Here is a 60,948-nt window from a genome sequence, read left to right as displayed (position 1 = left end):
TCACCCCGTCTTCCTCCCCTGGACCACCGCCTCCCATCCTCCCAACCAGAATCCCTACTTTCTATATTTTTCACTCCCCGTTCCCGGCCCTATCAACCACCGTTCCCCGTCCCCTCCACCACCATTCACAAACCCTTAAACCACCTATTCTCGTCCCCTCTCCCCTGTCCTCGTCTAATTGAGTATATTACTAACTCGACACGTTTTAACAAATATGGATTCTTAGCTGTACATAAAAGTTCATTTATTTTTAGTGCTACATAAATATTTTAAAATATTGATTTCTAAGTGATTTCGGTGATCTCCAACATTGGAGATAAAGAAAGATGCTAACTGATCCTCCGAAAAAAAATCCGGATTGAAAGTAGGATCAGTATCCGAACTTGATTTTGCTAATTAAAATGTATAACAAAACATTTCGGCGACCACGATTCGTTGTTTACATAGGTAACAAGTACGTGTACATTCTCAATAAGAATATATTCCGTGAAATGAAGGCTTTGATCACAATATTTTTGCTATTTTTCGTACAGTTGTCTGTGACTGTGGACAAAAAGGAGGAAGAGGTATCTGAAGGTATGAGAAATATAGGTGCAATACCATCTGTCGTTTTAGACTTAGCTGGTCTACTGCAGTATAAACTATAATTCATAATTTGTAAAAATTAAAATATACTACATGTAGGCATTGTAAGGCCGTACATTTGAGGAAGGCAATGGCCTTAAGTAGTAGTTAAGCCCAAAGAAAAAGTATCAGGTTCCCCTTTCAACAAATTAGACTTCATGCCATTTATCATTTTGCCAAGTTTGTTTAGTAATTTTACATCAGTGCCCAAAAAAATCAATTTAAAAAAGTATTTTTTTCTATGGAATTCCTTTTAAAAATCCCTTCCTGCATTTTTGAGTCAGATTTCAGGCACAAGTATCTCTTACCATTTTTGAATTATAAGGGGTCAAAGGGACCACACCCGAAACCATCAACTTTTTTAGTTTTGGTCCAATTTGAAAATTTGTTTTATTGGATTTCTCTCCAATATCCCTGCCTGTATTTTTCAATCAGATTTCAGATATCTCTTCAGTTTTCCAATTATAAGTGTTCAAAGTGTTCACTGTCTTCCTTCACAGAATGAAGCTCTGTCCCATTCTCTTAGTGGAGAATTCCATTTTTTTTTAAGTTATATTAAGACTTGAGCTTAAGTTCACAAATTCATATAGACATACATGTACACATTGTATGCTATTCGATAGCTGTTAATTTACAGTTTCGTTGCCGTTGTTCAATTCCACTTCATAACACCGAAATCTGAGTTTTAAAGATGGATGCTAGTGCAGAAAATAATTTACTTTCCCATTGTTTTCATACTTAAATCTGCTTCAACTGAAAGATAAATGACATCACAATGTTAAATTACATTGTTTCTCCGATATCAAAAGGCCACTTGGAAATAATTCTGTGGCCATTTTGAGCAAAAGTGACCCTCAAAATGACAAGTTAGAATTCATGGAATAGAATGTATTGACTTTGAAATAACTAAGTAGTACTAGAGAGGATAGATTTATAAATGTCACCCTCAGTCTTGCAATAGCCTATAAATAGTTACTTCTTTTGATTTTAGATGCTCTCTGTGCTGGATGTGAAGCAACTGCAAAAGGTATGTGTATTTTGAAGTCTTTTAATTATACAAGACATTTCTTTGTGTTTTAACAAGTTTTGTCTCTGATGATATCTATTAATTTTTATTGTAATATACCTATATTTAAATGCTATATCTACCATAATATTGAAATGACATTGTTTTATGGTATAAATTGGTATTACACTATACTGTTACAGGGACAGTAAGCATGTTGTTGGGATTGTTACACTATACTGTTACAGGGACAATAAGCACATTGTTGGCATTGTTTTATGGTATAAATGGTATTACACTATACTGTTACAGGGACAGTAAGCATATTGTTGGCATTTTTACACTATACTGTTACAGGGACAGTATGCACATTGTTGGCATTGTTAACTGTTACAAGGACAGTAAGCACATTGTTGGCATTGTTTTATGGTATAAATGGTATTATAAAATACTGTTACAGGGACTGTAAGCACATTGTTGGCATTGTTACCCTATACTGTTACAGGGACAGTAAGCACATTGTTGGCATTGTGACACTATACTGTTACAGGGACAATAAGCACATTGTTGGCATTGTTTTATGGTATAAATGGTATTACACTATACTGTTACAGGGACAGTAAGCACATTGTTGGGATTATTAACTGTTACAGGGACAGTAAGCACATTGTTGGAATTGTTGACTCCCTGTCAAAAAATCAAATACAAAAACTACAAACCAGGACATAAAAGTCATTTACTCTAATTATGACACAAGTGCAGACAAAACTTCCATGATTTCTATGATATATTTTTTTGGTTCAAAAGACCTTCCCCCCACAAAAAAAAAAAACCCCACCAATTTCCAGATACAGTACAGAAATGGTCATATTAAGATGGATCACTGACATAGTGATATACCACTCTATCAGTGGTTACCCATATTTTTTTTGTTTTCAAAAGTGATGTTCCAATTTCTTGTTTGTATTTTTAAATGGTAGGTTATGTCCATCTACCGTCAAAAAGAATTTTATGGAATGAACATGTTATTGGCTACCACTCTCGGATGATATTTCCAGCTCCAAAGATGATATTAATTAAAAAAACAGTCTTCCCAAAAGACAAGTCGAGGCTTGTTTTTACATATATATTCTATACTTCAACTTTTTGCTAAAATGGATGCTGGTTTGAGTCCTATAAGAGGTCAATATTTAACTACCATATTAAAATAACCTAAGTTAAATTAAAAATAAAAGTAACTGAATATACACATGTATGTTCAACACATGACAATCTCGAATGACTTGTTTCATGTTTGCATGTCCTCTTTTTTATATTTTCACATCTGAAGCCATATTTTGGAGATTTGATGGCAACCTAATTCTTATTTATTGATGTAAACTAATCCAATGAATGTTATTTCAAATACAAGAATGTTAAGCAAAAATTATACATCTTTGGTCTACACATAAAAATCTATATTCACTGAAGGTGATTTTTATGTTTCGTTTCTCTACAAAGAGTAAAACACTAGATTTTAAGTAGCACTCCAACTAAGGATCATGCAAAATGTGATTTATGGGTAAAAAGCCTACATATTTTTATTTTTTGATATTTTGTTTGAAATGTCATAGTAAACAGAAATTAACATGTGGTTTTCCATATAACCTGTGCTCTTAGGAGATAAAAAATTATATAGAATGCACTGTAGATTTCAAAATTAAGAGAGATAACTCTGTAAATGACGCTGAAATACAATAGAATCTACTGGATTTTCAATGTTGATTATCTCCTAAGAGCAGGCAGATTTTTCATAGTATAGACCCATAAAACAACTTGATTACAAAAATAAAAATATGTAGCCTTTTTTGGGGTGTATCATATTTTTCAGATTTTGCATGATTCTGACAAAGACAGCTACTTAATGTTCTTAACATATCTTATTTCACACAACAATTATAGGCCTTACCTTTGATTTCATAAAATCAAATGATTTTTGTTGTTTTTTTTTCATGTCTTATACATATACATTGTAGCATGTGTATTTTTGCCTAGTATCACATAGCATTATGATTTTAGCTGCTAATTTTCAGTATTGATTACATGGGCTTTGTAATAAGCCTATGTTTGTTATTTATGTCTGCTAGCAAGCCATAAAGTGTTATAAATCAGTGTCAAATTTATTGGTAGACAAACAGAAAAAAAACACTAAACAATGAAGAGTTAAATATGTTCTTTTATTTTCCAGCAATTTCAATGCGCCTTTCCTTTAACACAAAGGAAATACTAGAGAAAGAAATTCCGAAAGTTTTAAGAAACATTTGTGATGAAGATAATTATAAAGAAACTGAATTCAATCCATCAAAAGTAAGGAGAGCTTGTAAGCAGTTACTGAGTAAGTATAATGAAGTTGGTCCAGGAGGGCGGTACACTGTTGTACATTCCTAGACCAAATTTGCCTTGATGTTGTGTGCATACAATCATTTAACTTTCAGTATTATTATCAGTAATCTTTTTTTTCATCTCTTGTTATACATGTAGGGCCAACATATGTCTTTATAAGTGGGCTGCATAGAAATTGTTTCAAATGCATAATAATTACAACTCAGGAGAATTCTTTGATATTTTTCACAAAATATTGAAAAGTGTAAGTCCCAACTTTCTTCTAATTTTTTTTATGAACAATCCTTGCTTTAAATGCTTTAGAGAAAGGGATTTGTCAGAAAGCCTGAATTTGTTAAATGCACTATACATGAAATATTTTTGATGTTTTTTGGTAGGTTTTTCTTATTCAAAACAATGAATTGCATTATATCTTGTTACAGAGAAAAGAAAGACTGACGTAACTACTGCCTTGGTTAACTACTATAGTAAGAAGACCAGATCCCAATCCTATTTAGACCTTTCAAAGAAGCTATGTGGTGATGTAACAGGGGTCTGTGTTAGACCAACAGAAGATGGAAAACCTTCAGTAAGTTTACTTCCTTACACATTATAAAAGAAAAACACTAACTAAATTAAAAATGAATTGCTCAGAATGTATTTAAGAGTGTTTCTATTTAAGGGACATAATGAAAGATAATGAACTGTTGAAATTTCTTGCTTGAGTGAAAAACAATGCTAGGTTTTCAAAGGTAAATCTTGATGCTACCCATTTTTGTTTCATATTAGCAGAAGTATAGGAACCTTATAACATTTGTACGTGTACATTGTATTATTTCTACAGATAAAAAAAATTTAGAGGTTTAAAATGAAAGACAGATTTTGATGTTTTTGTTTTGATCTAAATGCCCCTATTAAAACATTTTTTGTATTCCATACACATTGTGATAATCATATTTACTCATTAAAAACTGTTTTCAAGAAGGTATCATGGTAAATTGTTATCCTTTCTTAAGGTTTAACTTAGCTAAAACACTATACTCTCTTATAAAACACTATATTCTCTTATAAAACCTGTAAACAAACATGTCAGTTATTTTTTATCAATAAAATATCTTGTTGAAGGAAACTTGTGTACTTTTTGTTTATCTTCTACAGGAAGGGAAGGTGATATTTAATGATGAAACACAAGAGTTTGAAGTGATAATGGGAGATAATGTGAGAATGCCAAGACCAGTAGATCCAGAAAAACCACAGAAACATACCATTAGATCTAGCGAAGCTGTAAATATTAAACCTCTGAAACCAACTGTACTCAAACATGACAGCCATGATGAACTGTGATACATGTATTAGTTAAACTTGAAAATGTATTAGTGTTGACAGGGTACTAACTTTGTAGTCTATAGACACATACTTAGATGATGATATATTTTACTCTCCACTTGTTTACAATAATGTTTCAGCAAAAAATCCACAAAAATTTGTGTCCACATAATACTGTACAACATTGTCTATTATGCTGTCACTTCTTTAACCTATTACATACAGCCAATCATTGCAGAACCTCTAAAGACTTAGTGAAAGTTGTCATATCAATTACACAATTAATCTACACTTAGTATACATCAGTTTAATTGAAAGTGTGCAATAGCTAGTGGCATATAAAGAATAATTGTAATAGTTCCTACTTTTATAAACAGTTAATCAAAATTCTGATAGCTTAGTTGATAATTTCTTCTGTCCCTATACCATGTACTCTGACGGTACTTTCCTTCATTACAGATGGTTTTTGGTCTTAGATTTTTCAGCTAGAAGTAGTACAGAAGTAGATTTTAATCAATGTAGTAGATATACATATCAACTATTGCATGTAGACCCCATAGATAAAGGCATTCATGTATCTTATTATGAGAAAACAAGTTTACGTACTACTAGTATTATATTTATAAGTACTGGCAAGAAATATAACTCTTCATCTGACACACAGACGGACTGAATTTTCTGTCAAAAGATATATACATTTCTATCTCTAGCATATCTGTGATGTTTTTGATATTTGCATTTTCAAATCATTAAAACTATTTAGATAATGTTCTGAATTGAAAAACATTATTTTTATATTGACTTTATTTGTTGTATATTTTATATGAGTTTTTTTTCTCATAGATTTCTATCATTCAGATTTATATATTTTGTAACTTTTGCTTGTTTGAAATAAAATCAGTGTTACTATAATATTCCTTTTTCATTTACATTTATATAGATAGGAAACTATAAGTTGATTTTTTTATAGATCGGAAGTGGAAACAATTCTGTCATCTGTTAGTTAACCATGTTAAGATTGACCTTCAAGGCATTTAACATAATAATGGTGGTAGGCAGCTAAAATGAGGGTTGGAGAAAAGGGGTGGGAGGTCAGAAAAGTGGTAGTGGGAAAGGGGGACTGGTGAGGTGGAAGAAAGATAGATCAAAAGGTATAAACAATTCTTTGTAAAAATATTGGGAAGCTAAAACTGATTTTTTATACCCCGCCTCTCAAGTGATATTCTCCAAAAAAATTGTGTGTCTGTCTGTCCATCCCTTGACAGTTTCTAGATGATAAATTAATAAGATATTGAAAGATTTTTTACAAACTTTGTATAGTCATTGCGTAACATAAACTACAGATAAAGTTATCAAGATTGAATTTCAATCTGATCGGATTGTTTACACAAAAGTTTTTTTTAAAGTTACTTTTACCCGCAAAAGTTTTTTGCAACGTGGCAAGGTATCATTTAATTTTTTACATTATAATTATTAGTTAACTTTTCTTGCTGTCATACTTTAAAGCATGGTGTATTAGATATGTTGATGCTGGAAGACAACTTGACTCTACTGTAACAGGACTGGGTGTGTCAATAGTGTAACTGTTCATTGGTTTCATTTCATGAAACTCTTGCTGACTTTTTATGTCAAATCATTCCAAATTTTAGCTAAAATAATTTACATAGCCATGGACAGAAACAAAATAATTAAAATTAGACCTACCAATCTTTCCATCAGGTGAATGAATGGAACAAGTGACAAGTCTAATTGTCCCCCGCATTTCGCGATAGCAGGGGAGTACAGAATTCAGCTCTCTGTCTGTCTGAAATTGGTTTCCGGGGCTTAACTTTTAAATGCCTTCATGGAATTTCACCTAACTTCGTTAGCTAAAGGCTTATGGGGTAAGTAAGGTACCTATAGATTTTGAGGTCAGTAGACCAAAGGTTAAGGTCAGACAGACTAAATGAAATAGAATTCTAAACATTGGTTTCTGGAGCGTAACTTTTGAACGCCTTCATAGAATTTCGACAAATTCGAAAGTTGAAGGCTTATGAGGTGAGAAAGACACCTATAAATTTTGGGGTCAGAAGATCAAAGGGCAAGGTCACAGACTTAACAAAATAGAATTTAGATGCCGAAAATTGGTTTCTGGGGCATAACTATTGCATGCCTTCATGGAATTTTATGCAGCCTAGGCTAATAAAGGCTCATAAAGTAAAAAAAGACACCTATTGATTTTGACATCAGTATGGCAAAGGTCAAGGTCACATGGACTTTATGAAATTAAATTTTGGAGCCGAAAATTGGTTTCTGGAGCTTAACTCTTGAACGCCTTCGTAGAATATCACCAAACATGGACAGTTGAAGGCTTATGAGGTGAGAAAGACATTTGTGGTCAGTATGTGAAAGGTCAAAGTCACATAATGCAATCAAATTTTGGAGCTGAAAATTGGTTTTCTGAGTGTGACTCTTGAAAGTCTTCATAGAATTTCACCTAACTTGGCCAGTTGAAGGCTTATGTGGTAAGAAAGACACCAATTGATTTTGGGGTCAGTAGGTTAAAGGTCAAGGTCACACCGACCTCACGACAAAATAATTCAAGGTCAAAGGCTCAACACATCTAAATCTACTTCGATTACTCTTTACACAATAATATTCCATGACAATTTTTTTCTTGCGAGGCGGGGGGCCTGAAGCATTGCTTTCGTTTTAATTAAATTGGGACAGAAAAGAAAAAAAAACAGGATTCAATATTTCCCCATTACTTAACAATGTCGATTCGATAATATAAATGTTGAGTCTCACGAAAACCTGGAATGTATCAGGTGCCCTAGAGGGGTAAGTATATCCTAATCCGCCAGCGGCTCCGGTCATATTGCAAGTGATTATAATCCGGTAATCTAACAATAAAGGAGTTTCATCAAAAACAATTCACACTTGGGAGATATCATTCATTTCAGCTTCTAAGCAATGCTTTTATGATCTTTTTAAATGTTCAGCTAAATTACAATTTTGGACAAATGTTTACTATGATATTGCATAGAAACCGTGCTCATTTAAAAGCTCTGGAGTAATCGGGGAAACAAGTTTCTAGCGGAAAACAAAATAACGCAATCCTGGGACAAAAACCAGACAGAGAAACAGACACACACACATAAAAAAAACACAAAATATCCCAAATTATACGTACAAAGAAACGAAAGTACATGAGCAGCTCTGACTCCACTAAAACCTGAGAGTACCGACCAGATTTACCGGTAGGGTTTTTCTAAAAACACCCACCGAGTTGCTCATAATAAGTCAAGTCCAGGGTAAACGAAAGAGGAAATGAAAACTACGGCTTGTTGAACAAAATCGGTTCTCATGGTGCAGATAGATACACCATAACGATCCACGAGTTCATGATAATAAAAGTTACTTTTTAAAAAGAGTCTCATTTAATATTGACTTAATCATAGTGAGTAACTAAAAACCTTTCTTTCTAGAATACTTCTTCACCTTGGCGTTGTCATGTTTTCGACCTATAGAATAAGAAAATAGTGTTTAAGATTTAGATCCCGTGTTATAAAGAGTATTCTTTCCTAAGAATGTGCTATCCATCCTAGTTTTGTAGGTGGATAAATGTAAACTGTGTTCGTAAACATTTCTTGTTTCTGTGCTACTATACAACTTATTAGTTTTGATGCTCAAGCCTACTAAATTGATTTTCTGCTCCTGTTATGTTCCCTTCGTAATCTGAAGTAGTTATAATTTCATCGAGCAAAGGCGACCTAAATGTTTCTTTTTTATGGATTTAATAAATATCACAACTGCAGTTTTTAGTCTATGATAAAGTTAATTCAGCAAGAAACTATGGTATAGAGTAGTAGAGAATTCGAACGGATTCCTGTTTCGATATTTTTGGTTCAGAGTAATTCTTGTATATAATTTATTTTTGAATCTTGAACTTCCTACCTATTTGGTTTTTATACTGCTGACGAGAGTTACTCCTTGAAACACATGTACAGCATACTGAAATTTGCATTTTTTGTAAATGATTGGTACTTTTGTACTTGGCAATATTTGTCATTTTCAAACTTTCATAGTGTATATTTTCATTCTTAGTGTACATGAAATACAGCGTATGATCGTGTCGTCTGCATTGCAGATATCAACGAAATTTTCAGGATAATTCTTGGTTCATCTTATACTGAAAGAGTAATAAAGGGAACAAATATTCGAGCGGAAATCAAAAGAACATATTCCAAGGACAATACCCGAACAGCTAGGGAATTTAAGTTGGCAATACGGAATGAGCACGTTTGTCGTATGGTTGTTCGTGAGTTTTCCTTTTCCACCAATCTTTAAGTGTAGATCAAGATATGAGGATGACTTCACGGTGTCTGTAGTTTCCTTTGGGGTTTATGCGAGGTATAAAATCCCCAAAACTAGGATTGTTGGAAGACAATATGTCATCAATATGCGCCGAATGGGACTCTTGTGGTTTTGTACTCAAAATTCAATTTTGTACAGACAAAAGTGAATTCTGTTCAACAAAAATGAATTCAGATTAACAAAATTTATAAAATACTAAAAATTTTCAATTTTGTGTCACAAAAGTCAATTCTGTGGCACAAAATTCAATTTAGTGAGACAAAAGTCTGTTTTGTGTCTCAAAAGTCAAAAGACAAAATTCAACTTCGTGTCATAAAATAGAAATTTGTAAGACAAAATTGAATTTTGTCACAAAAGTCAATTGTGTATGCAAATTAGTTTACAGAATCTTTGAATATGCAAATGAATTCTCTCATCACGATTTTGTAAGGTTTCTAATTGGATATAGTAACCACATGTTTCCGATTACTTCTAGCAAAGCAGGACGTTTAATAAGGCCGTTTTAAGTGAAATTTCCAAAAAAATCTTTTAAGTTGTTTCTACAGTAAAGTGTTTTGAAAAGACTAAATTGCTATTTAGTTTTCTGTGAGATTTGTTTGATAAAACAGGTTTTAAAACACGCGATTTTTCTACTTTCGATTTATTGGGATTTCTCCTGGTGAATCATGTGATCATTTCCTAACATTTTTCAACTCAACTATAAAATGTTTTGCCCGACCTGTTAATCGCAACCAAATTCGTTAAAATCAGACAAGACAATTTGTTTTGATGTATATGTCCCAAGTTTTGCTGGAAAAAGAAATAAATGTCAGATTAGCCAATAAAATCGTATTGGAATTGTGTTGTGCGGTGAAATTTGTTAATCTGTCAAAGTCGGCGAAAGATTATTTTGTTCCACTATCTCTCACGATTTTTGCCAGATACAGATAGTTTCCTTATTTCATTCCTATTTTACTGGCGTATGACAAGAAATTCGATTGAGTGGAACAGGTCGGGCGAGATGAAAAACCGATATATCACGTGTCTAACTTTCGTTTCCCTTTTGATTATAATTACAAACGCTCAAATAGCCTCTTTAGATTAAAGATTAAATGACACAGTGGGTAATACGATTACGATATCTGATATTTCTTTCACTTATGTGCTTTATTATAACCGTGCACATTCGAACCATATCCACTGTACTGCGGTGAATGCTTTAAGTTTGTAATACACGTGTACATGATGCTGCACATTTTGAATTAATTTGCATATCCAAAGGATTCTGTAAACTAATTTGCATACAAAATTGACTTTTGTGACACAAAATTGAATTTTGTCTCACAGAATTGAATTTTGTGACACAGAATTGACTTTTGTGACACAAAATTGATTTTGATCACAAAAAGATCAAGTCCCATTCGGCGCCCCGTATCATTTATATAGCAAAAACTATATAGCTAAACAGTCCCGTCTTTTGAATCAGATTAGCTATAAAGTCAGTCTCAAAGGAGTGAAAGAAATGTAAGCGAGTAGCGAAACTCGCCTACGTCTGTTGAAAAACACGTCCACCACAAATTCAAGCATTTTGACAAGATTTGGAATTTTTTTTTATATAAAGTATTTGGACTCTCTACCAAGTACTACGTTTCCGTCTTTTTTTTTCTGTAACAACGATACATAATGCCTTTGAGTCTGGATTTCAACTGAGTATTGGGAATAGTAATATAAAGAGTTGAAAAATCATTGGTCTTGATGCTACTATATTCCGATAATAATCTAGTATTCAGGGTTTCCAGAAGATATTTCGAGTTTTTCGGATATCCACATTGAATTGATACCTCTACGTGACAGAGTAAAAGTGTTGTGGTAAGAACGAAGACCATATTTGACAGCTGTAAGTATAAAATACCCCACTTTGACTGCTGTTTATAATACCCTCTTTCACTGCTGTAAGATGTAATACTATCTTTGACAGCTGTAAGTATGTAATAGTATCGGAAGTGCAGATCCAGCTATGAAAGGTTTGTATGGATTCTTGTGGAGTTTTGGAATATAATATGTGGACGGAAGTCTAGTAGAAAAAGAAATGAAGCACAGAGTGTGTTAACTACTGGGGATCATGGTAAAACGTGTGGCAGCCAATAGATAAGGGGATATGTTTACTTATTTTTTTAAAACCTCTTCACAAATCTATACGTTTAACCCCTTTAACTGTATGGTTGTATATTTCCGCTGACTATGATAAAGCCATCGCAAATATCTACTTAGTTTAGCAGGTGTATTAAATATACAAATGTACTTATGAGAAGACCGACTCGCACGCAGCCTTTGTTACTGAATATTCATAACACATTTTGTTTTGCCACATATATGCAACTTATATTTGATACTTACGGTACAGAAAAATACATAACACTACTAAAGCATACATTACATAAAAGCTTAGAACAATATAAATAAAAACAGAAGATGTTGCATCTCAGTGGTGGATCCACAGAAGGGTGCAGTGGGTTCTCTCCCCTCCCCTTTTCATTGTAAATTTGTCATTTCCATGTGTTAAATTGACAAAAATTGCAAATAATGTCCGGTTCGCCCTGGGTGGTTTCGCCCCGATTTTTGTCTATTAAAATTAGATAGTGAAATAAACTAAGGCAAATGTACAACTGCACAACCAATTAATATCTACCAAATAATGTCTTGTTTTTTTTTTTGGTGTTTTTTTTTTTTTGGTTTATTTTGTCTTGAAGTCGGACTGTCTGGTTACAAGAAATACACAAGTTGTCTGCTTTAAGGACATGTCAAGATGCGAATTCAAGAATGAATATGCCAGTTCGAACTTATGTCTTTTATACATTTTCGACAATTGTTTGAAGATCAAAAAAATGCAAGCTGAGTTAAAGCTGAAAATAACATCTATTGTCAATTACTGTTTGAAGAATATTTCTGTAATAACAATGTCCGTTATATTAATTTTCCTAACAATTGAATGACCAATCAAAATTTCAATAAAATACCTTGGGGCGAAACAACCCAGGGCGACCATGTAACTAGGGCGAAATTACCCGATACCCTGTCACCCCCCCCCCCCCGTCCCCCCTGCATCTGTCGGCTGGGTATCCCATGTACTATCTGCTGGTCACATAAAAAAGGAAAAGAGATAAACTAAATCAAATTGAAAGAGAAAAGTTTCGTGTCTTTTATTTGATTCATAAAGAGAACTCAAGCTCGCTTTTCGGAACTCATTACGCATCCGGATTTGTGCTGAAAGTTATGTATTGTAAGGGACACAACTCTGTACGATCAACATGTGGAGTGACGAACCACCGGCTTCCTTTGCTCCTCCAGAAGTAAACGTGCCTCATTTTATCTTATTTTTCATGTATTTGAAGTATATTTTTGTGTATCATGTTTATTTTATGGATACAGTAGCAATGGTGCTGAATTCAGACCGAAATCGACCCTGTTAAATAATGATGCGTTACCATCTGTCATTTCCCTTTCTACACAAAAACATATTTTATTTGGGTTATTGTTACCTTTTAAAACACTTGCCAATCAAGAGCAATCTTAAACATAACTACACCAACAAGAAAAAGGGAGATCCTTTGGTGGTCTTGTTGTGACCAGATTGATTGGAAAGAAGTGAAATCAGCTGGTTTGGAAAAAGTCCGGAAATTTAGGTTTATAATTTACGACAGTAATGTTGTAAAACATAGACTGTGATGTCATAAACATGTGACAACATTTGACCCTCATTTGTATTTGTGGTACTCCAAATAGTGTTTTTTTTCAGCAAAAAAAGATCTCTGTGTATGAAATTTTGTTAAAAATTGAAAATATTTGTGTAACATTAAGTTCAAATCCAGTAACTATTTAGATATTTTATTTAAAAGTGCTTTCTCCTGTAAAAAAAAAATAGGGCAATTACTAAAGTATGTTTTGAAACCCCACTATGTGAGGGATAGTACCCAATACAGGGGTGAACTCGAATTTCAGAACTTGTTTCTAACTTGATCAGACATGTGTATTCTTGTCATTTAAGCATATTATCTCCATTAATCATAATTTTTGATATAAGTTAAATTTTCACCAAACAAATGTGTGGTCTTTTTTGACAATTTTATAGTTGCCAATTATAGTGGCCTTAACCTTTAAATTTTATTATAAAATCTATTCAAACTTTAAAGACAGTGTGACTGTGACCAAAATATCATTAAGTTGTTGAGTGGAAATTAAGTAGGACACATTGATATTAAGTTGGGCAGAGTTCTACCTAGAGAGCTTTGAAGGCTACCTAGATTTGTGTTTAAATTGGTAAATTTATTAAGAGTATTTTCATTGCTAAAAGTGCAAAAGTTCTGCTTAATTTATTTTTTGCCCAACTGCATATAAATTTGCTACCTACATGTACATGTAGGTTGGTGTTCTAATGGTAAAGCAATCACTTTGAATTGAGAAGACATTAATTGAGTTTTTTTACTAATTAAGACACATTAATAAAAAAATCTTTATTTTTTAGTACTATTCATATCCACCACCTGGAACAGACTATGATGCTCATACAGGTGAATACATTACTCAGCATTAGCTGTATATATAAACATCTCAGAATGTGACGAGTCTATTCGCTACACTGCTCCATGGGATCAAATCAATACAGGGAAGATAATGTAAACTTATAGAAGTCTGAAAAATTCTCAATGATGTTAGAACTCATACTGCTGTGATGCCATAGAGTGTTTAATAAGTGTGAAATCTGATGTGTGATTAATAAAATTTGTTTCTTTTCACTACTCACATGTTTTTTGATTAATTAAATAAACAAATCAAACCATAAGGAGTGTCAACAAATAATTTCAAAAGTCTCGCTAATTGTTGTAAAAACACACTTCAATCATGGTTTGTAATAAAGTAATCAGTTTTCCAACTAATTAGTTGACTTTGAGACTTCAGCTGTTAATTAACCTCAGTCATATCGAGGGGACTAATTGAAAACCTCGAGTTATCCGAGATTTTGATTCATCCAAGGTAAAATTGTATTTAGGGGAGTAAGGGGAGTTTTGCTGGGACTTTGAAATAAGTTTGAGTTATCCAAGATCTCGACTCTTCTGAGTTAGACACATCGATGTTTGATTGTTTATATACATCGGTATATCAGGGTGTTTATTCCACTCAAGTTCCTCATCTGGGAAACAATACATCCATGTAATTTGATATTACAAATTGTTATTTCTTACTCATGTTTCACTTAATGTGCAGACTTCATATATCAGTCATTTTCTCATGGAGTTAAAATTTCAATAGGTCATTAACGTTCTTTTGAAAAATTTGATTTTTATGAGAGTTTACATTACCTGGCCTTAAGGCTGTGTGAGCTATTGTCGTCATTTAGCTTTGAACTTCCAACTTTGAAAATCTTCTTCTCAGGAACTATTAGATGGGTTAAAACAAAACTTTGCATGAATGTTCTGTAGAATACCTTTAACTATAGGTGTGTGGGGATTTTGATCATGCAAATAACTCAAAACAGTTGGGTTTAGCTAAATTCTGGTAGGGAGTAAAATTGTTGAGCATGATGAGTTGGACCTGTGCCAAAATTTTCAAAAAGACTTGTTGACAAATGAATGAGTTATGAGTCCTGAAATGGATTTTTTTGCCTGAATTTTACATTTCCTACTTTTAAAATCTTCTCCTCTTAGACTACTAGTATGATAGATTGTAACCAAACATGGCATGAATGTTTGTAAAGATATCTTTAACAATCTGTGTATGGAGATTTTTTAACTGTCAAAAAACATGGTGGACGTTACTAAAAATTGAGGATTTGTGGAAATAGTTAAAAAAATCAATGGGTTTAGGAAAATTTTCATGGAGTAAAATTGATCAACATGGTGAATGATTCTTGTGACAGTTGTACAGTAGGGTAAAGAGTCCAGCTTTAGAACGCTAAAAAGACTGACAAGTGAGCAAGTCAGTTAAATAGAATGTGTGATACAGTCCCTCTTATCCTTATTGCTGCTCCATTACATCAAAATACTGTCTATTACTACAGTACATGATTACAGAAATCTAATTTAGGTAGATCCTGAGTTTTATGAAGATGAATGTAAGCATTGTTATAAGTACTCTCATACTTTTTGTAAATTTAAGGATAGTTATGAGGTTTCCTTATTGTAATTAGGTATCAAGTTAGTTAAAGATTTCAATGTCTAATCTAATTTACAATTTTGTTTTACTTAGGTGACCCCCGACAAGATTTGGAATATGAAAGGCAGTTTGCCCAGCAATCATCATACATTGTACCTGATGTCATCAAGAACTTTTTGGTGGTGTTTCAGAAAGCAGTTAATGACCAAAATATTTATGAAATACAAAATGCATATGAAAATGGGTATGTTATAAAATAGATTAGAAGACTGATAGAACAGTGGATAAACAAACTTATAAAAACATGAAAATCCACTGTTGTATCAGTCTACTAGTTATAAGTCAACTGGTAATTTGTATTTTCTTGTCTGAATTAAATATTTTATTTTGTTTGGAAATGACTCACTACTACAATGCACTGAATCCAGATCAGAAAAATTAACCTCCCTCCCTAATATAATAAAACGTAGGTTAGAGATATGGGAAAAAATGTTGATTTGCATTATAACACACTAAAATTGTAATGTTAAATATTTCTTTATTTTCTATAACTTCTAAAGCAAACAGCATATTAATGATTTTAAAGATGTGATTGTCTGACCCACTTCTTAGATGGACATCTATTTAAAAATAAACACACAACTTATAATTATACAATCGGCTTCAGAATGTGATATTATTAATCACAACCAGTTTGTTCTTCACATTAATTGACAGAAAAAAAAAAAACAGATAAAATTATTTACGGCAATAATTATTTGGAATTATATCCTAAGTTGTTCACAGTAATGTCATCCATGAGAAATACAATGACCAACTAATCAAGATTTTGGTTTTAGATTCAACAAATTGACAGACAGATTTTTCAAGACAAGTCCATGGCCTGAGTCAGATGTTATCGCTCCAATTGTGCAAAATGGTAATTAAGTACTTTGAGAAAATGAGATGAAATCTTTTTTATTTACATTTTTTCTTGTATTTTAAAGTAACAAATAGTAAGCTTTAGATGTTTTTACAAGGAGCAATCTCAAGCAATGGAATAAAACATACTTATTTTTTTATCATTACTTATCACTAGATATCATATATAGAGTGAAAAGTTAAAATTGTTTCTTTCAATTTTACATTTTCTATCTTACTATTTTTTTTATAGGTTATCATGTATTCTGATTAATTTTAGTCTGGTAAAATATATTTCCATGATGATGTTTTTAATTTTTTTTGGAAGACATACTCATATTGATTATATGAGGTTAGTGAAAATAAACCCACATCTCAGCAATATTTTGTTGAGCCACAAAATAAAGATTATAAATTATTGCAAATTATACTTATGGAACTCTTGATCTCTCACATTTTTATGAGCAAATCATTCACTATAATTACTTTATGTTCTTACAGATCACATCTTCCTTGTGCTGTATAAAGAATTATATTACAGACATATATATGCCAGAGTACCAGTATGTACTTTATTGTAATTGTGTGTAAGCTTTACCTCAGTCTACATTTGTTATATAATGTGGTACCTTTTAGTTTACCATAGATTGATACAAGCAATTACAAGAAAACAGTTTCTGGGAGTTGTGAGTGCCCAGGAGCTTTGACTGCCCATTTTTTTGCCGTAAAATCAAAGTATCAGTGATATCCTTGAGTTGTTGCCCTTGCCATAATAAGTTGGATGAATTCTAGATTTGATTGAAGTTTTATCTTAAAACTGCACATTATAGAAAATATCAAGTTTTATTTGAAAAGAGTTGTACTGTTCTAGGATTGAACCATCTGTTGACATCTTTCTGTTATTATTCTTTATAGAGTGGACCAACCTTGGATCAGATGTTTGAATCCTACTATAACTACTGTAACTTATTCAATTTTATTCTGAGTAAGTAAATAATGACTGTGTATTGCTTATGGATATTCTGTGATGGAAAGGTTTTTCTTCTGTTAAAAGGAGATATATTGGGTTACTACTGACACAGCTCAGAATTTCAGTTTACTTTTAAAGAAAGTTTAAATGAAAGGAAAAAAGGTAAAAAACTGTGTCATTATTATTAATAGATATAATTACAAATGGTATCAAGGAAAACATGTATCCTGTAATGAATTTTACAAATCACGATATGGGAACAATAAGTAAACGTAATACCAATAGCTTTTCCTTAAGGCGAGTTAAAAAATGATTACTTTACTATGGCATTATTAAAGTAATTTTTGTATTGTAGATGCTGAAGGTCCTGTACATTTGGAGCTCCCTAATCAGTGGTTATGGGACATTATTGATGAGTTTATCTATCAGGTACTTTATTACAGTGAAACCTGACTTTGTTGATGTTTGGTTTTCATGTGTTTGAAATGCATTGAGACACATACATGGATGAAGAGAAAATGACTGTATTAGACAGGTCTTTGTTTTTTCAGGATTCCATTTAGATGAGGTTTGTTGTATTGGGATTCTGTTTTTGAAATGGAAGAATTATTTTAAAGACTGTTATTTGTTTTCACTGGGAACATGAAGAAAAGTAACATTTGAGTTACATGAGACCTTTCCAGACTGGTATTATAATATATCTATCTAACTGGAAGCTGTCGTTATTTACATACAGGATTTGGGTTATAACTCCTTACATGTACCAGAGATAACATGAGGAAATGAACTTTTCTTTGGAAATAATGATATCATTACCAAAGCTTGTATGAATCTGACTATGTACACTATGTTTTATTACAGTTCCAGTGTTTTAGCATCCACAGAAGTAAAATTGGAAAGAAGTCAGAAGATGAAATCAGTGTATTAAGAGGACACCCAAAGGTAATGAAAGAGATGACTGACATTTATTGAAATGTAAGTCTTATCAGATTTGCATCACAAAAATCAGAAGTATTATCTTACTGCTTTTAAAGTAGAATAGCAACCAAGAGATACTGATCATACGTTTGGGAATTCACTGACACTAAAATATCTTGCTTTTGGTAATCAGTATTATAAGTCTTTCAGTACTCTGTCTCATTGTGCTTCATTTAATTACTGGAAATTTTTATGTTTTGAACTTTTGAATTACAGATCTGGAATGTACACAGTGTGTTGAATGTTCTTCACTCCTTGGTAGAAAAGTCCAGCATTAATAGACAACTGGAAGTATACACTAGTGGAGGTGTGTGTTGTGTACCATAATAAGGATTTTCTTCATTGTACACAGGCACAATAACTACATATTATAAACGAATAGCAACAAACATATTTATAATGTTAACATTTGATTATGACATTTGTACAATGAATATTATGAAATAGACTTAATAGATGTGATCTTTTTATCTGTAATAAGATGTAGAATTAATATAATTTTTCTCATCTGTCATAGGTTCATTACTATTTTGTCTTTGTAGACTAAAAAGACGGGGACAAGTACCATTAGTTTTTAATTATGATAAAAAAAAACAACAAATAACATCACTAAATACAATTATTGTTAGGTATACTGTGATTTGTATTTCTTAGCTTATACCTGTGTCACCAACTGTTCATTTAAAGTTACTTTAAACTTGTAAAACTCCATAAAAAGAAATATTTTCTATCAGTTAAATTCCAGAAGGTAAAGTTGAATTGTCACTGAATGGGGGAACATTGAGCCTCAAGAAAAGAATTAATTATGAAATAAATCCAACATTGTATTATTTCCTAACATTTCAATTTTATGTTCATTGAAAACATCATCACTAACTTGGGTATTTACAGTAATCATGTTTGTATCTGTGAGTCTTATCAGTAATCATATATGTATCTTTGGGTCTTATCAGTAATCATGTTTGTATCTGTGAGTCTTATCGGTAATCATATTTGTATCTTTGGGTCTTATCAGTAATCATGTTTGTATCTGTGAGTCTTATCAGTAATCATATTTGTATCTTTGGGTCTTATCAGTAATCATGTTTGTATCTGTGTGTCATATCAGTAATCATGTTTGTATCTTTGGGTCTTATCAGTAATCATGTTTGTATCTATGTGTCATATCAGTAATCATGTTTGTGTCTGTGTGTCATATCAGTAATCATGTTTGTATCTTTGGGTCTTATCAGTAATCATGTTTGTTTCTATGGGTATCAACAGTAATTAACAGTGATATGTTTATGATTAGGTGACCCAGAGAGTGTTGCTGGAGAGTTTGGACAGCATTCTCTATACAAGATGTTGGGATACTTCAGTTTGATAGGTCTACTGAGACTTCACTCCTTACTTGGGGATTACTACCAAGCTCTTAAAGTACTGGAGAGTATTGACTTCAATAAAAAGGTAAACAGTCATGTTTCTTGAGAAAACTTTTTTTTTTTATCATTTGACTTTCAAGATCTGAATTTTATTTCACATGCATTCTCAGGGTATTTACTTTGAATATTCTGTTTATGTGATTATTTTGTAGAACATGTACTTGCAGGTGCCAGCGTGTCAGATTACTACATTTTACTACATGATTATTTTGTAGAACATGTACTTGCAGGTGCCAGAGTGACAGAGAACTACATTTTACTATGTAATTATTTAGAGAACATGTACTTGCAGGTGCCAGAGTAACAGAGTACTACATTTTACTATGTAATTATTTAGAGAACATGTACTCGCAGGTGCCAGATTACTACATTTTGTGTTTAATTTATAAAACTTGTACTCAAGTGTGCCATTGTGTCAGATTACTATATTTTAGTATGTGATTATTTTGTAGAACATGTACTCGCAGGTGCCAACATGTCAGATTACTACATTTTACCATGTGATTATTTTGTAGAACATGTACTCGCGGGTGCCAGCGTGTCAGATTACTACATTTTATTATGTTGGATTCTGTTACATGATGATGAGGAGGTATCAGGATGCTATCAGGACTCTGTCTAATGTACTGCTATATATACAGAGGACAAAACAGATGTTCCAGTCTAGAGCTCAGTTATATGATCAGGTAAATATAGGCTCATGTAACAGATTATATTCCCTCCCCAAAAGGGAGATAATCCAATTTTAAGGGGTTTACATGTTTCAACTTTGTAAGTGCATCTCCTTTTAACCACTCATAGAATTCTGGTGAAATTTTATACCAAGGTTAGGCATCATATGTAGATGTCAATGAAGGACAATAATTAATATTACATGTCTTCATTGAATGATTATCCATCTGAAGTGCCATGTTTTACTGCTAAAGTGTATGAAAAAATTATTATAAAGGAGGTTCTTCATCAGGGTAACCTTTGGGAATTCACCTTTTTACTTTTGAATCATTGAGAGTCTAATATCAGTATGGCAGGAAGTGAATAAAAGAAAATTTTTACACATTTGTTGGAACTTAAGAACCAACTTGACCTATACAAGTAACTTGTAGCAAAATTAATGGTGATTGAAGTCCTGATTACATGATTTGATTATTATCCATTCAGGATCCAAAGGTCATATAATGAAGGAAATGGTTTTTGACATTGAAATAATTTCAATTAATTTTCTTATATCAAAAATACCATATCTTTTAACCAGGCCTCTCTAGCATATCTCCTAATGGGTTACATCTGCTAAGTCTTAAACCATGCCTCTCTAGCTTATCCCCTAATGGGTTACATCTGCTAAATCTTTAAACCAGACCTCTCTAGCTTATCTCCTAATGGGTTACATCTGCTTTATCTTTTACAGCTTTGTAACAGTAAATTTTTATGAACTTTAATATGACTTCAATTTTGAAATATTAGAGTAAGAAAGGAAGTATGTTTACTATTTATTTCAATGAATCTTTTAATGTGCTGCAGTTTTTGAGGACGATATTGTAATTTTAAAAATAATTTCACTTGGTGCTGTCAGTTCGAAATCAATGATTATTATATTCAACTCTATAACTGTATAAAACCTATCTTTGAACCTATATATTCTGCCAATAGATCACTAAAATGAATGATAAGATGTACACACTTTTGGCAATATGTCTGGTCCTACATCCAATGAGGATTGATGAGAGTGTACACTCACAGCTTAGAGAGAAATTTGCTGATAAAATGCTGAGAATGCAGAAGGGGTAAGTCAATCTGTGTTCTATATGTGTAAAATCCAATGTGTGTTACTTGATGAATTAGCTTTTTAAATGAATACTTAAAACATTGAAACTGGGTCTGTCAGTTTGATATTCCCAAAGCATTGCAAATAAATTCATTAATGTGGAGAGTGAACCTTTGTTGAATATAAAGATAATTACCGGTATGTAAAATTTTACGATGATTTTTATATTGATGTCAAATGGAGATTCTGAAGTATCTTTGTTTTGTTTTTCCAGGGACATTGAAGAATTCACATCCAACTTCTCTTTTGCTTGTCCTAAGTTCTTGTCACCTGTACCACCAAATTATGATGCTCCATCTGTTGTCAACCATAAGGTTTGTACAAGTTAGAAGCATTCCTATAGCATTAAGAATATTAGAGAGAGATTGAAATACATAGATGGTTCCAAATATATAATGCTTGAATTGTGAGACTTAACGATAGGTTGTAATCATTTCCCTTAAGCTGTTTAAGGAAACAGATTTATATTTATCTCATCCATACTACTACCATTACATTTAAAATTGACATTTTTTGCTGCGTTACTGGGTTAAAATGCCCTAGATTTCTAACATGTCTCAAAATACTCATAAATTATTGAAAAGTCTTTCTTGAAGGAAAAATAAAACTCCTCTTTTACTATTATTAATTTAATATAGAAACATTTGTTGAATTTGTTCTAGGAGCCATTCATGCTTCAACACAAGGTGTTTATTGATGAAGTTCAGCAACAAATTTTGTTACCAACAATTAGAAGGTTAGTATTTTGTTGTCAGAACATTATCCTGTAATTATAGTAACAGTACATTTCAGGAAAAAGTTACACCAATTACATAGAGCATCTTTTTCATGTTCTTGCAAATTTATATAGAATTATGTGTCTCAAAATGAGCAAATAGTATTTTGATATGATGTAAAAACTTTATTTTTGAATCATTTGAAGAAAAAATACATAAAACTATAGATGGTAAAATTACAAACCTCTTTCCAGGAGGAGATATAAAAAAAATCCAGTTTAAGTGATGATAATGTAAAGTTAGTGATTCTATAAGTAAGAAAAAAGTGATTTACTACTCTTTTTTTACAGTTATTTGAAGTTGTATACAACCCTACCTTTATCTAAACTGGCTGGGTTCATGGAAATGGTATGTACCTTAATTACATCTCTATACAATGCATTATTTTGGTATATATTGGTTTATATACATTCTGTAATTGAATTTTTATGCCTTTCTTTTTAGAAATAAACTTGGAAATTGTTCGTTTTAACTTGGAGTTGTTTTCCCCTGTAAAGACCCTTTGATCTGTCACACATCACCTTTCTGTTTTCATTGTTAAAATTTTAGTAGGGGCATTTATGTGCTTATTAGACATTTCTTGTAGTTTTACGATGCTAACTATAATATAATTTACTGTGGTGGTTTGTGGCAAAAATTACTATCAATTATTTTCATGTTTGATATTGATTTAAATCTTGAAAAAAAATACTAAAACATGTTTCTATGTACATCAGCAACTTATAAAAAATGATGACTATTTTCAGCCTGTTGATGAACTTAGGACTCATTTGATGTGCTTTAAGGTTAGTCACACTTTGTATTTGATGAATATAAATATAATTGATATATGTTATACCTAAGAAACATTTTAAGAATTTAATTTCAGAACTTAGTAAAATAGAAAAATTGAAACATTGAATATCTCTATTGATGTTGTCTCTTTGAATGACTTATTATTTTAGATGATACCATATACAATAATATTGATTTATATTTTAGCATAAAATGAAGAATGTTGTGTGGACAAAAGGAACCAGTGGTTTGGAGGGAGAATTTCAGTCTGCATCTGAAGTTGACTTCTACATTGATAAGGTAACAGAAGCTCTATAGAATTACCAGATAATTCTGAGTTAATGTTTCAGTAAGATAAACTATACATCAGTCATGTCATTCTGATTGTATGTTGGTATCTGTAGGTTGTCAGTTTATTTTAGTACCTTCTGTCTTATCATCCTTTATAATATGAGTATTGTTATCATTCTACAGGACATGATCCATATAGCTGATACTAAGGTAGCCAGAAGATATGGAGACTTCTTTATCAGACAGATTCATAAATTTGAAGAAGTAAGAATTTTTTTAAAGTTTAGAGCACATTACAAGACTAAACATGTTAATAAAGTAGCTTTTGTAATAGAAGTACTGGTATTACAGCATATACAATGATCTTCAGGGAATAGAGTTGGTCTTCTGTTGATAAAATGGAAATCACCTTTTTGAACTGACGAGGAGATATAAACTTCCTATCATTTCTTAAGTTTGTGTCTGATATTAAGTTTAAACATCAATTATCAAGTTAATTACCAAAATCATCAATTCAGTTGTCAAGGAAAGACCAGCTCTGTCTCCTGAACATCAACATCGTATGTGCTATAATTGGTATTAGTTTCTGTTTAACACTTCATTCTGAAAATACTGTCAAACTGATCTCAAACAGAAGGTTTAGACTGGAAATACAGTCAAACTGATCTTAGAAGATTTTTACTGAAAATACAATCAAACTGATCTCAAACAGAAGGTTTAGACTGGAAATACAGTCAAACTGATCTTAGAAGATTTTGACTGAAAATACAATCAAACTGATCTCAAACAGAAGGTTCAGACTGGAAATACAGTCAAACTGATCTTGGAAGGTTTAGACTGGAAATTCAGTCAAACTGATCTCAAACTGAAGGTTTAGACTGGAAATACAGTCAAACTGATCTCAGAAGGTTTGGACTAGAAATACAGTCAAATTGATCTCAAACAGAAGGTTTAGACTGGAAATACAGTCAAACTGATCTTAGAAGGTTTAGACTGGAAATAAAGTCAAACTGATCTCAAACAGAAGGTTTAGACTGGAACATGGATCCAGAAACGGTCCAAAATGCCGGCCATTGACCAACAAATTTTGCAAATGACCAACGACAATTTTCCAATATCGGACATAAAAAAATTGTCAACCCTTATAAATTACAGTCTGCACAGTTTTATTAGTGTATAAACATCCTGTCTACCAGTCTCTTAATTGTTTATTGGAAATTAATTGACAGGTGTGTGTCAATTTAAGCCGAAGTGCAGCCACCTGTGACTGTGATTGACCTGTAACTGATTAGTTGATCGCATAATTGAATTAACGGTACAGGTGGAGCCCCATTGTGTATACAAATTAATATTATATTAATTATATGAAGTAACTCGGAAAATCTTCATACATTTATTAGTTGATTAAGAAAAAAGATTGACAAGTCCACCATTTTCCCGCCGAACTTTCAGAGGTAACAAAAGCACACAGAAGTGAAACTACAAATCAGTTGTAGTTTGTAATTATTAATTCATCGATTGAATCATTTTAACACAGAAGTCAACAGACCATTTAAATCAATATACAAAATGTGTTCGCGAGTTCCTTAAATGATCAACATTTTTTTCATCCCTCAGTTTTCGGCTGTTATGTGATGAAAAAGTCAGAGAGATACGATGTTTTGTTTACATGTTAGAACGTCCATGTGTAGTCGAAACAGAACTTGTTCACTTGCTCTGATATTTTGTAAAAGTCAGAGTATGTGATGAAATAACATACTTTCCAATGTTTATCTGAAAATAACTACATACAAATGTTTTTTTAAGTTTATTTTCGATTTGAGCATGCAAAAGACTGACAAAAAAATGTCCGGTATGAGCTGTCAAAATTTCCGGACCCTTGAACTGGAAATACAGTCAAACTGGTCTTGGAAAGTTTAGACTGGTGTTTTTCTTTTCACTGGTTTGTAATGGTTATTGTAGGACAGTAAAGATAATGTTTTGTTTATACACAGTTTCGTTTAGACACGATTTAAAAAAATCAATATATGATGATGATTGTAAGAAGAGATGAGGTTATGATATTTGTTGTTTTTTTTTTACAGATAACAAGAAGCTTGAAGCAAGTGAATTGAAGACATTGTATTTTATACATTGTAATTGTATGTCAGTCATCAAATAGAGTGCTGTCTGTCAATATGTGGAATAATCTGTATATCTATCAAATCTCCCCTTGAGGTCAGAATTTAGGACACAACTGATTATTTTAGTAATTATTTCAAGAATGCATTTAATGATCTTCTAAAACTTTGCTAACTGCTTCCAAATACAGTATTCTGCACATATCAATGTTCCATTTTGTAGGAAAACATGTTATAATATTGTATAAGTATATTTTGGAAACACAAAAGGTGTAAACATAGATTTAAAATAAACCCACACCTTTACAAGGACAATTTTTTATTTGGAAATTCACATTTTTTCTTATTCTAAATATTTAGTGCTGGGCAAGCTCCCTCTATTTAGAAATAAAGTTTATGATTAATGGTGTTGATATTTAGCTTGACCAGAAGTTCAACTATCTTAACTTACATGTATTTGAATTCGAAGAAATGACAATTTGTTCATACAAATCAATGTTTTTGGAGGGAGCAGTATATGAATTTCAGAATTTAAATCTGAATTTTGACAGCAGTAGATTATTTAAAAATATATTCTTATAGTTTTGTTGTTTAATACTGGTTATAAATTATTTTCCTTAAGTAGACATGTGCTTACATTTTGGATGACATAATTGAAAGACATATTTAGCAAAGTTTCAGAACTATATTTAATGCATAATTAAAATAAAGAATGAAAATTTTTTGAGAAGAAGTGTTCTAGATTTTGACCTTTAATAGTGGAACCTGAAGAAGCTGAATCTGATATACACGTCAGCATTTCATTTTATTCTTTCAAAGCAGACGTTTTGTTTGTGGCTTAAAAAAAACAAAAACAAAAACAAAACATAAAATATAAAACAAATCACAGGTATGACAAAAATTGACAAATGCAACCTGCCAAGACTTATCATATATATAAAATCAAGTGCTTTAAGTTTAAATACTGTGATTCAAAAGTCTTCAGTTGACCCTAACAAGATAGGGAAACATTCATCAAATAAGATTCAACAAAATTACCTCGAATTTCTTAATGACAAAATTTACATGATAACTTTTTATGCCATGTCAACGTACTTTCGTGAAAACAGATTTATGATACAAACTTAATACTTCATTTTGTGCTGAAGCTTTAACATCAAATCCTCATAAAATCTTGGTTCACACATACATCATACATGGACATAATTTATTAGCTTTGAAGATAAAGGTATGTTCAGTCTTTGTTGATAACATCACTACAGAGTTTACAGTCGTTTTCACAGTCTGGTTGACCAATAAGAATTTCTATCAGATGTGTCAAGATATCTTCAAGTCTAACCACATTGAAAACCCATCAATCTTAATGATAATTTTACCCACTTGAAATGTGAAGAGTAACCCTGGTAGAGCAGGACATGCTCTGTCGGTATTTTTGCATTGAAAATCTTCTCTTCTGAAACTGTTTAGTAAATTATTACATTTAGTCACCAGCATTCTTGGGGGTGTATACTGTTAAAAATTGTGTTGATTACTGGTATGTAGATCAAGTAAATTTATGGTTGCCATTGCCATTTTTATACCACAGGGGTCAAGTCACCAATTTCTAAATATATGTCCAAAACTATAGGAGATGCTGTGAAATAAGTCACCTTTTGTAAGCAACTTGACGAATAAAATTTCAATTGTTCGAATTTGCAGAAGCACTCTTTATTAGAGTTATTGCCCTTGAAAGGTCAAAAAGGATAAGTTTGTGATTTTCAGCTTAGAACTAGAAACCCTTGATAGATAGAAACTTTCAGTTGTCTAAGTGATCCTCATCCTTATCACAAGGCCTACAAAAGTCCTCATAGTGTCAGGTTTAGAGTTACTGCCCTTTGGAAGACAAAAAATGAAGATTATAAAGGTATCATGCTGTGGTCATTCACTCAACAACTTCACTTTAACTGTGTATAGATCTTTAAGAAATTTTATTAGAAGTGCCATACAACAACAGGAAGTCTGGAATTGATTTTGGGGCTGTGACTTGAACTGTTTAGGAATTAGGGGACGAAAAGGAAAAAAGTACGGAGGAAAGTACGTTTTTACTTAATTATTTTTGACGAACTAAAATGTGTGCCTATATTTCTTAATATGCAAAAGCACAAAAAGGTTCCTCCATTTCCCCCTAGCAATAAACCTGCTAAGTATTTTTCCCAAAACTCTGTCTTAAATGATTTTTATATAGCAAAAATTGGTGCCTAAAATTAAATTATTTTGTGTACAAGTAACACTTAAACACAGAAACAGGTATTTTCATGATGTGCAGTCAATAACTTGAGTATAAGTGCATAAATCTGTGAAATTACACAAGTTTTACCTAAGAATTAGGGACCAAGAACAATCATTTTCCTGATACTATCTGTACAATAACTACGTCAAGTGAATGGATCTCTTATATTAAAGAACAAGGTATCATGCTACCAAAAGAAGGATTTGATAGATTTTTGAGGTTATGTCATGAACTATTTTAAATGAGGGGCCAGATAATTTCAACTTTCATGTTCAGACAGTAACTTGATTAAGTGTGAAATGTGGTAAAATTAAAAACAAATCAATTCACATTTACTCAAGTAAATTCATTTTTGGTCCCAAAAAGATAGTTGGAATTGATTTTGGGGATTGTGGCTTGAACTGTTAAAGAATGAGGGCTGAAAAGGGACCAGAAACCAAAATTAATTAAGTTAGGAAAATGATTTTAGTAAAACTGATTGGATCTCTTTGAAAGAGTAATCAAGGGAACCAACATTATAGTGGTAATCATAAAAATGTAATCCAGGGACAAGACAAGACATGGAAAACAGACATACACAACATAGAATATAAAGTAACTAAAATCATACGTACAAAGTAACGAAAGCAAATGAGCAACTTGGACTCCACTAAAAACTGGGAGCATGAACCAGGTGCACTGGTAAGGTAAGTGTCCTCTGCTTTTCTAGAAACACCACAAAGTTTTTCATGAAAAGTCAAGTCTGGGGTAGACAAATGAGTAAATGAAAAAAAAGGAGTTCATGATGACGACCATAAAACTTCTGTAGTGATGACTTCAATCTAATAGCAACATAACTCTGTTGCAGAAGCCTATTTGTTAGAGTTCTAGCATGATACAAAAAGTCTGCATAGTTTCGGCAAGATCTGGCTTAACGTATGAGTTGTGATATGAACACTCCATATGCAGGTGCTGAAGGGATGTTGCCACAGATGAAAGGAAAGTTGACAATTCTGAATGAAAAGTCATCACGTTTGTTGTAAAGTTTGGTCAATAGTTTTCCTTTGCCATGGATTTCTAAGTGTAGGTGAAGATATGAGGCTGATTTCACATTGTCTGTAGTATCATTTATCTCAAGTTCTTGGGGGTAGATGCGATGTATCAAATCCCCGAAACTAGGATTTTATAAAGATAATATGTCATCTATATAGCAGAAACTGAGATTAAAGGATCTAGCCAAACAATATTCTTTCTTCTGGATCAGATCAGCTATAAAGTCAGCCTCATAAGAGAATTGTAACATAAGGTGCTACAAGACCAAAGGAAGGCCAGGATTGAGGGAGGGCGTTGTGACTTCAACCATTCCAGAAAAAGGGGCCAGAAATAATTCAGGACCTCCAATGTGCCATACAGTAAGAGGAAAACAAGGATTAATTTTGGGCTATGTTACATGTACTGGTAAGGAATTAGGGGCCACATCATTTTTGGGCCAAGTCAAAACATTTAATCTCAATCCTAATTCAGAGCTTGACATTGTTAGGGGCTATATTGCAATCACCTTGTCCATCCATCTGTTACACTTTTTATAACATCAGTCTTTCATCTACTTTGGACATTTAATGAGAAACTCTACTGGAAGCAGAGGAAGCTTACCCTAACTTGTACCTAGTCTATACTCCTAGTTTTAAATGGAGTCGCTCATTTTGTTTCTATATGCATGTTGTTTTGCTTTGTTGTTAGTGTCTCTTGGTCTAGCATTTATCTCTGGATTATGTTCCTTTTGAACCATTCAAATCCTGGTTCCCTTGATGTCCCCATAAACAAATCGTACAATTTAATTGATTACAATACACCACTCAGTTTACTCAATGACAACAAAACATTCTGTTTACCCAATGACAACAAAACATTCTGTTTACTCGATGAGAACAAAACATTCTGTTTACACGATGACAACAAAACGTCCAGTTTACTCGATGACAACAAAACGTCCAGTTTACTCGATGACAACAAAACATTCTGTTTACACGATGACAACAAAACGTTCAGTTTACTCGATGAAAACAAAACATCAGTTTACTTAATAACAAATAAAAGACAATTTATTGTTACATTTGAATCTCATGACAAAAATAATATTTTGTTCACAAACAGTTCATAAGTTATACATGTATCACAGAGTTATTACCAGGAATTGAAATGGTAATTTACAATTATTTGATTAAAGATTCTTCTTAACATAATTAAGATGTAGTAACTTAAATTATGAAATACAAATGTAACAAGTGAAATTGTAAATAAAATGTTCATAACTTATAGAAGACTACTATACAGTTCAACATCTATTTTAGAAAACAGCCATCAAAACCATTTTTTTAACAAATTGCTATAGCTTAATGTTTACAATTAATCATTGTACCAAATTGTCTTCTGACCTGTTCCTCCATCAACTACTGACTCACAAATTTTGTCAATACTCATTATCCATTTTAGTAAATCCTGAGGCAAAACCCTCCCTTTTCTGTAGTTTTACCCTAAATGAACCTCGCTCTCTTGGGTGCATATATCTACCATATTTACTAGGCCTTTTAGATTTATTACTAGGAGATGGATCTAAAATGTAATAGAAAGAAAATAATTCAGCATGAACATCAATTAACTGACATGCTAGATGTTAAAAAAGACATTCATAATTGTTAAACAATGACAATTTTAATGATTTATGAGCCATTCATATTTTTGTATAAAGCAGTTTTTGCACTATGTTTTCATGAGATTTAAAATTCATATTTATGTTGAAGATCAATGTAAGTAAAGTTTGACCCACAAACATCACTCCTTTCAGTTTCTTTTTTTTTACCCTTTTTTCATTATTTATTAAATAGACAATTTTGTCAAATGAAAGAATATGTGCATTGATTTCATAAAGTGACATGTGCATTAATGTAACTTTTTGAAGATATTAGAAGATACAAAACTACTTTAAACAGTTAACACTCACATCTTATCATCTTCAGTTCTGAAGGAATTTCTTGTTCTGTTTGTTGTAGAACTTTGATTAAATCAAAGGCATGGTTTTGATTATCTGATGTAAACAGTGTGATAGCTTTGCCTTTGTTTCCAGCTCTGCCAGTTCTACCTATCCTGTGGATATAGTCCTCTGTACTTTGCCGTGGGAAGTCATAGTTTACAACACATGTAATGTCGCTGACATCTAGATAAAAAAATATATGATAAAGGATTTTTACCACATATACACTTTTTCCTCTGCATTATATGTTTCAGGGGTGAGAAGTCACTGTTTTGGAAGTCTCTTATGTGAAAATCAGTAGTGTGTGCAGATGCATTAGTTATGTTTGGAAGAGATATTTTCTAAATTGCCTTTGCTAGAAATTTTCGTTGGTTATTTAGAAAATCACTGAAAGTCACGCGAGTGGGCCCCTTTTTCCTCTGACCAATTATGATGGGAAAATGTTGATAAATTTCTTACCTAACCCTCTAGCACAAACATCTGTAGCAACCATGACACACACTCGACCAGTGCTAAAGGCTGAAATTAAGAACTTGAGATTGAAAATGTGACAAACACTCTAAAAGCACTAGAGGCTAAAATTAACACTGTGAAGTAAAACATGTAACAAACTCAAATTCTGCTTAAGGCTGAAATTAATAAAGAATGAAGGATTGATTATAATTTAACCCCCATGGCAGATATTTGCATTTTAGGACAAAAGCAATTGTCCATACAGACCCTACTTTGTATTAGTCTGGTAGATCTTTCTTGTGCTCACAGAAGTAACAGCCCTCAGGTAGGATTGCACCCCACTTAGATATATTAACTATGAATGTGTGATGTCAGGGGTTTGAGGGAACAAAGGTGGACTCAAAACCCTGACTTGGGAGGATGATATAAGTGATTGACCAAACAGACCCTACATTGTACTAGTCTGGTAGTTCTTTATTGTGCTCACAGAAATAACAGGCACATTATTCTGACTCCATGTTGTCACTCTATCCCATCAATACTGGGTGGTCAGTGGAGAACAAGTGACTACCAATTTTAAAGTGCTTGATGAGACTAAACTGGGGATCAATTCCATGACCTCCCACACTTTAGGTGAAAAAAGTGATATCAAAACAGGACACAAGCTTCATCAGTCGTAAAGGCTGAAATTAAAATGTGATGCTACAACTTTAGATTAATAACATGACACACAACTTTACACTAAACTGATTTTGGTAAACAAAAGATAAATGATTGACAACAACAGAAATAGTCAGAGTGGTGTAAAACTCTGAAGTCAATTCACAACAATAGAAGTAGTCCGAGTGGTGTAAAACTCTGAAGTCAATTCACAACAGAAGTAGTCAGAGTGGTGTATAACTTTGAAGCCATTCAATAGATGTAGTCGGAGTATAACATTACTCTGAAGCCAATTCAATAGAAGAAGTCAGAGTGGTGCATAACATTACTCTGAAGCCAATTCACAACAATAGAAGTGGTCAGAGTGGTGCATAACATTACTCTGAAGCCAATTCACAACAATAGAAGTGGTCAGAGTGGTGCATAACATTACTCTGAAGCCATTCAGTAGAAGATGTCAGAGTGGTGTATATTATTACTCTGAAGCAAATTCACAATAGAAGAGGTCAGAGTGGTGTATATCTCTGAAGCCAATTCACAACAATAGAACTTAGAAGTGGTCAGAGTGGTATATAACATTACTCTGAAGCAATTTCACAATAGACGTAGTCAGAGTGGTGTATGACATTACTCTGAATCAAATTCACAACAATAAAAGTGGTCAGAGTGGTGTATATATAACATCACTCTGAAGCCAATTCACAACAATAGAAGTAGTCAGAGTGGTGTATAACATTCAAAGTTAATTACTTGGTTCTAACATTTACAATACCATATAACATGCCACAACCATATACACCAAATGGGATACCTATCAAAATTTCTGTCAAAAAATCAAGTAGTTCTGATAAGCATTTGTATGGAAAACTGTAAGAAGAAGTTGGGGATGGATGAACAGATACCAGAATCATTATACCTTTTGCCCTCAAAGCAGTGGCTGTAATAAAGTATTAGCAAAAAAGAAACTACATGCATATAGAAGATGATATAATCATTAATTCTTTAACCCTATATTTTGAACTGAGGACAAGTGTCCATTAGTATTGGCATTACCATTTAAACATCTGTCTCTTTCTAACTGTGACTTGTCTCCATGGATACAGACATTGTGTATCCTGAAAAAAGACAATGTTATACTTCAGATATATGCTAAAAAATCTGTCTAATAAATTGATGTGCAACATCATGTGACATGACTAAATCTATATATACTAGTACATAAAAGACATACATGTACATGTATATGCCACTATCTGTTCATCTCAAGGAAAAGCCTCATAATTTGAAAACAAACTGAACTGAGTCATTCTTGCATTTGAGTGGGGATAAAATTAGATCAATTCTGGGGGAAAAAAGTGATTTAATTTGATACTTGTATTTTTGTACATTTGTTACATAATGTATTATGAATAATGTTGCTGGAGTATATGGGGGAAACTATTTTGCTGTACATGTGTATAATGTTGTTTTGGGGCCAGCTGCAGCCTTCCCTGAGATGTGAGGGTTTCATCTTCATTCATTGTAGACCAATGGGAGGCCTTTTGCTGACATTTTTCATCCTGTTGAGGTTGATGTCTATTTGACATGTTCACCATATCCATTCTGGTTATATGTAAGTGTCATGTAAATGAACTTTTATTCTTTTTTATTGTGATATTACATGTATTGATAAACTACACTAAAACTTCATTTGGGCATATGAAAAGGAGATGTAAGGGATGTAAGCATCAGTCTGACATGCTTTATGAAGCTGATCAAAAAGTCACATACATACATACCACAAAAAATTCTATAGAGAACACTGTTGAGGAATTACATGAACCCAGATTTTCCTCACACCCCTTCACAAATTCAAACACAAAAATCACTTAATATTTTAAAAATATTTCTGATTATTCGACTGACAAGTCTTGTTTTAAGTCATATTATAACAAGGCAATGATACAAAATTTAGCTTTTTGTTGCTATATTGAATAAATATCCATGGCTTCATCTTACTACACCCAGTTGATAAGTAATAAATCAGTAGAGTTAACAAAAAATTACCCTCTCCTGTAGATTCTCCTACTCAGTTCATCAGCCATACTCTTTGTTTCTGTGAATATTAAAACTTTCTCATCATCTGGAGACATCATGATTTTATCCATTATCTCATTGAATCTGGAAATATATATACATCTCGTAATAAAGATGACATCAATTAAAACTTCCAACAATCTGACAATGACATGACAAAACTATAGCTACTGATGCATGTTTCATGTGTTGATTCTAGTGATTACAGTAGCAACACAACATATATCAGATCAACTACTATCATACATCAATACTGGGATCAAAACAGTATTCACTGGTTAGGAAGTAATGTACAACATGGTCTACTGGTTAGAAAGTAATTTACAACATGGTCTAATGGTTATGAAGTAATGTACAACATGGTCTAATGGTTAGAAAGTAATGTACAACATGGTCTAATTGTTAGGAAGTAATGTACAACATGGTCTACTGGTTAAGAAGTAATGTACAACATGGTCTGCTGGTCAGGAAGTAATGTACAACATGGTCTACTGGTTAGGAAGTAATGTACAACATGATCTAATGGTTAGGAAGTAATGTACAACATGGTCTAATGGTTAGAAAGTAATGTACAACATGGCCTACTGGTTATAAAGTAATGTACAACATGGTCTAATTGTTAGGAAGTAATGTACAACATGGTCTACTGGTTAAGAAGTAATGTACAACATGGTCTGCTGGTCAGGAAGTAATGTACAACATGGTCTAATGGTTAGGAAGTAATGTACAACATGGTCTAATGGTTAGGAAGTCATGTACAACATGGTCTAATGGTTAGGAAGTAATGTACAACATGGCCTACTGGTTAGGAAGTAATGTACAATATGATCTAATGGTTAGGAAGTAATGTACAACATGGTCTAATGGTTAGAAAGTAATGTACAACATGGCCTACTGGTTAGAAAGTAATGTACAACATGGTCTAATAGTTAGAAAGTAATGTACAAGACTGTCAATCATATAAAATAACAATTTCAATTCAAGTTTACATATAAACAATTAAGACACAGAACAACTTTTGGATTTTGGACAGTTAAGTGAAATGTTATTAGTTTGTAGGATCCTAACACCCTTCCCCTTTTTATTTACATATATTTACAATGTGATTCCCCCATTTATTCATAGATCTTACTTTTTAGGTTTCTCGTGTTGTTCACAAACAATAACCTCTTGACTAATGTTCTTGTTAGCAATCAGTTCCATGGACCCAACATTGATTTGTACATAGTCCTTAAGATAATCTCTGGCTAATTCTTTGACTTCCTTAGGCCAGGTGGCACTCCACATCAGTGTCTGTCTATCAGGCTAGAAAAATATCATGTACATCAACAGAAAATAAAGGTGTAATATATACACTCCCTAAAACTTCTGTATAAAATATAAGTAGTATCTAGTATTTCATGAAATTCTATCACAAAATAGTTATAAAATAAATACCAATTTGCTACACAACTATCTGATTAATCAATATAATTTTCACTCCATGGACATTCTATGGCTATGTGTATAAAATTTGTTTTGGAATGGCCATACATAGCTTATGGTTACAGTGAAAAGAAAACAATGATTTCTAGTTAGAAATTGACAATATAAAAAATCGATAGAGTCATTTAGTACACAAATGATATTCTCATTAAAAAGTTGATAAAATAACATACTCTGATTTGTGAAATGATTTGTCTGATCTGAGGTTCAAATCCCATATCCAGCATCCTATCAGCTTCATCTAGTACTAAGTATGTACATCTGTCTAGACTGGTGACACCAGAACTCAGTAAATCATTCAATCGACCTGGGGTAGCTACACATATCTCAGAACCTAGCAAGTAGATTGTAACACAATTATACTACCGGTACATTTTGTACATAAAATCATAGAAAAATATCCTGGTAATGTTTTCTGCTGCCTTTAAAAATCAAAATAAACATTAAAAAATAAAAATTACCCTAACAAAATCTGAACTTTATCTGTTACTCATTAAGACATAAATACCAACCAAACATCAAAAAAGCCAGTATTTCATATCACTTTTCTGAATATTTGAAAAAGCATAGGCCGTTTTCTCTATCAACTGAACTGCAATTCTAACTTCAGTAACTGGTGTAAACATTAGTATATAAACTAAAAGAAGGGCATCTAATGGGATATTAAATGATGGACCGACCGATGGACAGACACATAACTTTTCAAAAGGGTATCACATAATATCTTGTCACTTCATATGATGGGTATAAAAACAAAGTGAATATCTCATCAAGTAGCCTGTCATGATAAAGAAGCCATGATTCATCAAATTGTTTATTGTGAATTCTTGAACAATGCTGTTTGAAGCAAGATGTAAAAGTGCAACAAGTTTTGTGTAATTAATCTTGAATAAATTAAAGACCTGGATATTCTTCTTAAACAGAACTTCAGCACATGATTTCTCTATGCATCTAGAAAAGACAGACATTCTCCTTCTAATAGGAGAAATTTCACTTCTATAAAAAATACTGAAGAACCTATAAAGACAAAAATGATTCACATAAAATGCACAGGAATCAATCTTCACATAAATTTAACATGAATTTTGTGTGAATCTCTGTCACAAAATTTATTTGCTTAACCTAGTTAAAAATGATATTATCTTTTTCTGATTTACAACAGCGTAACAAACCTCTTTGTAAGGCAGCTATTTGAGGATGTCTTCCTGCACCACCATACACAGCACAACTTCTGATTCTACTGACATACCCAAAATCTCTTGCTATTTTGGTAACCTGTTGGCACAACTCTCTAGTGGGAACTAAAACTAAACACTACAATAAAAAATATTGGTCATTATCTCAAGGTTTAATTCCACAGTATTGGTTGTTATGTTGTTATAATTCCATTGTATAGGTCATTATGTCATGTTATCATTCCATTGTATAGGTCATTATGTCATGTTATCATTCCATTGTATTGGTCATTACGTCATGTTATCATTCCATTTTCCATTGTATATGTCATGTTATCATTCCATTGTATTGGTCACTATGTCATGTTATCATTCCATTGTATAGGTCATTATGGCATGTTAACATTCCATCGTATAGATCCTTATGTTATTTTATCATTCCACAGTATTGGTGATTATGTCATGTTATCATTCCACAGTATTGGTGATTATGGCATGTTAACATTCCATTGTATAGGTCATTATGTCATGTTATCATTCCATAGTATTGGTCATTATGTCATGTTATCATTCCATTGTATAGGTCATTACGTCATGTTATCATTCCATTGTATAGGTCATTATGTCATGTTATCATTCCATAGTATTGGTCATTATGTCATGTTATCATTCCATTGTATAGGTCATTATGTCATGTTATCATTCCATTTTCCATTGTATATGTCATGTTATCATTCCATTGTATAGGTCATTATGTCATTTTATCATTCCATTGTATAGGTCATTATGGCATGTTATCATTCCACAGTATAGGTCATTATGGCATGTTAACATTCCATTGTATAGGTCATTATGTCATGTTATCAATCCATTGTATTGGCCATTATAATTCCATTTTATGAACTCTGGTGACTATGTTTACTACAGGAAGGTTTACAAATAAGCTTACAATTGCAAAAAATAATGATAATTAAAACCTTTCCATTGTCCACTGAGATGGACTCCTAAGCTTGACAACATATTCTAGAGACACAATAAGTACATGTAGAAACCATGTAAATTAATACTTACAATAGGCCCATCACCTCTCTGTAATGGCTCTTGATGAAGAATATGTTCAAAGGCAGGCATCATAAACTGAAAAAAAAAACATCTTCATTATCAGTACACTTAATTAGTTGTTTTCAAAGTGGAAAACTATCATTTTCATACCAAATCATTTATTAAAAGAGAAACACTCATGTCAAATCAGACATCAGAGGGAAGTGTTTTGAATTTCTTAAAATATCTATATACACATTATCAACTATCGTTGTAAGACATACCCTTAATGTTCTGCTATAAACTGTGTGTCATACAGACTTACACCTAATGTTATGCTACAAACCTAGTTGAATACAGACAGACTTACATCTAATGTTCTGCTACAAACTGTGTGACAGACAGAGAGACTTATACCTAATGTTCTGCTACAAACTGGGTGACAGACAGACAGACTTACATCTAATGTTCTGCTACAAACTGTATGACAGACATACAGACTTACATATAATGTTCTGCTACAAACTGTGTGACAGACAGATGTAGACTTACACCTAATGTTCTGCTACAAATTGTGTGACAGACAGACAGACTTACACCTAATGTTTTGCCTGATCCTGTTTGAGCTATCCCTACAACATCTTTACCAGCTAGAGCTTGTGGCCATGTTACACTCTGTATAGGTGTTGGTGCATCCCATTTCTCTTTCATAAGTCGACTGTTTAATACATCTGCCAAAAATATGAAATGCTGTGAAAAATATACATGGACCTAATGTAAACTTTACACTAAAAATCATATCCTTCCTGGCTTCCTCAAAATACAGATGTGACATCTATGGCAACACTGCCTGAACATAGTCCAGCACCTTAGACCACTCGGCCAGCTAGGCTACATGTATATAAAAATACAGCTTTTGCTGGCTGGGTTATTCCTCCTCGTAGGATTATTCTAGGGCTGTAACTTAGTACACGATGTACATGTATGTAGTAAGGGACAGTTCATCTAGGTGTTGTTATGTAGGATAGAGGACCAAATTAACGATGCATGTCACAACAAATCAATATCATACAAACGTCTCAGAATTTGACAACTCCATTCGCTACATTTTTATATAACCTAGTTGGCCGAGTGGTCTAGGGCGCTGAACTTTGTGCAGGCAGTGTTGCCATAGATGTCACAACGGTACAATTCGAGTCCTGTGGAGGGAATGACCAAAAATTTGCTTTGCAAATTTGATAGTTCTAACATTATTGGGAATTTTTCAGACCCTTCTGTAAGTTTACATTATCTTCCTTGTATCAATTTGTTACATGGAGACCTTATGATTCTGTACAGAATAAAGCATAAAGGTCTCTAAGTGAAGAATACACAGGGATCAGATACAAGGAACAACAAGGTGAAAGAAATTGGCAAAATTAGAATAAGAAGTAAAATATAAAAAAAATGTTCCAGTAAAAGATGGAACCAAAGTGCTGTTAGCACTGGGAAGGTTTTGATTATTGTGAAAATTGTAGCATGGACAAAATTTAAAAGATTTCAAAAATGAACATGATGTAAAATAAAACTATAATCATACATTTGTATTTTCCATATTATTTAGTTTGATTTTTCCTAATACGTATAAACTGAATATCATTCTATTACCAATTTCTGAAGTAAAACACTGTAATCCATAGTTAAACAGTATCTAACTATACACATTTGCAAATTTTGTTCTATTTCACCTTTTTCCCAATTTTTTAAACCTGTACAAAAATAAATTTCAAAAGTATTTCAGCAGAGTATTATCCTACACTCAAATGGAACTAATATCTGCTTAAGAAAATAATTTCCTTGACCAGCATATTAAGATTTTCAAAACTAGACACTATTTATCGATTTGAATTTTCCTGCCAATTTAAATTGGTTAAAATCACTGCTCTTCACTTTCTGTTTATTTATCATAAAAATATTGATGACAGGATGGAGATTCTGACTGATAATAGTGTTAAGTGGAACATGCTTAGCACATTTAATGCTTCTTGGCACATTATCACCAGGACTTCATTCCCTTAAAGTTACTTTAATACTAAACATCCAAAGTAGTCCCTTAAACTTCAATTCATTTGAAGACAAGATCTTAATTTTATTTGCATAAATAATAGAATTTTGTTGAGAGGAATAATTGCCAGAAACATATTTACACCTTATACATGTAAAAGAAGTATTGAATGATATAAAAGGAATTACATTTGTACTGTATTTTCATGTAGTGTTCTGAAACAGCAGGGATGTTTCATGAACAGGTGACATAAGGTATGTTGATAAATCAAAAACCCCATACATCACATCCTTTTAACTTATTCACCTTCCATAAAACAAAATTAAAATACCTGTAAAATGCATTGTGTCTGTATAAAGCTATCAAAATGGAGTTGTTATAGTAATACAAACCTGCAAATCCTGCTTCATTAAATGCTGTAACTGGACGTAAAACATTCTTGCCATATGATGTTATGTTATGTTCATCTAGAAATTCCAGGACTTCATCCTAAAACACATTATTTACTCTAAATCTATTGAAAGGGTAAATGTAACCATGTGTACTGAATACCTCTCCAGTATACCAGATCATACAGGTGAAAACAAACATGAAAAATTCCTTGAAAAAAACATTTCAATTCAAATCAACAAAGTCCTTTCCTTAGCCACAGGACAGGGCAATGTAAAATCAGTATAGAAAAATTGCACGGATGAAATATCTTGCTCAGTTCGTGAATATTGCTGTCCTCTTGATTTACGAAAAAAAACTATCTCACTTGTCACAAATACTTTAGACTATGTAAAGTCAGCCATTAATCAATGACTATTCAGAATGTACATATACAGTACAGCTTGTAGCATAGTCTGATAAATATCTGGCACACCTAATACCTGGCATCCATTGCCAGGTATTTATTGCTTATTGGCTCCCAATTAACAGGACCTCCATCCCCTCTCCCCACAGCACCACCTGTATCCAATATACAACAGGAAATGACTGAGTAGGCAAATGGACCCTGGTGGTTTTACCTGTACAGTTAATTATCACACACATGTGGCTATCCTCAATTTTTAAAATTGATAAAAATGTAGAAAAGTTAAAAAAAATTGTGTTAAAAGCAAGTTTTGTTGTTTTTTTTTTGTTATTTTCATATTTTACAAAATTTTAAATATAAAATATGACATTTTTTTTAAAATGTTATTTGACTTAATATCAAATTTTGCATTTAAGTAAATATTGTTTTTTCTGATTTAAAGAAACAAAATTTTGAATATACAATCATATTGTGTATCAGGCTCCATAATCATTATACTGACTTCTTTCCTACATACATTTCAAGATCATTAGTTTTACTAATAAAAACATTGAATCTCTACATGATTAGAGTTTCTTTATTTTCTTTTAACTTACTGTTTACATGTATAACTGTGAAACTAATTAACTGTGTGTTCAAACTTCAGACTTGAAAACCTTAAATTTTAAGATTAAGCCTTGGGGCCTGAATAATATACACTATATCTATTCTCTTTATATTGTTATATTTAAATGCTAAACTTTAACAAAAAAAACAAGAAAGAAAATCTTAAGTACAATTATTTATTTTTTAACAGATTTCACATTTTTCTTACCAGTTTTATTGCAATGAAAGAAACTGTTAAGATTTTAAAAATGTGATTAAATTAACTAGTTGAAAATGTATAAAAAATCTGATTCTGTCCTTTAATTGTGAAACATACATTCAGTGTTTTTGTAACTGATATTTGAAACTGGAATGACAGGATGTGGAAAAGGTCATAAAACACAAAACCTGGCACTGATTACTCAGAATGAACCTGAGGGCAAAGTCAAAACTCTAATCATCAGGTGCTACTGCATTATAAATCTATCAATGTATTTTACTCTAATATGTACCCACTATTTAATAATTTTATAATATTGCATATCTAATTTAAAAATCTAGTACTACTTTTAAAGAAAATCTAAGTCTTAAACCTAGAGAAGGAAAAAGATTTGCTACACTTCAAGTATTCAAAAATTATGTATTTATCATCAATTTTCAGATATATATGTATATAACTGCAGTCAACCACTTTTGTGAAAAATTTCTTTAAAATCTTTGGCCAATCCTTCAATCAGTTCATCGACTGACCAATTAAAAAGCCAAAAAATAATATAAAAAAAAACTCTCTTAATTTGAAAACTTAACACTGATGCATTGGCTTTATTTACTTTATTTTTTTTAATACTAATTCATTTTTTAAAATTTTATTCTGGTTAACTTTTTCGATTTCAATTTTAGTACAATTTTGAAAACCATAACTGTAACATTTGTAACATTTTAACTCACTTTTCACCTTTGAAATTGAATAAATAAAATCATTTTTCTGCATTGAAAGAAAAGGAAAATAACAACTTTTTTGCATTTTATGCACTATTTTATTAAAGGAATAACCAGTCTCTTGAATGAAAATATATAGATTTATTCTTATAAGACTAAATTCTGATAATCCAACAAATGAATTACCTCAAGTGTTTTGTGTCAAAAAAATACTAATCATAACTCAATAATTCACTAAATACCTATCTAACTTAGCTACTTGTACCTGTCCAGGTGAACATGTGAAATTTACCTGCTTTTAATTAATTGATGAGTTGTATATTAGAAATAACAGAGATAAACTTCTAAGAGTTGTGCCAGGTATGCCAGGTATTGAAGGTATACCTGGCATTTACATGTACCAGACTATGCTGTGAGCTGTACTGTACATGTACAACCTGACCTCTATTTGTTTGTGATGACAACTTGTGTTTTTCATTTGTTTGTTTGTTTGTTTGTTGGGGTTTAACGTCCGAGCAGCAATATTTCAGCTATATTCAGACGATGAACATGAAATTGATGATAAAATGAACATGAAATGATGATGAAATGAAAAAGGGATGGGACACAAGGACAGTGGGGTCGACAAATTTTGATTGCCACTGGAAATAGGGAGAAATGGGTAGAGTCGGGCAATTTAGCCTCCTGTGGCGGAGCCCTATGGTTCCTACCCCCGGAGAATACCACAGTAGGGTTCTTTAACGTGCGAGGAACGTGGCATCTTTCCCAACACAGTGCATCACTATGGTTTGCGGTCAGGTTTTCCGTATTATAGCCTGACAACCCCAGCATGTAACATGCCAGGGGTACCCCATTCCACCACCTGGGGCACACATCCCAGTTGGCTCTGTGGGCAGAGTGCCCTTGCCCCCTGCCTAGGGTTCTGAGCACTATTAAGACGCCTTTTACGACAAGCTTAGCGCTGCTGCAGGCCTATTCTTTTGACACCCGGACCTGCACAGGGCTTTTTCATTTGTCCAAATATATTCAAATGTAAAGTATGAAGTTGAAAATATCCTATATATTTCAATATCAGTCTACTTACCTCAGTCCTGTTTTGAACACTTTCTTTTTCTTTATAAAAATCCTTCTCAAAAGGTTTATAATCAGGCAAGTCCCTCTCAGGTTTCTCAAAAACAAATTGTGTGTTTCTGCCTCCAGTATATGAATATCTCGATGAAAATGAATTTTCCTGGTAAAACCCAGGAGTCTTCTCCTGCTTCTTTCCATAATTGTTTTTGAAACCATACTGTGAATCATGTTCTCTAGGATCGTCTTCATCATCCCAAGGTTCTCTATACCGATTTACAAATCTACCTGGTTTGGAAAATTTGTTTCTAAATCGATTTTCAGGTCCATTAAACCTACTAAATCTGTGATGTGAATGATGTCTGTCTTCAGCATTGTAGTAACGATTATGTCTTCCAAGTTTGTGATTGTCATATTCCTCGTCATGTCCAGTTAAATGATCACTGCTATCACTTTTATTGTCAACCTTCTCTTGAATTTTGAACTTTTTAAGTTTGTCTACTAAATTAATTTTGTTTTCCTGTGAATCATCATCTTCATTACGATTAACAGCAACTGAGCAGGTTCTAAAAATACACTTTCTAAACTGTCTGAAAAATATATTTCTAAATGTACTGTACATGTAAATCACTTGTAAATCCATCTTTAAAAAATGACCTTAATTACCAAATTTAGCCATAATTTGACATAAACAATTGTATGTCATAGATAAGACATTAAAGGAGCTAACAATAAAAATGCCAACAACAGAAATATTCACATGTTCTAAGGATTGGGTAAGAATAGTCTATCAGTCCTAAACTTTGAATTTAAAAGTATAGATTTTCTTCAACACATTCATATGACCGAAGTTCTTAGTACAATGCACATTATTAGATGCTTCAAATTATCAGCAAATAACATATACATGTATGTTTATTACTAAGATTTCAGGTTAAAGGTCAAACTATTATTACTCGAGAAACAAACTTTAAAGAATTTCCACAAATTGAGTAATGTAAACTAAATGGGTGAGCTACGGTATCATAGAAATGCAAAGGATGTTACTTTAACATCAAACCTAGTCAATCATTTCAGTTTTACCCATAGATTCTGATAGACTTCCCTAAAATATGTGCTTTGACCACTAGCAATAAAAAAAGTAAAATCATCTGCATATGATGCAATATCTCATAAACATCGCATGTCAATGTGTGGAAATGCCTACAAAGAGGAGGTCCCCTTTAAACTTTAAATTGAAATGGAATCTTATCATGCAAGAAAATTATTCCCAACTGGACCAGCCAGGTACATTGTACATGTACATTTGTATGCGTGGTTTCATCAGGAAAACCTAAACTTGGTATAAGGAATGTATGTTAATACATGTAAGAAAATTGGTACCTTTTACCAATTAATCAATGTTTATATAGCATATTGTTCAGGACCAAACTCAAAATATGAGTTTCTAAATTAAATTGCGGAGGGTTGCAAGATCAGCAGAAAATAAGAAAAGACAACAAGGAGTCACATGTGAAATTACACTTGTGAAATTAAAAGCAGTTAATCATTGCGATTGATGAGGCATTAAAAATGTAATTAAGCTTTAAAGGACAAGGCATTTAAAGAACTATTAATAACATCATGATCATCATGTAAACGAGTAAACACTCAACCACTTTCGTTACACTTATAGTCAAGGTCAACATTGAATTATCATGAACCTTCATTGTGCTAATTTGTGGGAAAGATTCGTATAATTCATGATAAGAAAACATACCTCTGTGTCTTTAGAGAAGTACGTGTATTGTTGTTTTTACCCACAGATCTCTGTATAAGACTAACTAAGTATCCACGTGCGAGCATTTTGTCGCATAAGTTTGTTTTCGGGTACTTGTTTCGTAAGGGAAAGAAACGTCTAAATATGCCATTTCGTACCATACTTAACCATTTTATCCCTTTTCAATGTCGTACCCCATAGAAAAAAAAACGGTAATCTCGTAATAAAATTTGATTGTCTTAATTAACTTTGAACAAACATCAAGCAAAACCGAAAGTATCATAATAAACTTGAATTAATAACTATTGTTCCGTTGCGAATTCTTTTTAAAAAGTGAATACCAAATTTCCTGCATATATACAATACAATATTTATTCGTTCAAACACATTTACATTAAATGGTTATGACACAATATCATACATGCGTGTTATTAAACATAAAAGAGAAGCAATGAATAACTATGAAGAACTATATGACCTAGAGCAGCGGTGACTGGTGTGGTGATATTCAAATACAAAGCTTTACATTTGTTTGTGTATTCAATTAAAGCCCGAGTTGATATTAGAAATTAAAGATACATTTTTTCAGTAATTAAATGGAAATTCTTGTTGATTTTTTTTCATTTTTATGATGAGATCTTACCTAAATTTTTCTTTATATGAAGTCTGAGTTCATAATTAATTTATAAATTAAAGAGGTTATCGATACTGTTAAAACAGGGAGAGATCTTATCTCCAATAACATTTCACGGTCACAATATACCCGCGCTTCCGAAGAAAATTCGTCCTTGCATTGTGTATATATCCAACGGATCTATCTTGCCAACAATTAAAGCTGGAAAACGTCGATACCATGGTCCCTATTTCAAATCCAAACTCCTCCAACTGGCAGTGCAGAGGTAAAGCATTTAGAAATGAATCTCTACCACAAAGATTACCCACTAGCACATACAACTCAAATCCTTGTAGAAATCAACAGTTCCAGTCCCATACAATTTATATTTCTTGAACAGATCCATAATTGTAAGCGAAAAATAACTAAACCCTTCATACAAACAAGTATCATGCTGTAAGTTTCAGTAACTAAGCCTAATAAAATATGTTTATATATTCAGTGCGACTGTATTCATAATTTCACTTGACTTTTTGACCAAATAACAATTAGCCAGACTATAAAACGCGGTCAGTAGCTACGTTGTATATGACTATTCTCACAACAGTTGTAACAACCAGAACCAGTATTGCATCATTCAGGTGTAATGGTGTGGCTTGCTGTATCCTTAATCGCATGTCGAAATCGGGCAAGGCGTCAACGAAATCGTCTGTTACCAATGTCTCTATGGTACCAATGGACATGCCAAGATACCTAATACTCTCTACTAATTCTGGTATTGTTGCGGACGATTTCAATTTTCTATCCCCAATAGTTGCACGATACAGCTCTGTCTGGTTGACTGTAGAGAATCTATTTTCAAGTGCAGAAGCCAACTTGTCATAATCGTGTTTATCTTTGTTCTGAAGGTTACTTAACAAGCATTGCGCCGCTCCTCTTAATGTTGCTGCCAGATACAACCCTTTCTACTTGGGAAGGCAGCTATTGATTTCAAGGATTCAAAGTGAGATTTGAAATCAATCAAAGGATTATTACCATCGTATGTCGCTGGTTTCATATACATTCCTTTTCCGAATAGTCCATCAGGCTCAGCAGAAGCTTTGTTTATCCTCATTGGTTCGGGATGACTGGCTTTTGGCTGTACTATGATAACGTCTGCCTTAGGTGCTTATATACGTTTTTAATCTCTGCATCTACAGCTTGTTCTGCATCTTTTTTTAGCTACATCTTGAATTTGACAACAGTGGTCATCCCGGCATTAAGATTTATGATAAAAAAGGCGACTTTAATTTCAATATTATAAATTTCCCTTACCCGTGCAGCAATATACCTTCATCTCCTGCAAATGGTGTTTATATTTCACAGTTGATTCGCTACGCTAGAAAAAGTGCTAACTACTCTGATTTCCTAGAATATATCTGCGTAACAGATCCCTGAATCAGGGGTATGAGGAAATGCGTCTCAAAAGATCTCTTTACCAATTCTTTTTTGGATATCAGTCCTTGGTTGAAGAACACTCAGTTTCTTCTAAAATAATGAGTAATGATTGTTTTTTGTAAATTGTTCTTTGTGTTCATGTGACCGCTGAATTACCGATTATGGCGCAACAGCATGTAAATGCTATTTAATCACCATTGATATATTCACGCCGCAATGGAAGAGGGAGGATCAGCGCGCTGTAAAACGTTGATTTAACCCGCCATTTCGTTTGAAATGCCTATATTAAGTCCGGTAGTCTAATATATATTTCGCTAGATATATTTAGGATTTGACTTGTTTATGGATCGGATTAGTGTTCGGTAATTTTATTATTACCCTTACTTTCATTACGTCTGCAATGGTTGGTTTTTGCTGCTCAGAATTTCTGTGACATTTTTTACAGTCGACAAACTGTTAAACGATCTCTCTTCTCTCTGTTTTCTATCTGGATTAACAGGCGTCGAGTGTATAGACGCTCCACTTAGGAAATTAACAATTTCAATGCGCTGATCTCATTTACTGTTGGGCGAAGCTCGTTCATATCGGACACTATGTCAAATCTTCGTCCATTTCATTACCTTATCTCACAGCTGCCACAAAATTGTGTATCGTTTTTCCTCGGGTCCGCAACAGGTCAATTCATGGATAGGGTATGACTTTATAAGTAATGTATGAATAGCTATCCACACCTTATTGTGATCTTAACGTCTAATGCACCCCTAGTCATGCACCTTAACAATGCGTCTCTAGGTGCCGTGCACCCTTACAATGCGACCCTATGTGCCGTGCGGTGATATCCAGATATAACAGTGCGTCCTGTAACTCATATCTTCGTATGCCGAATCTGACAACCAACTGACTACAACTGAACTCCTTCTCTAAAACTAAGGGAGTTTTTAACGTCCTTGACTACTCTTACAAGTCTCGCACGGACGGTCACCTTTTCCAAATAATGATGACTGGGGGGTTTTTACGGTCCTTACTATCCTTACGGATCTTGTACGACCGCACCATACGGAGATTCTGTTAGTAGTTGGATGTAGCGGAGCCCAGCCGTCGGTATACCCGACCGAAGAACTCAGTAAGAGTATGTCCTACTAGCGGCTGGGCTGCTCTGTTGACGCTATAGCTTACTCCCAGACCCCACGTGGGTCCGAGAGCGTTTCCCCACTCTAACTGTCTGGGAGTATGTCAACGTGAAGAGTGTGTGACCTTTTCCAAACGGATAACCATTGCTTTTATACCCCTTTGGAAGAGTCCATCTAATTATTTGGGCGAAAAAGTCATAACCATATGACTTTTCATTCAACCTAATTTACTATGCCAAAGTAAACTCACCACTTTGTATATTCTATATTCAGTTTCTGTTTTTTAGCAATCGCATTCTTTCCGTGTGTGTCTTATACATAAAAATCACCATAGTAATGTGTAAACAAATCAAAACCGAAAGAATCATAATAAACTTGAATAAATAATTATTGTGTGGTTGCGAATTCTCTTTAAAAAGTGAATGCTTAATGTTCTGTATATATATGAAGTCTGCGTTCATAGTTAATCTATAAATTAAGGAGTTTATTACGCCTACTTTGATACCTTTAAGAGATACATAGTGACGGGAAAAGAAACTACAATCAAATGATACATAATAAAATTTCGTATCAATAGCATAGACTTCTAGTGACGGATCGAATGTACATCAGATGTTGAAATTTTTGTGTACAATACAAAGGAACTAAAATTCAGTATAAGTTGGAACATCAATGTAGAGCTGAATCAAGTATCGGATCACGGCTGGTGTAGATCTGAATCAAGTATCGGATCACGACTGGTGTAGAGCTGAATCAAGTATCGGACGACGACTGGTGTCAGAATGTTATATAACAAGCTAATAAACGTGTCCATTACGTAAGTGAGAGAGTCACATAGGACAAGAAAATGTTCTAGGTTTTCAATTCCGTCATCGCAAAGAGGACAAGTTGGCTTTTCCTGTCCATTTGAAAATTTTGATCGGTGGTATTGCAAGATGTTAAAATCCATAAGTATTGTGCTTTTTAACAAGTTTTTCGGATACCCATATGCTCTGTTCCTGCGGTGAGTAGCACCAATGTTACAGTTATCCATCTTAAGGAATCTTAAGGATGGCTTGGATTTAGCATTGGTTAACATCGTATCAAACCAAAAAGAATCAACAGCTTCTTTCATTTTTATTTTTCAGTGGGTTTTTGGTTCTGTCCGATACACACGAGAGGGCGTATTTTTTCAGGAGTTTTTTTGGCTGATGAGTTTTATAGCCTCTTGAGCCCTATATTTTCTTATGCAGATATTTGTTATCGACGGGCTATTTTCCCAATGATTGATATAAGGGTTGTCGTAAAAGCAAGTATGCTTCAACGTTTGAAGTTCTTGTTGGCTGATTTTGAATTTGTTTAAGACAATTGTTACCGAAAATATCCAGATTATTAATGTCTTTTGCAGAAAGAAAAACAATTTCAAGACCAAATTGCAAGCGCGGTGTCACATAAGTCGACCATAATTTACAGATGATCTCCGAATAAAGTCCATTCAGTCCATATAGCACTGAACCCATGATAGAAAAAGAAACAGATATTGTGAAACGCAAAAATGCACCAATGTATATTCAAAAGACAAAATAATAGATACTTTAATAGATCACCAATAAGTCTTCAACAAAAGTAAACACGCCTTTAAGTAAGCTCTGAACACCAGGTAAACACAAGTAATATAACGAGAATGGAAATGGTGAATATGTAAAAGAGACAACAACAACCCCACCAGGATGAAAAAGCCACAATTGGGTCTCAAAGGAACGACAAGGAAACCCTCACACCACAGGGCAGCTGGCCGCAAAACTACATTATACACAATCACAGTGAAAAGGTTGCCCCTATATACTCCAACAACACAGTAGTAAACTGAAAACGAAACAATACATACAGAGGCAAGAAATTCCTGACTTCGGACAGGCGCAAAAAATGCGGGGGATTAAAGTACTTTGGCGTGATAACAACCCTCCCCTCTTAAATCTTGCCACTGTGGAATTATTATTAAAAATATTACACGATTTAACACATCTGAAATCAGTTCAAAAAGGTCTAAGTCTGTACCAGAATACAATACGCTGTAACAGAACGATGACACTTCTTCAGAATAAAATAAACTTTAAATTTAAATAACAGTAAGAAGACACATTTATGACTAACATCTCCTGACCATGAACAGGCACAAGACCCCTTTAATATAAAGTAAACAATGAACTGAAATAACATAAAAACACACCATATAATTTACTCAATAATAATATAATTCTCTCCCTGCCTGAAATACATCAACATACACCAATGCGATATCCACTTAAAGAACACACGCAGTTACTGGAAGCTTTCTCAGAACATATTAAAGAATGACAATGCCATCAAAACCCGCTCACTCACCTAATACTGTAAGTGATTGTTGTTATATTATTGCCGCTGTGGTATCTATCCACGTCTCATGAAGCAGTATTTTCGGCCTCCTGGTTTGTAGGGCCAGCAGTTGTTAATTTTCTTATGAGCGTGTCCAGCCATCTCTGCCGTTGTTGTCCTTGCTTTCTTTTGCCACCGACAGATGTAGGGTCCCACTCATACATTCGCATGCGCTTTGGGAATATTTCATCACCCACTCTCTTCATGTGACCAAACCATCTTAGCCGATTAGTATCCTTTACGAATATATCTGTTCAGAGCAATTGATAAATCCATCGGAATTTGGCCTAAAAAAGTGCTTTATAGACCATTTTCCCGTAAAAAAAACTGAGTGAGCAACACCACTTTTAATTAAGAACCTGCAAGTGCAATTGTATATTTTTGTACCAAAAGCTTTGTCACGGTGAACAAAATTAGTAAATGTTTTTAGAACTTTTTGATATCGATATCCCTGGTGCTAAGGAGTAATCAGGGGAGCCAAGAATCTATCAGAAATCAAAAGAATGTAACCCAGGGACAAAGACCAGATATGGAAAACAGACATACACAACAAAGAACATAAAATAAACAAAATAAGACGTACAAAGCAGCAACAGAAGTAAATGAGTAACTCGGACGCCACTAAAAACTGGGAGCATGGACCAGGTGCACCGGTAGGGTAAGCATCCTCTGCTTTTCCGAAACCAGGCTGCTCATTAAAAGTAAAGTCCGGGGTAGACGAAAGAGGAAAGAAAAACTATGACACGATGAACAAACCGGTTCTCATGATGCAGATGGATACACCATAACGATCCACGAGTGCATGATGACGACCATAAAACTTCTGTATTGATGACTTCAGTTTTGTAGCAACATAACCCCATTCCAGAAGCATGATTGTAAGAAGTCTAGTGTGGTACAAAAAGTCTGCGTAGTTACGACAAGCTTATTGTTTAATAATAATACGTCATCTAAATAGCGGAAACTGTGATAAAAGGATCTGACTAAACGATGTTTCTTTCTTTGGATTAAATCAGCTATAAAGTCAGCCTCATAAGAATGAAGGACTAGGTCAGCAAGTAGAGAAACACAATCAGTTCCCGTTGGAATGCCGACCGTTTGTTGAAAATGAAGACAATACGAGACAAATATGTTGTCGAGAAAAAATTCCAACATTTTGAAAACATCTTCGGTATATTTGGAAGATGATTTGGAATTGTTTTTTTTTTTTTAAAAAGTATGAAGAATTTCTACCAAGTACTACACATCTATATCTAGCTGTACCGTCTTTTCTTTGGAGTAACAACAATGAATAATGTTTTTGAGTCGGGATTTTAACTGTGTATGTGGAATAGAAGTATTAAGAGTTGAAAAATCATAGGTTTTAATGCTATTGTATTCTGACAATAATCTTGAATGGAGGGTTCCAGATGATCTTTCGAATTTTTCAGGATCTTCATTAAATTAATACAACTACGGGAGTGACAAGTGTCGTGGTAGGACCGGATACCATCTTTTACATCTGTGAGTATAGAACTTAAAAGTTTTGAAAGCGGTGGTAAAGCTTTTCTCTGAATCTGTTGTATTCATTAAAATCTGACACTTTATTACAAACACGAGCAATATTGACCTATTGTGAAATATAAATTCTGTAGCAGGTCACCATCTAGGAATGGAAAATCAACAACAGGATAATAAAAATCATCTCTTTTGTTACATTTAGAAAAGAAGTACGAGTACTGTTATTGTTAGACTTGGTCAACTTAAGTTCTTTTGGGTAGATATCTTGAACATAATCTAAAAGTATTATTAAATTTACGCAATAGATCATAGCCGGTATACCGGTTGTTTGTGCTTATCTAAATGTATTTTACAGTGATTCCACATCGGTTATACCACGACACTTGTCACTCCCGTAATTTAATGAAGATCCTGAAAAACTCGAAAGATCTTCTGGAAACCCTTGATTAATCTTTAAATAGTTTTGCCATAAACAGTGATTCTTAACAGTACAGAAACAGATCGGCTATTAGAGGAGCACAATTAGTCCCCATTGGAATACCCACAATCTGTCACTATAGAGTATTATCAAATCAAATATGAATATTGTCAATCACAAAATTTATAGTATTGATCGTATCAATTAATGTATTTATCTTGTCTTAAGTCATCCAGAAATGCATTGTAGTCATTTCAGGAATTAGTTCATGTGACAGTAACATAGTATAAAGTGGCTGATTGATGTGCAAATATTCCATCTGATTGATCAATCCCAGTCCGACCTTGTGGAATAGGATATTGTATCATTATATATATGGACTAAAATTCTACCATTTGAAGTATCCACATGCATGCGATCAGATTTTAGTATTTCGTTTTTATAGAGTCATGTTTTTGTAAACAAATCAGTTCGTGTGTGTGTGTGTGTGTGTGCGCGCGCGCGTGTTGTTTTCTTTTTTTGAATGTAAATTTCCATGTTATTGATGAAAAAAGAAAATCAATCAATAATTCATGACTTATACTTTTATACGTTTATCTGCACATATTGTATCCGACTTTATATAAATATTACTTACTTGTATTTATTGACCTGTTTCTAAATCATATAGACCAATATTTGATTATGTGAGTTTTTTTTTTCAATCTTGTTTGTGCTTATCTAAATGTATTTTTCAATGATTCCAGACTTTACACATTGTTTTAGAGTGTGCCGAAGACAAAAGGACTTAATAGACCGCACTTAACGCTTTATAGATACATTCTTTTAGCAGGATTGTAGTGCTTAAATTCAAGTGAGAAGTCCCTTATTAGCTTACAAGAGAGGACCGAAAGGTTATTTAATATAACTACTGACGTTTGTAATTTAGGGTATCATTCCATTGTTTATAGAATGGATTAACGGCACCACAAACATTTTGCTTAAAGATTTGAATCTAAGATTATGAAAAACATTTTCTGAATTTCTATTATCTGATTTAAATAACCATGAAAATGTTTTCGGAAAGATGTAAATCTGATGTACATGAACATTTTGTATATAGCATTCATCTGAAGCAGCATCATTTATTTGTTTAATCAAAATTTCAGTGGCACTAAAATATTACTAATAGTATCAGATCATTTCGATATTTGCAACAAACTTTTCCCAGCTATCAACAAAAATAGCACAGAACTCATCATATTTCATACCCTGCCAAATTACATTCCATCCATCCCGGTGACGGTGTGGATCAACACAATCGTCATTTTGGATCGAATAAAACATTGCACATGGTATGTTGACATCATTGTCTTCAAAGTACCAAATCAACTTATCAGACTCAACCATTTCTATACCGGCTATCCATTTTATAAAGCCTAAATACACATCATCGAGTCGCAAAAATGGAACAATTTTGGAAAAATCATAAATAATTTCCGCTAGGTTTCTTGTCGTAATATACGCGTGTCCTATACAATATGGCGGAAATGAAGAATAAGGGTATTCTTCCATTGTCAGTGACCACTTGTTTAAGGATTCACGGTTAGGCGACAGATTATCCAGAAATTCACGATATTTACATATAAATATATCAATTTTCTTTCCACCTCTGTTTCTATACAAAAGGTAATCAACTATCAATCGTGTATTCATCAGTACATCGTCGTCAAGTTTTATCACAAATTCCACATTTGTACAATGCTTAGTCAGCCAAAAATACGCAAAGATATGTTTATACAATAAGTTTGTGTATGTATCAAGAAAGTTTCCTTGAATGATATCATTGTATTTGCGACTTTCTGTCAGAAGTTTTGAATTCACTTTCGCGTTAATTGTCTCGCCAAGGACGAAAACAAAATCTAAATTGACCTTTTTGTACTGTTTTACCGATCCGTACGTGGATCGTATAAGCTGTCTCCTTTTAAATGCATGTGCAGCACTGTGAATAAAAACGATTATGAAATTCTTTTGCTTTGCACATTTGTCGCTGTTCAGTAAGACTTTATACTTGTGAAGGTTTATCAGGGTATCTTGTTGGCGTCTCATCCAAAGAAGGTAAAACGCTTCAAAATCTAAGAAAATTTCCTTGTTTTTGTAAGAAAATGGGTTGTCCTTCATTTTATTTCCTAAGACGTCTAGTAGTATTGTCGGCGTATTCTGATGATCTTTAGGACAAGTTCGTGAATGTCCATCTAACTTATCAGTGCTATATTGATTAGAACTGATCATAGCAAACTCAAAATATGGAAAAAGAATAATTAAGCATATCAATGCAATATGTCCAAACATTATGTTTTTGATATCTTCCAGTACGAACCCTAGAAGTTCTGGTACATGCATATCCTACTGTTACCAGTGTAATTCTAAATTTAATCTGTACACCTCTTTAACGCAAGTAACATCTGTATTACTTTTGCATGTCACATGCTTCAAATTTCATTTTGAATCGATTTTTAAAAGTTTAAGTAATTTTGTGATAGTGTGCAAATGATTTTTTATAGATAAAAATGAACATCTCTGGCCCAAATAGCAAAGTAAAAATGAGGGGGTACTAATGGAACGACCCCCAAAAACCCAATGGTATTTCTCCAAAATTTCAACAAAACGACATTTATTTAATCTGACACGCTTTTATTGTTCCACAAATAAATAATATTAGTTGGATACAGACAATTTTCTTTCATGACGATGAAAGATACGACTATATACCACTTAACACATTCTATTTAATGGTGTATATATAGATGTATAGATTGACAGAAATCACAAAGTTTAGACAAGTCTCATGTCATGTTCCCTGATTTTACTGCATAACTATTATTTTTCAACCGATACAAGGAACTCATTTTCAAATACAGATGTACTTGCAAAAGGATTCATACGCGCGGGTATCTCTCACCCTTTGTTTTAAGGTAATATTCCACACAAAGCACGGAAAGCTCGATTTTCACCCAATAAGTTAACTAAACAGTCGAATAGGCTCATTCATAAAGGGCATAATTATGATATTGTTGTCAAATCGTTAAGGATAGCATTTTTTGTATTTACATTGATTTGCTCATAGGATCTTTATATAGAAATTAAAACACTATATTCAAAAGGCATGACATGGGTTGTGTCCTTATTATATGAATTATGAAGAACTATGGCTCTCAATCCCGCATGGGAAGAATTGGGATTGATTTAAAATACGATGGGGCTTAACTTTTTGTAGGTTTCAAATGGTGTGCAGGTGGCATTTCAGTTAACTGCTGGTTCTTAGTTTGTATATTTGTGTAATTTATGTTCAGTTTTTTTTTAATTTCCAATGTAACAAGGATCTAGAACCTTTTTGAACTGATTTTAAAGTGTATTTAATTGGGTAATATTTTTCCACACTCGTCAGATTTTAAAGGGGATGATTGTTTGTATTTATGTTACTTGAGTATATAGGGGCAACTCTTTCGTTGTACCTGGGTATAATGATGTTTTGGGGCCAGCTGCAGCCTTCCCAATGATATGAGGGTTTCCTCGTCATTCATTGAAGACCAATGGGTGGACTTGGGCTGAAATTTTCATCATGATGGGGTTGTTGTCTCTTTGACATATTTATCGTACCTGTTCTTATTATATTAAATTTCTCTGCTTATTCCGTTATTTAATTTTGGTATTGAAAGTGCTTTGTTTTATTTTCTTGGCCTAGTCTTTGTCGCCGGATTCCTCGCTCTAACCATGGTCTCCGTGCTTTAACTTCCAATTAATTATTTGTTCTATTTTGTTTTCCAAATATTGCAAAACATGAAATTTTAAATGAAACTAAACAAAGAAGATATAACTACTGTACACTTTATTTTAAACAGATTACACATTGGCATATGCATACAATAATAAGAAAAAAAAGTAGAACTAATTAGTGTATATTGTATTCAAAATGAATAAATAAATAAAGATATCAATGTACAACAAGGTAAAACATTGTTGTCTGTGGTTAAATTACAACTAACCAGCCACTCAACACATGGGAGGACATCTGGTTCTGATAAAACTGAGAAACATTGTACTAATATAAACAGAGTAGAATTAATATATATGTCGAGACAGACGAACGAACGGACAAACAAATAAACAGGTTGATACCCAAACTTTGTTCAATTCACATTGCATGCATTCAAATGTATTAAAGTTAAAATATTATTCTAAAATAAAGAAGAAAAAAAAACAAAAACCAAAAGAAAAAAAAAAAAAAAACAAAACAAAACAAAACAACCCTCCAAAAAAAAAAAAGGTAATAAAAAGTAATAGTATATATAAATAGTAAGAGATTCTTCGTTGATGTTTTAATCCGTTCTTCTCAAATATCTGTATTGGCATAATTATATCCTGTAATGATAAAAGTCGAGTGCAGTTAATTGGGTCCAGAAAGCAAGGTCATTATTATATATTGTTATATTGTTATTACCATCCGTTTCCTGTCATGTATAAAATATAAACTTCGAAAATGAAAACTTCGATACATACCCAAAGTTTTTAAGCTTTTAATTTGATTTTAGATTACTTTCAATTTGGCGCGACATAACACATTTTGTATATTTTATTTTTCTATCTCTGTTTTCATGCCTCCATTGATACATGTTTTTTATCTGTTCTAGTCGCACATGTCTCTGGTTCTTGTCTGTTAAATTCGCCCCATATTTTTTTTTGTGTTCCCGTTTTCTTGCCCCCGTTGCGTAATGTTTTATCTGTCTTAAATGTAACAATTGTTGTACCGTGCTACCGTGCACAATGCATTAGTAACAACATTTAACAAACGATGCTAAAATAACGCATTTACGGTTACTTTCTGAGATTAATATTTACAGAAATAGAACAAACCTTTCTCCTATGACCAAAGAGTCTCTAGCTGTAATAAATAATTTTGAATCATATTGTTATCGTATCATCAGTATACATTAATCGTTTGTATATTATATTTATTAGGAAGGTGTTTCTTGTGTTGAATTTAAAAAATCCTACTAAACATTCTGCTGAATTAACCATTTAAGTTAAGAGCCAGACTAGAGTAATATTAACACCAAATAACAAACACTTTATGTCATGCTAATAAAAATAATAAGAAACGTGAATTGTAAGTTATTCTTAATCATAAACATGATTGAATTGAAAATTTAACTGACACCATCATCAGCTGGCATGGGCTTTGGTTTGTTGTTGTTTGTTTGTTTTCTGGTTTGAATAGGTTTCTTGTAATCCTGTCCTCTGCTGCTTGATGAATGAACTTTATCCAACAAAATCTGCTTCTCGTGACTCTCCTGAAACAGTATAGCAACAGAGCGAGATATCGATTGACATACACATAATTGTCATGTATTACAGTATATTAATATTTATTTAAAAAAAAATACTTTAATTTCTTTGATTTAATCCAATTATTGAGACAACTGTTTAAGAAAATAGATAAACACACATAAAAATGATGTAAAACTATTGTTTTTTTAATGTTATATCTGTTGTATATGCTGCGAGCATGCGTCTTGAAAGTTTCTTTTTGCTTTTTTTCTAGCTAAATGATTACACCTCAGTGTAAGGAGTTTTAATTCCATTCCTCAATACTACAACCTCTTAACAATGAAGATTTTTTTTTCAATTCGCCTTTACCATTTTTATTTTAATGCGGACAATAATTAGTGTTTATCTTACATTTACATAAGCTCTATATCAAGTTAAAGAGCTTCCTGCGTATTAATCTTGAATTTGGCAAGTCAATGGAAATTAAGATACAATTACGTGTTACGAAGTTTCCTATCAGCAAGTTGTTTAGTGCAAAGTTGGTAAAAAGAGTGTGTTTTTTTTGTCTTTATACGATTCTAGAAAACATGTACTTCATTTTCATCTATGAAATCAAATTTTCAAATCTGTAATAATGTTCAGATTTCAGAGCTAAGAGTGTATATAGAAACGAGATTTTAACCTCACACATTTTTTTTAAAATGAACGAAACCATTTGCATGTTAAACAAATGTAAAGTAAATATTAATAACCGCTCATTTGTAAAAAAAACCCGTCTAGTTAAATGAATACACTCTTCCAAAAGAAAGACCATGAATGTTGATTTACACAAGCACTCACCTTTAACAACTGTTTTTCAAGAATTCGAGCCTTTCTTTTCAGTGCACTTCCACGCACGCAGCAGAAGGCAATTAACAAACTGAATTAAGTGAATTTACTGTTAAAACTACTAAATACGAAGGAGACATTTTGCATCCTTACATAATTTCTTAAATAAGGAAATTTAAAGATTATGTGCCAAAGCCTACACACAAAACTGTATTATAAACGATGCATAAACCTTTTATCATTTCCTTTTATTAGGACTGTTGATAATTTGTTTTTATTATATTTCATGTCAATTTGCTGAATTTTGATTGGTTCAATACGAGGGTAATGTTCTGTTCTTTCACAGGTCAGCGATATTTTGTTTTTGGTTTATTACCCTCTCGTGAAAAGCTAAACTGGTTCCAAAAATATTTGAACCAGTTTAATCTTAGCTTTACGTTTTACGTTTAAAGGAACCAATATGCACAACGTCCATATCAATAGCTGATAACATCAACCAATTAATAAAATCCAGCAGACGTATTTTTTTTGTAGTTATAATGCCAATGCTACTATGAATTTCTAATCGTATTGTCAAAATAAAAAGTGTTTGAGAAAGAAAGTGATCAAATTGCTAAATTCCGTCTACCCCGGACTTGACTTTTTATGAGAAACTCGGCGGGTGTTTCTAGAAAAGCAGAGGACGCTTATCCTACCGGTGCACCTAGTCCATGCTTCCGGTTTTTAGTGGAGTCCGAGCTGCTCATTTGCTTTTGTTGCTTTGTGTGTATGATTTTAGTTACTTTATGTTCTTTTTGTGTATGTCTGTTTTCCATGTCTGGTCTTTGTCCCTGGATTGCATTCTTTGATTACTGCTATAACCTTGGTTCCCTTGATTACTCTCTCCCATACACTAAATTCTTGTCTTTTTTGTTTTTGTATGGTTTTTTGCTTGTTATTTTTTGTCATTTCTACCTTGCAAGAAAACGCAAAAAAACATCCAAGACATTTTTTGTTCGTGAGTAGGAAAACAATCCATCACTGGTACATTGAATAACAGTCACAAAAAGGGGTATGATTATCCACAGTGGACGTTTTCAGTTTCAAATAAATGCAAACTTGAAAGACAATTAAAATATCAATGAAGAAAGTAGAGACAAAAGACAAAAATTCATAAAAAAGATTCAGTATTACAAAATAAATACATACCTTAGACGGTCATAGAGAGTTCGTTACCCCTTGAAAATACATTGTCACCCTCGGGTACGCCTCATGGTGACGAACATTTTCACTGGATAACAAACTGCTTTATCACCTCTTAGCTTCAGGTATTAATAATATCTTATATAAGTTTTACATCTTTTACACTCCATGTTATATTTAGTTATGTTGATTTTGTAATCCTCTCATTAATCAGTATTAATGGATGTCTATAATGTATGTTTAATTAATGTCTACTTGTTTTATATGCATAAAGAGATCAGACATGAATAAAATATTGAATTGAATTGAAAATATACGAGAGTTTACACTGTTTTAAGTTTCAATAGCCACGACCTAATTGAACACTTTAATACTCCTGGAACATCATTTACATAAACGCTAAAATCAATGATATTTCAAATAAAAAATAAAAAAAGATGAGTCTACATTAATTACAATGTATCACTTACGAGTAATAAAGGGAACTTTATCATCAATTGTTTTTTTACCTACGAAGAGCTTTTAAGAAACAAATTTGATATAAACAAAATTTACCTACCACAGAAATGTGATTAAAAAGATGCCAACAATTATTGCTGCTGATGCGAACCAGTTAGAGTTTATAGTTGTGTCGACACATATCCCCATACTGGTATATATCCTGAATGGTCCACAGCCTTTGGAGGGCCGAATCCTAATTTGAATAAATTCAATAATTAAGGCACCGATCATTTTTTTGCGAGGAGGGGTGTTGGGATACGATGTCGAATAAGAAAGCTACATTTTAATTTAGGGGCTTATCGTTTTTTGCTCAAATTGATCATTTGTCTCATCGCAGAAAAATGAAATAGATTATAATGTATCTCCCTTCTAAAGTTGATTAAGGAAATACTATCCCCCCTCCAGCACTTATGAAAAATGACAT

General features: G+C 32.8%; 5 protein-coding genes across 5 annotated transcripts in view; 2 read left to right on the top strand and 3 right to left on the bottom strand.

Annotated features, from left to right (window-relative positions):
- The first annotated feature begins 421 nt into the window (after nucleotides 1-421).
- On the top strand, nucleotides 422-6,229 carry LOC148618412 (uncharacterized). The gene is made up of 5 exons (XM_088577290.1): nucleotides 422-576; nucleotides 1,616-1,651; nucleotides 3,858-4,004; nucleotides 4,435-4,580; nucleotides 5,150-6,229. The coding sequence occupies exons 1-5, from the start codon at nucleotides 492-494 to the stop codon at nucleotides 5,333-5,335; spliced, it is 600 nt and encodes a 199-aa protein (XP_088433416.1). The 5' UTR covers nucleotides 422-491; the 3' UTR covers nucleotides 5,336-6,229.
- A 6,700-nt stretch (nucleotides 6,230-12,929) lies between these two features.
- On the top strand, nucleotides 12,930-25,910 carry LOC148618411 (eukaryotic translation initiation factor 3 subunit L-like). The gene is made up of 19 exons (XM_088577289.1): nucleotides 12,930-13,002; nucleotides 14,175-14,220; nucleotides 15,896-16,046; nucleotides 16,642-16,721; nucleotides 17,204-17,265; nucleotides 17,618-17,687; nucleotides 18,028-18,101; nucleotides 18,534-18,614; nucleotides 18,867-18,957; nucleotides 19,942-20,096; nucleotides 20,587-20,757; nucleotides 21,719-21,852; nucleotides 22,108-22,207; nucleotides 22,556-22,629; nucleotides 22,960-23,017; nucleotides 23,416-23,454; nucleotides 23,651-23,743; nucleotides 23,918-23,998; nucleotides 25,819-25,910. Exons 1-19 carry the CDS (start codon nucleotides 12,961-12,963, stop codon nucleotides 25,846-25,848), a joined length of 1,632 nt encoding a protein of 543 aa, XP_088433415.1. The 5' UTR covers nucleotides 12,930-12,960; the 3' UTR covers nucleotides 25,849-25,910.
- Nucleotides 25,911-30,177: 4,267 nt separating this feature from the next.
- On the bottom strand, nucleotides 30,178-45,413 carry LOC148618410 (uncharacterized). Its single transcript, XM_088577288.1, has 13 exons — nucleotides 45,215-45,413; nucleotides 43,472-44,045; nucleotides 40,460-40,556; nucleotides 38,621-38,754; nucleotides 38,054-38,119; nucleotides 36,980-37,121; nucleotides 35,981-36,141; nucleotides 35,455-35,627; nucleotides 34,293-34,406; nucleotides 33,300-33,361; nucleotides 31,593-31,652; nucleotides 31,104-31,316; nucleotides 30,178-30,715 (listed from the first exon to the last, which is right to left on the bottom strand). Exons 1-13 carry the CDS (start codon nucleotides 45,373-45,375, stop codon nucleotides 30,573-30,575), a joined length of 2,100 nt encoding a protein of 699 aa, XP_088433414.1. The 5' UTR covers nucleotides 45,376-45,413; the 3' UTR covers nucleotides 30,178-30,572.
- An 8,408-nt stretch (nucleotides 45,414-53,821) lies between these two features.
- Nucleotides 53,822-55,091, bottom strand: LOC148618409 (beta-1,3-galactosyltransferase 5-like). Its single transcript, XM_088576882.1, has one exon. It carries the CDS (start codon nucleotides 55,086-55,088, stop codon nucleotides 53,880-53,882), a length of 1,209 nt encoding a protein of 402 aa, XP_088433008.1. The 5' UTR covers nucleotides 55,089-55,091; the 3' UTR covers nucleotides 53,822-53,879.
- A 1,466-nt stretch (nucleotides 55,092-56,557) lies between these two features.
- The window catches only part of LOC148618408 (transmembrane channel-like protein 7), a 22,887-nt gene continuing 18,496 nt past the window's right edge, over nucleotides 56,558-60,948 (bottom strand). The window contains exons 14-18 of the mRNA XM_088577287.1: nucleotides 60,583-60,717; nucleotides 58,854-58,932; nucleotides 57,902-58,036; nucleotides 57,600-57,627; nucleotides 56,558-57,107 (exon numbers count right to left, since the gene is read on the bottom strand). Of these exons, the coding sequence (XP_088433413.1) occupies nucleotides 57,607-57,627; nucleotides 57,902-58,036; nucleotides 58,854-58,932; nucleotides 60,583-60,717 (370 nt within the window). The 3' untranslated portion in view covers nucleotides 56,558-57,107; nucleotides 57,600-57,606. The remainder of the gene's footprint in view (nucleotides 57,108-57,599; nucleotides 57,628-57,901; nucleotides 58,037-58,853; nucleotides 58,933-60,582; nucleotides 60,718-60,948) is intronic.

The sequence above is a fragment of the Perna viridis genome, chromosome 4 (assembly GCF_037379345.1).
Source record: "Perna viridis isolate PV_CMFRI_1.1 ecotype Kerala chromosome 4, ASM3737934v1, whole genome shotgun sequence".
Taxonomy (NCBI): domain Eukaryota; kingdom Metazoa; phylum Mollusca; class Bivalvia; order Mytilida; family Mytilidae; genus Perna; species Perna viridis.
Note: the sequence above shows the minus strand (reverse complement) of the source record. Positions and strands in the feature narration are given on the sequence as shown.

Coding starts and splice junctions, on each gene's coding strand:
- LOC148618412 (XM_088577290.1), top strand. CDS start 492: ATGAAGGCTTTGATCACAATATTTTTGCTATTTTTCGTACAGTTGTCT. Junction 4,005..4,434: donor AGCTTGTAAGCAGTTACTGA/GTAAGTATAATG, acceptor ATCTTGTTACAG/AGAAAAGAAAGACTGACGTA. Junction 4,581..5,149: donor CAGAAGATGGAAAACCTTCA/GTAAGTTTACTT, acceptor TATCTTCTACAG/GAAGGGAAGGTGATATTTAA.
- LOC148618411 (XM_088577289.1), top strand. CDS start 12,961: ATGTGGAGTGACGAACCACCGGCTTCCTTTGCTCCTCCAGAA. Junction 23,018..23,415: donor TGGCTGGGTTCATGGAAATG/GTATGTACCTTA, acceptor GACTATTTTCAG/CCTGTTGATGAACTTAGGAC. Junction 23,999..25,818: donor AGATTCATAAATTTGAAGAA/GTAAGAATTTTT, acceptor TTTTTTTTACAG/ATAACAAGAAGCTTGAAGCA.
- LOC148618410 (XM_088577288.1), bottom strand. CDS start 45,375: ATGGTACGAAATGGCATATTTAGACGTTTCTTTCCCTTACGAAACAAG. Junction 38,120..38,620: donor GATCAGGCAAAACATTAGGT/GTAAGTCTGTCT, acceptor TTTTTTTTTCAG/TTTATGATGCCTGCCTTTGA. Junction 31,653..33,299: donor AAGAGACAGATGTTTAAATG/GTAATGCCAATA, acceptor TCTTAATTTCAG/CCTTTAGCACTGGTCGAGTG.
- LOC148618409 (XM_088576882.1), bottom strand. CDS start 55,088: ATGCATGTACCAGAACTTCTAGGGTTCGTACTGGAAGATATCAAAAAC.